Source organism: Azolla caroliniana, unplaced genomic scaffold, assembly GCF_043228905.1.
Source record: "Azolla caroliniana isolate FFs.n. ecotype wild unplaced genomic scaffold, voAzoCaro1.0.p SCAF_5, whole genome shotgun sequence".
NCBI lineage: Eukaryota > Viridiplantae > Streptophyta > Polypodiopsida > Salviniales > Salviniaceae > Azolla > Azolla caroliniana.
In genome coordinates this window covers 16,194,634-16,266,722 of record NW_028230440.1, presented here as the reverse complement: position 1 = coordinate 16,266,722, position 72,089 = coordinate 16,194,634, and the positions used below count along the sequence as shown (strand labels likewise).

At 43.4% G+C, this 72,089-nt stretch overlaps 2 protein-coding genes across 2 annotated transcripts; one reads left to right on the top strand and one right to left on the bottom strand.

Annotated features, from left to right (window-relative positions):
* Positions 1-45,353: 45,353 nt before the first annotated feature.
* Positions 45,354-48,457, bottom strand: LOC147864227 (pentatricopeptide repeat-containing protein At3g09040, mitochondrial-like). The gene has a single exon (XM_087319991.1). The coding sequence runs from the start codon at positions 48,455-48,457 to the stop codon at positions 45,575-45,577; it is 2,883 nt and encodes a 960-aa protein (XP_087176117.1). The 3' UTR covers positions 45,354-45,574.
* Positions 48,458-48,673: 216 nt separating this feature from the next.
* On the top strand, positions 48,674-52,169 carry LOC147864226 (uncharacterized). Its single transcript, XM_087319992.1, has 5 exons — positions 48,674-48,787; positions 49,487-49,554; positions 49,840-49,955; positions 50,149-50,250; positions 51,662-52,169. The coding sequence occupies exons 1-5, from the start codon at positions 48,782-48,784 to the stop codon at positions 52,078-52,080; spliced, it is 711 nt and encodes a 236-aa protein (XP_087176118.1). The 5' UTR covers positions 48,674-48,781; the 3' UTR covers positions 52,081-52,169.
* The last annotated feature ends 19,920 nt before the right edge of the window (positions 52,170-72,089 follow it).

Genomic DNA, 72,089 nt, shown 5'->3' with positions numbered 1-72,089 from the left:
TCAACAACATCGAGAGGCATCATCAACAAAGAAACTCCTTCTATACTCCACTCTCTTCTTTTCTCCACCTCTCTTCCCCCATTCCTTTATAAACAATCCTTCATATTCGCATCCAACCCATTGTAACATGATTCTTATATTATAAAACAATATATTATATTGATATAAACTAATGTTTTCTTTCATCTACTTGTCTTATGTGTAAATCTTGATTGTGCTTATTTGTTAGTGTGTCTTGTGACAAGGGAGTGTTTCAGGCTTGCCCATGCACCTCTCCTTTCACAAAGGCATTCAAACTTACGTGTCTTGCGTGTTAGTCTAAATCTTGCTTGTGTGTTAGTGCGACTTGTGACAAGGGAGTGTTCGGGCTTGCCCATGCACCTCTCCTTTCACAAAGGCATTCAAACCTATGTGTCTTATATGTTATCACCGTTTGTGCTTATTTGTTTGTGTGTCTTGTGACAAGGGAGCATTTCCGGCTTGCCCATGCACCTCTCCTTTCACAAAGGCATCCAAACTTACGTGTCTTGCGTGTTAATGTAAATCTTGCTTGTGTGTTCGTGCGAGTTGTGATAAGGGAGTGTTCGGGCTTGCCCATGCACCTCTCCTTTCACAAAGGCATCCAAACTTACGTGTCTTGCGTGTTAATGTAAATCTTTCTTGTGTGTTCGTGTGACTTGTGACAAGGGAGTGTTCGGGCTTCCCCATGCACCTTTCCTTTCACAAAGGCATTCAAACCTATGTGTCTTATATGTTATCGTCGTTTGTGCTTATTTGTTTGTGTGTCTTGTGACAAGGGAGCATTTCCGGCTTGCCCATGCACCTCTCCTTTCACAAAGGCATTCAAACTTACGTGTCTTGCGTGTTGTGTAAATCTTGCTTGTGTGTTTGTGCGACTTGTGACAAGGGAGCATTCGGGCTTGCCCATGCACCTCTCCTTTCACAAAGGCATTCGAAATCGTGTCTTGTGTGTTAATGTAAATCTTTCTTGTGTGTTCGTGCGACTTGTGGCAAGGGGGCATTCGGGCTTTTTGCCCATGCACCCCTTCTTTCACAAAGGCATTCGAAATTGTGTCTCCCGTGTGTAAACCTTGCTTGTGTGTTCATGTGTCTGGTAACAAGGGAGCATTCGGGTTTGGCGATGCACCTATCTTTTCACAAAGGCGTTCGAAATCGTGTCTTGCGTGTTGTGTAAATCTTGCTTGTGTGTTCGTGCGACTTGTGGCAAGGGAGCGTTCAGGCTTGCCCATGTACCTCTCCTTTCACAAAGGCGTTTGAGATTGTGTCTCCCGTGTGTAAAGCTTGTGTGTTTGTGTGTCTTGTAACAAGGGAGTGTTCAGGCTTGCCCACACACCTCTCTTTTCACAAAGACATTCGAAACTCTGTCTCTCGTGTGTGTAAGTAAGCCTTTTCCTTGTGTGTTCGCGTGTCTTGTAACAAGGGAGCGTTCAGGCTTGCCCATGCACCTCTCTTTTCACAAAGGCATTCGAAACTCTATCTCTCGTGTGTGTAAGTAAGCCTTTTCCTTGTGTGTCCGTGTGTAAGCCTTCCTCACGTGCATTTGTTCGCCTTGTGACTAGGGGTTGATTCGGGCTTGCTCATGCACCTCTCCTTTTCACAAACATGTTTGAATACTCGTGCCTTGTTTGTGTAAGACTTGTGTTGTGGGTGTGAGCCCTATTTCCTTCCTGCCTATAACCCCGGTAGTTCCGCCTCACGATCCGTACATAGTGATAGATTTTCACGACATATCTAAGTCGTGAACCCGACGTGAAGAGGTGGTAGGAAGGATCAAGTGCTTGAAATAGAAGATTAGAAAAGGGCTTCTTCGTAAAAAACCCAAGTTGATGAAGTGGCAAAGTTGGTGGCTATTGTCGAGCATATTATGAGGGCTTGAGATAATGATGCAAGCTTAGACAAGGCCATCGACCAAACCATTGAGATAAAGGGCCAATTTGGTGGAAGAAACATTACGGATTTTCTCGCTACATACAAGACGGAGATGCAACAATGTGATGTACTTGAAGAGAAGCAAATATCAAGCTTCAAGCGTGTCATAGATATTGGGTTACAAGGCCGTATAAGGGAGATTCAAGCCGCCCAAACAACATTGGTGGAATTTGAAAGGACGCTTTTGGCTGAATATATGCTTGAGGATGCGTCAAGGATGACTTGTCATACGTTGATGAAGTGGATCGAGAAGAAGGGGAAGAACATGAACACATTTGGGACTGTACACCGAATTTGACCAAATGTACAACCGTCTCTCAAGAACCGACCAAACACTTCTCGAAGGAGATAAAGTCTTGTACTTCTTAAAGGCGGTGGATGCAAAAGATAAACGAGAACTAGGTAGTGTATTAGAGGACAAAGCACAACCTAATGGTCTCATAACGGATTAGGTTTCGGTAAGAAGAGCATTTGATCGATTTGACAAACGTCATCGATGGCTAGATGATTCCGACATGGTGGTCCCATTAGTCCAAAGAAGGCTCCAATGGCAACTCAGATGACAAAGCAAAGCGAGCCAACTGAAAGAGCGATGGAGAACTCTGTCATTGAAGAGTTGGCACGAAAATTCGAAGTTGTTTCGTTAGCTAATATGAGTCGTAGAGGGCTGAAGGGGAAAGACCCATATAGATGTGTATGGTGTGATAGTGTTGATCATGCAAGGAAAGATTGTGCTAGCCTTCAAGAGGAAATTTGACAAACCTCATCCACATGGAAGGCAACAATATACACTCAAGTGAGACTTGAAAGCCCTTGCAAGGGAATTTTGGTTGGGCGGGTCTAAAGAAAATAATGGATGAGGCTAATGTGAGCCACGTCAAAGCTATACATTATGCCGCATCCGCCGGTATAAGAATCGGGAAGGAGAAGCTTGGAATGATTAAACTGGGAATGAGGTTTTGACGGATCGTCCTCAAATACGAAAAAAAAGGGAAAATTAATTCGGATGATGCAAAGCTATCCAACCTTCATGTACGAGACCTTACTGGGTGGGCGGATCCGGTTGATAATAACACGATCTCCGCAGAGGTCATATGCGAAACCCACGAAGTGTTTGTCGATGAGAAGCGGAAGAGGACGGATCTAGATGAAGGCCCTTCTAAGAATCATGACACAAGAAGCTTTAAAAAGAAGGAAGAGATGATCAAGACCACACTTCAAGAAGATGGAAGCTCAAACAAGAGAGCCGAGGAACCGACTCAACCCATTGAAGAGAATGCCAAGAAGGGGAAGGATAGATCGACGCCAACATACAAATTAAGGTTGGATATTGAACAAACAACTAACTTAAGGAAGGTTCTTGAAGAAAGAGTGCTCGATAGCCGTATTGACCTTACATTGAGAGAACTACTTGGAATTGCAAAGAAGGAGTTCCATGAGACCATCATCGATCTTATCAAATGTAAAAGAAAAGAAGCGGATGAGGAAGAGGGAATTTCGACAAAGGTGACCACCAATGCCATAACTATGACAAGAACGGAAGAGAAAGAAGAAGATCTGGTGGATAGTCATTATACATGACCCCATTGGGCGAGAGTGACAACGGAAACTCTGGTGAAGATTGGAGAGAAGAAAGAGACAGTTGTGGCTCTTATAGACCATGGATCAGATATTAACCTCATGTCGATAGATTTCTACAAGAAGGGAAGATGGTGTTGGGAAAGGACCGCCTTCGAATGCGGAACTTAAGCGAAACTCTTCTATATGATGATCATGAAGTGGTGTATGTAGACAGAAAGATCAATGGAAGATGGAAACATTAAACAAGATGTTGCAGAGCATGCAAGAGAGAGAGAGAGAGAAAGAAAGGCACAACAAACTAGTTGTATATTAGGCAATAGAACAAAGAGCAACAACAACATTCAACTAGGTTACAAAGTCAGTTTATATACTGACTAACTTAGGGAAACTGTCATTCTCAGTATTTACATAAATAGTCTAAGCCTAGTGTGTACAAAAGGAGACAATGTGAATACGTCCATTACACACCCGTATTCAACACTCCCCCGTAATGGGCGTATACATATTAAACTTATACTTGAAACAAGTATATAATACATATTGATACTAGGTTTCGAACATCCGAAGTCTGGTGTCCGAAAAAGGATTGCAATTGTTCGATTTAATCGAACCAATTCTCCATTACACCCATGTGTTTTCTAAGAGATCGAAATCGATTTGCCGAGAGACACTTGATCATTGCGTCCGCGATATTATCGGCTGTAGATATCTTCGCAAGGCCGATTTTCCCTGAAATGACGCAATCCCGAACAAAGTGATATCGAACATCGATATGCTTGGAGGCGTTATGCTGAACCGGATTTTTCGATAGAGCGACAACAGGTTGACTATCGCTATAAACAATCACAGTCGAGCCAATTTCGGCTTGTCGAAACGTGTAGGCTAGCCAGCCGAGCAATAATGCCTCTTTCGCCGCATGAGAAGTAGCTACATATTCAACTTCGGTTGTTGATGTGGCTGTGCATTCCTGAAGTTTGGATTTCCATGAGATGACCTCGTTTCCAAGTTTGAAACAATATCCGATTGTTGATTTTCGGCTGTCTATGTAGCCCGCGAAGTCAGAGTCGGTATATCCGACTATGCCTGAGTTATCGTTCGGTCCGAACAGAATACCAAGGTGTTTTGTGCCTGCCAGATATTTGAACACATGCTTAACTACATTCCAATGTGATCGACCAGGGTTATGCATAAATCTGCTGACGACTCCAACGACGTGAGCTATATCAGGCCGTGTCGCGACCATCGAGTACATGAGGGAGTCGACTGCCGGTGCATACAGTACCAACTTCATAATTTCCCCCTCCGGACCGGATTTCGAGCAGTCTCGACGAGACAACCGAGAATTAATAGGGAGCGGGGTAGAGGCAGATTTCGCTGATCGCATGTTGAAGTGTTTGAGGACATGTCCAATGTAGTCGGATTGAGACAGAAACAATTGTCGTCGATTACAATTCCGACGTATCTTCATGCGAAGAATGTGTCGTGCTGGACCGAGATCCTTCATAGCAAACTTCAACTGTAGTTGCCGAACGAGTTCAGCTAGTTCAGCTGCATGGTGTCCAGAAATTAGCCTGTTGTCCACGTAGATGATGAGAAAGATGGGTGATCCATCTCGAGCTGTTTTCGTGAAGACAAAGTGGTCCTCATCGCTCTTTGAGAAGCCGATTGATTGGATGAAGTCGTCGAACTTCTTATACCACTGTCACGGCTCTTGTTTAAGGCCGTAGAGACTCTTCCTGAGTCGGTAGACTAGATGTTCTTGGCCGGGTACCACAAAGCCTTTCGGCTACTTCATATAAATTTCCTCCTCAAGATCACCATGGAGGAAAGCCGTTTTGACATCCAGCTAAATCAGCTCCAAGTTTTCGGCTACCACTACACCGAGCATAAAGCGAAGGGTTGTCATTTTCACCACTGGTGAAAAGATTTCATTGAAATCAACGCCATGCTCTTGTCGAAAACCCTTGGCTATTAATCTAGCCTTGAACTTCGGGCTTGCTGAATCAGACATCTCCTTAATTCGATAGACCCACTTGTACGGAGGAGCACGTCGATTTTTCGGGAGTTCGACCAAGTCCCAAGTGTTGTTCATACGAATAGAGTTCATTTTTTACTCCATTGCCAGATGCTAGGTGGCCGATTCGGCTGATGCCGAAGCTTTGTATGACGTCGGTTCTCCGGCGTTCGTGAAGAAGATACCAGGAGAGTATCTCTCCGGGGGTTGTGACAGTCTCTCGAATCTTCGAGGTATGACTGAACTGGTCGCATCGGGTGTCATGGTCGGATGATGCAAAATTGAATCGTTTGGCTGTGCCGAGTCGGAATTCTCCGAGTCGATGTTAGGGGGTTCAACTACCCGTGAAGTTGACCGTGTGTTGTGCGCTGGACTTTCCTGAAGGGTTGGCACATAAGAAAAGTTACCCTTCAGACTTCGATCGGTTTTTCGACCGATTGATTCATAACCGACTCATTGAACACTACGTCCGAACTTCAAACAATTTGTCTGTGTTCAGGGTCCCAAAGTCGGTATCCCATTTCGCCATCTGATCCATAACCAAGGAAAATACATTTCCTGGACCGTGGTGCATGTTTGCGGCGATCATCTTTTGGGATGAGGGCATATGCTTCACATCCGAAAATCCTCAACTTATCATAATTCGGCTTACTGCCGGTCCATAATTCCTGAGGTATCCGAAGTCCTAGAGGCCTACTCGGCGACATAGTGATTATGTGTATTGTGGTAAGTAGGGCCTCTGCCCAGAAACCATCCGACAGTTCAGAGTGTTGGAGCATGGAAACTATCCTTTCTTGAATTGTCCGATTCATTCGTTCGGCAATTCCATTCTGCTCCAGACTATGTGGTGCTGTAAATTCACGTCGTATGTCGCATTTTTGGCAAAATTTGACGAATTCGTCTTATTTGAACTCTCCCCCATTATCGGTCCGAAAACATTTTAGTTTTCAGCCGGATTGATTCTCTACCATAGCGAGCCAATCGGAGAAGATCGAGAAGACACGATCTTTGGTTCTAATTGGATAAGCCCACACCTTCCTAGTCGAGTTGTCAATGAAGTTGAAGAAATACAAAGCACCGCCGAGTGACTGATATGGCATAGGGCCACAGACATCTGAGTGAACCAAATCGAGCAACCTCAATTCTCTCAGGGCTGAAGAAGGGTGTGTCGTGGCTATTTGTTTGCCATATTGACAGTGCTCGCAGAATTGATGATTTGAGAAGGAGAGTTGAAGAAATACAAAGCACCGCCGAGTGACTGATATGGCATAGGGCCACAGACATCTGAGTGAACCAAATCGAGCAGCCTCAATTCTCTCAGGGCTGAAGAAGGGTGTGTCGTGGCTATTTGTTTGCCATATTGACAGTGCTCGCAGAATTGATGATCTGAGAAGGAGAGTTGAAGAAATACAAAGCACCGCCGAGTGACTGATATGGCATAGGGCCACAGACATCTGAGTGAACCAAATCGAGCAGCCTCAATTCTCTCAGGGCTGAAGAAGGGTGTGTCGTGGCTATTTGTTTGCCATATTGACAGTGCTCGCAGAATTGATGATCTGAGAAGGAGAGTTGAAGAAATACAAAGCACCGCCGAGTGACTGATATGGCATAGGGCCACAGACATCTGAGTGAACCAAATCGAGCAGCCTCAATTCTCTCAGGGCTGAAGAAGGGTGTGTCGTGGCTATTTGTTTGCCATATTGACAGTGCTCGCAGAATTGATGATCTGAGAAGGAGAGTTGAAGAAATACAAAGCACCGCCGAGTGACTGATATGGCATAGGGCCACAGACATCTGAGTGAACCAAATCGAGCAGCCTCAATTCTCTCAGGGCTGAAGAAGGGTGTGTCATGGCTATTTGTTTGCCATATTGACAGTGCTCGGAGAATTGATGATCTGAGAAGGAGAGTTTAGGGATGTAACCGACTCTAGATAAGTGCATGATGTCGGCCTTGCTGAGGTGTCTGAGTCGTCCATGCCATAGTGATGACACGGGAATGTCAACTGAAAACAGGCTGCCCTCCCTGAGCGTAGCGTGCAGTGGATACAATGAATGTATCTTCGGTCCTCTAGCAAGCAGGAGGTTTCCCCTGTGGAGTGTCCACCCTCCTGATGAGAAGCCGACACGAATGCCGTCTTCATCCAATTGTCCGACTGAGATCAGTGGCTGTGAGAGCTCACGTACATGTCAGACATTGCGTAGTACTAATGTAGAACCACCCGCAAGGTGGAGCTCTATCGTACCGATTCCAATTATATCGCAGTGTTGCGAATTTCCTACTCGAACTGAGTCGGAATGTCGGGCCATGTATTTCTGAAACTGGGATCGATGAGGAGTTACATGAAATGACGCAATCTAAGAGCCATGTGCTTGATTCTTCAATCGTAAGTAGAACTTCTGATACGACTGGATTTTTGATTGAGAGTATGTTCGGGTCGTTTGATAGTACGTCAGTTGAAGAACTGACGTAGTTGATCTCCTCGTGCCGGCCACTCTTCTTGTCAGCTCGTTGAGCCTTGTCATTTTTGGTCTTGAGAGCACGGCAATCGGCTTTGATGTGTCCGGGTTTCTTTTAGTAGTTGCATACTCGATTATCTCGTGACTAGCTCCGTCTTCGCTGATTATTCGGCTGCCGTGAAGAGTCCCTTCCACGGTTGTTCAATTGGTGAGTCGAACCTTGTACTACGTAAGCGTCATTGACCGAATCGTTCGCAAACGATTTTCTCCAAGCTGTTACAGTCCGAATAGCACTCGTGACTGTCGTAGTTGACGCATTACACACGGTGGTGACAAAAGTTTCCCACGACAAAGGGAGACTACTCATAAGCAACATTGCTTTTAGTTCATCCTCGATGATTGTCCCCTGAGCTGTAATTTGGGAGCTTAGACTTTCGTACTCATTTAAATGTGCTTGGACCAAATCGGATTCCTTCATCCGAAGATTGTAGGGACGCTGAATCAAGAATATCTTCGTGGCGGCGACTTTCTTTTCGTAAGTGTCCGACAGTGTCTTCCATAGTTGGAAAGTTGGAGGATGTTCATTCTCAATGGGGTCAATTTGGCCCTTGACTATCAAGTAGTCTTGCATTTGCTCCTTCCAGAAGTTGAATTTTGATCCATCGAACTTCTGTAGACTCATCTCTAACAAGCCGGATGTTGAAGCCATGTGTGTTGGTATAATAGACTTTGTCCTGAGTTAGCTACGAACTATGGTGGAGTGCGATAGCCTAGCCCACTCGATGTCGTTCTTCGTAATCAACACAACTTGTGTTCAACTTCGGCTATACTCAACTGACTTAGTTGAGTTGAACCTGGATTTGATGATTCGATTTCTCCAAAATCTCCCAACACCGATTCTATGCAATACTCCAGGCCGATCCTGTTTCGGTTGACTGCAACGATGAGAGAGACGAAACCAATTGGTCCTCCCGAATGTCGTCCAGCCGAATGAAACACGGATTGGGGTTGCCCTTGGAGTCGTGTTTGCTTCAGGTGACTACGGCGAGTAGGAGAGTAGCGTCAAATGACCTATTCGATTTCCGCCTAGTCGATTGAAGTAATGATTTGGCCTAATCAAGACAGAAGTCCCACTCTGAACAGATACGACCACAAACCGAGAGTGATCTAGAACAATGAAGTGCTGACTTCGTCACATTTCTCTTTGTAAGAACAATCTTGTTGTGATTTGCCAACCATGACTAGCTAAGATCTTCAGAATACACGAAGAAGAGTTTTCAGAGGCTAAGATAGAAGGTGACAGCAAGCTCGAACAGAAACCGGGCTCTGATACCAGATGTTGGGAAAGGGCCGTCTTCGAATGCGGAACTTAAACGAAACTCTTCTATATGATGAAAACGAAACTCTTCTATATGATGATCATGAAGTGGTGTATGTAGACAAAAAGATCAATGGTAGATGGAAACATTAAACAAGATGATGCAGAGCATGCAAGAGAGAGAGAGAGAGAGAGAGAGAGAGAGAGAAAGAGAAAGGCACAACAAACTAGTTGTATATTAGGCAATAGAACAAAGAGCAACAACAACATTTAACTAGGTTACAAAGTCAGTTTATGTACTGACTAACTTAGGGCAACTGCCCTTCTCAGTATTTACATAAATAGTCTAAGCCTAATGTGTACAAAAGGAGACAATGTGAATACGTTCATTAGACACCTATATTCAACAGATGGCTTATCGAGTCACAATCGGGGATGTAGAGATCGACCAACACTTTTTTGTCCAAGATTCCGCTTCCCATTCGTTGATTCTTGGGCAACCCTACATAACATCATCAAGGATGGAGACTAAGGTGTTCGATAGTGGAGCAACATTCGCTCCGGTGAAGAGTCTTGATGGTCAAAAGTCGGTTCAATTCTTGACATTGCGAGCTAATCATGAGAGGAACCAAACCGAGATAGCCTCAGAGATGAGCGCTCGGAGTTTTAATACGGACTATTGAAGAATGGGGCAAAGATAGTCCGAGAAAAAGTAAGTCCCCGAAAAGAAGAAAGAAGCAAGAAGGAAAAATATATTTAGCACCTAATGGTGTGTGTGGGATGACTACACTCAATGAGAGAGAGAAGCACCAAGTTCAAAACTTTGAACATTGGCTAAAAGAACAAGGAATATTAGAAGAAGAAGACAACATATCATGGGTCATGGAGGAAGCCTCATTTAACGATACAATCAGAGAAATAGAGAGTATCGTGGACTTGAGCCCTCATGAGGAACATACGATTCAAGTCAACTCCATCAACATGTATACTGCCATCGACGAATGCCGACGAGGGGTCATGGAGGAGTTGGTCAAAGTAAACACCAAATATAAATCAGTAGCTAAGAAGGTCAAGACAGTAGCTATTTCGTTACCGGAGTGTTACCGACTAGGAACACGGTCTACGGTCAGTCCTTCGACCTAGACCTCCAAGTGACTGTGTGACAACGAATGGTAACGTCTGTGCGTAATACTTAGTGGGATATTCCCCGTAACCTAGTAGTGTATAAGGGAGACGGCTACAACCGTTACTTACTCCTACACTCTCAAGTGTTACAGACACACAGTAGATTAGCTGTAGCTACACACAGATATCAGAGAAGATAGAACTCTATTACGATACGCCTCTTACATTCAAAATTACATGCTACCTCTATCAAAGGTTTTCTGCCCTTTATATACGCAGGGTCTTTTAGCCGTTCACGCTTCTCGCGTGAACCATTACATGCGTTACAATATTATACTATTCCGTATTCTTGCGCTCTTGTCCGTCGGTTACGATTCCAGCGGACAACACCTGGCACGCCTGTGGGACAGAGCCATGGCACGTTGTCGTAGTGTATTTCGTACACTACGTGAAAAAGTAAAAATAATATAACCGATTTAATTACATATAAATAAATAAAATAATATATCAAGATATTTATCACGTGCATAGGGCAAGATTCGAACCTTGTACCTCCACATAGCCAAACCTCAACTTTACCATTATGCTACCTTATCTTTAGTGTTCTACAAATAGATTTAATAACTATAAGTGCTTTATTTGCGCCTACCTTTATTAAAAGGTAAATCATGCATTTTTTAGAGTGCGTGAATATTTTATAGAAAAAAACGCAAGCAACTAAAAAGTAACTCATGCACATCTTGCGTGCATGAGCACTATATTTAGCAAATAAAAGCAAGGATTAGAAAAGCATCACATGCACATTTAGTGTGCATGAACATATTAGAAAAAGCATGTAGTTATGCTTAGTCTCTCCCATCACTACATAAGGATGGGGAGCACAATGTAATAGGTGTGAAATATTTGGAAATTGGATATATTTCCGAAAACACCAACCGATTAATATAATCGTGGGATTCACGAAAATAATATAATCTATACTTGTGGGATTCACAAGTTTCTTATATCTTTCTTTCAATCTAAATACATATTCTTATCTAAATATTGATTAATCGAATAAAATATACTCGTGGGATTCACGAAATTTCTATCTCTCTTTCTAATAATCTATCCATTACTAGCCTCATCTCATATTCTTCTTTCTCCTAGTCCAAAACCTCGGCGGTTCCCACCCGACTCACGCAAACGATCCGGAGCCGAAAGGCACGACACAGTTGGTGAACCCGACGTGAAGGCGGGTGGCAAGGAGATGGAGAATCAACAAGAGGCAATGAGCATAACGATGATGATGATGTTCGAGCGGATGCTACAAGAACAACGAGTGATGTCGGAGATCACGGCGGCAGTAGAGCGGCTTGTGCGACGAAACGGACAATTCAACGGAAACGATGTGTCACGCTATCTACGTGACTACAAGGCGGAGATGATACGATGTGGGATACCGGAAGGATTGCAAGTGACATCCTTCAATCGGGTGGCCACGGATGAGCTACAAGAGAGAATCCACAAGATACGGCAACAAAACTCGACATGGGGGTCATTCGAAGAAGCTTTACGAGAGGCATATGATTACAAGAGATCAAAGGGACAAGATCGGCGAAAATTCGACGAATGGGTGGCATCGGAGAAGACCCACCGAAGTGCAACACAAGCATTCCTAGAGTTCGAGCATCGTCTTGCTCAACTCTCGGAGCGGGAACAACGGTTGGTGGGGGAGGATAAAGTCCTAATGTTCGTAAAATCGATCGATCGAAAAGAAAGGATGGACATCGGGATCGAACTCGAAGACGATGAAGGTACGAATGGTCTTACCGAAGATTGGGCCGAAGTCCAAAGGGTATGCCGGAGACATGATGAGAGGAAGATGAGAATCTTGTCAACGACATGGCCGATGAAGGATGGTCGATTGAAGACAAACGATGGAGCCGATTTGAAGGCCGAAATACAACATGATGGTGCGACGGAAGAGGGTGTAAAACAAGCTACCCTCTTGTCTTGCGAAAGAACGACGGCGAAGGATAAGGCCGATAACCCAAGTGTAGAAGAAGATTTCGGAATACAAGTGTCCGAAACATCAGGTGAAAAAGGGGTAAGCATAATTGATGTTTCCATAATTGATGCAGTGAAAGAGAGCAAGGAGGACTTGATTGAGGAGGTCACCAAGAAAGATGACATCGAATCGAAGGTGGCTATGGACGAATCAATGGCGGATGGCCATATCGAGATTTCTCCACCACTGATTCCAGAGACTCCGGCGGTTGCGTTCGAAAGGCAACGTGAGACCGGAGAGACGGAAGGTGGCGGAGAGAAAACAAAGGTCGAAGTCGATGCATACGACGGAGAGATAGCCGAGAATATGGCTATGGGTGAAACAATGGAGGATGATAATACCGAGGATTCCTACCCACTAATCCTAGAGACTTCGGCGGTTGTGTCCGAGAACCAACATGAGACCGGAGAGACAGGAGGTGGTGGCAAGAAAGGTAAAGTCGAAAGCTGGTTCGGATGGAAGGTGATCCGGACGGGATTCCGATCTGAAAGAAAGCCGAACCGGGTAAAAGACGATTCGGCCAAAAGACGAACCGAAAGAAAGCCGAACCGGGTGAAAGGGGATTCAACCGAAAGACGACCCGAAAGAAAGCCGACCCGAAAAGGGGTCGACTCGGTCAAAACCGATCGACTGAGTCTGACTTGGCCGAACGCGAATATGGATGGAGGCCGACCTAGCCGAAAGCCGATCGGACGAGACCGATCCGGAAAGAAGCTAATCCGACTCAACCGGAGGTTGGACCGGTCGAGGCTGGTGAAAACGAGGAAAAGAAAGCCAACCGAAACCGAAACCGATAGATCGAAATCGGGCCGGAAGGAGACCGACTCAATCGAAACCGAACAACTGATTCCGATTCGGCCGAATACGAATCCGATCGGAAGCCGATCAAACCGAAAGTCGATCGGACGAGGGCGATCCGGAAAAAAGTCAAGGTTGATGAAGACAAGAAAGAGGCCAGTAAAAGACACTACCACGAATGACAAGGGCCAAGAATATGACGAGAGAGAACAAAGAATATGGTGGATCGGATGGCGACAATGGTTCGGGTGGAAAGAATGGGTCTACTCAAAATGGAGAGACAAAGTTGACATAGCGGGACAAACGGAGGATGAAGGGGAGACAACGAGCATCGGCAACTTCGGCACATACCGGAGGATGTGCGGGTTCGGAGGGGGCGAGTGTCGTAGTGTATTTCGTACACTACGTGAAAAAGTAAAAATAATATAACCGATTTAATTACATATAAATAAATAAAATAATATATCAAGATATTTATCACGTGCATAGGGCAAGATTCAAACCTTGTACCTCCACGTAGCCAAACCTCAACTTTACCATTATGCTACCTTATCTTTAGTGTTCTACAAATAGATTTAATAACTATAAGTGCTTTATTTGCGTCTACCTTTATTAAAAGGTAAATCATGCATTTTTTAGAGTGCGTGAATATTTTATAGAAAAAAACGCAAGCAACTAAAAAGTAACTCATGCACATCTTGCGTGCATGAGCACTATATTTAGCAAATAAAAGCAAGGATTAGAAAAGCATCACATGCACATGTAGTGTGCATGAACATATTAGAAAAAGCATGTAGTTATGCTTAGTCTCTCCCATCACTACATAAGGATGGGGAGCACAATGTAATAGGTGTGAAATATTTGGAAATTGGATATATTTCCGAAAACACCAACCGATTAATATAATCGTGGGATTCACGAAAATAATATAATCTATACTTGTGGGATTCACAAGTTTCTTATATCTTTCTTTCAATCTAAATACATATTCTTATCTAAATATTGATTAATCGAATAAAATATACTCGTGGGATTCACGAAATTTCTATCTCTCTTTCTAATAATCTATCCATTACTAGCCTCATCTCATATTCTTCTTTCTCCTAGTCCAAAACCTCGGCGGTTCCCACCCGACTCACGCAAACGATCCGGAGCCGAAAGGCACGACAACGTCGGACCCATCCCTTTAATCTTCTTCCAAAATGGCCCTGATGTTTGGCTCTACTGCGGTGTTCGTGTCCGGGGACGGCGTAGGACCCGTAGGTGCATCGTGTTGTGGCTCCCTTGCTTGGTCGAGAGGGCTTCTCACGGTGTCGCGATCGTCCTGTGTGGGTGGTCCGTGTGTCCGGCTGGGCGGGTTGGGGTTCATCCTCCCACTCTGTGGTGGCTAACTCCGCTAACCTGCGCTTCGCGGATCGAGGCGGCGGCGTGGGCCTGCTGGATTGCGGTGCTGGCAGGCCTCAGGGTGGGAATAGTACCGTCAGGTACTGTTGTATGATAGGCTTGAGCTTCTTGCCTCCTTGATACGCATGCAGGCCTTCCCTTAACGCTGGCCCCGTGATGACCCCCCAATCGACCGGACGCCCTTCAAAGGTATCGATAATGATACTTGCCTTCTGCTTGGGCATCCCATATGTGTTTACATGTACGCATCCGACCTCTAATAGGAACTTGGCAACTTCGCGGAAAAAGGGATCTGGGATCTCCTTCATTCTAAATGCCTTGGCGGAGGACGAATATGGACCGAAATATCTCTACAGCGACTCCGCAAGAGGGATTTCAAAATGCCTTTCTCGTAGTGATGACAAGTCCAACTTTTTCCGGATGGATGAGTTGGTGACTGTGTCAATGTTGAGCTTTCTGGAGATGTCCAATGCATCTGGGTGTGGAGGTGCCTCTGCGACCTTGATGTACCCGTTGATGCGTTTCTCCACGAGCCATCGACGTAAAGCGTTAGAGATAAATATCGGCATACTTAGAGTAGGCTCGTGGGGGGAAGATTGTTGGTTACGGTGGGCTTGAGCTCTGTGATAGGATGGAGAAGAAGGTGAGGGAGGGGAGCGATGAGAGCGCTGAGAGTTAGGAGGTGGATTTTTGTATTGTGGAGAAGACCTTCTATTTACTTCTTTTTGTGGCCTAGGATTCATTGGGCGGTGAGCCATTGTGGTGCTGCGTGTTGTTGGTCTAGAAGTCTGTGCATACATTCAGTCCTTTTTTAATAGTGTCGCTATCTTCTCTTTTTCTTTTTTTTTTCTTTTTTTTTTGTAACGGTTACATACAAGCCTATTTTTACACTATGATACAAGTAAGGTCGTCCACTTATGCCGCAGGTTCGTCGGCTTTGTCCTGTCCGGCGGGGAATGGGTTAGGTGGCGTAGGTCCTAGATAAGGTTTAAGGCGAAACCCATTCACTTTCTGTCGTAATACTTCCCCGGCCAACATGCCCAGTTGAAACATGCCTTTTTCCCCTCCTACTATCTAGTACGGGCCTGTCCAGCGGAATCGTAATTTTCCTAGCATATTGTTGGGAGACAGGTCCCTCCGGATGGGAAGGGAGAAGAACAGTGCCTACGAACAATCTCGGCCAAGGCCGAAACCGGATGAGGAGTACCCGGCTACGGAGAGCCGGATGGTGCAGGTCCGGTGTGAACCGGATGAGGAGTACCCGGCTACGGAGAGCCGGATGGTGCAGGCCCGGTGTGAGCCGGATGAGGAGTACCCGGCTACGGAGAGCCGGATGGTGCAAGACCGGTGAGAACTGGATGAGGAGCACCCGGCTACGGAGAGCCGGATGACGCAGACCCGGTGCGAACCGAAGGAAGAGACATATTCGTAAATATGTTTCTGAGAGCCCATCGAGGCTACATTTGTAAATAGCCGAAAAGTCATATTAGTATAAATATGACTTAGGGCAAACTTTATGTGTAGTCAATTTTCTGTTTTGCACGAGATTAGTGTGCGTAACTATACAGAGGGGGAGAGAGAGAAAGAGGTCGTTGCCTCTGTTGTAACCGCCGCCTGTGGTGAAGATACGTGAGCACGAGGTCGGTGCCTCAGTGAACTCACTGTTGTATATTCCTACATAGTGACAGTTTGTAGCCTGTGGGCTGCCGTGGTTTTTCCCCTAGTTTGGGGTTTTCCACGTAAACCTCCTGTGTATTCTCTTCTTCTTCTTGTCGTGTTTGTTTCCCGTTTTCTGTGTATCATTCTAAGCTCGGTTGTGGCCGAGCGTTGCGCATAAGGAACGACCAGTTCCCAACACATATGTCCCATGCGGGTTTGGAAAAACCAATACCGCTCTACCGACCGTGAAATCCTTTTCCCGTGCGTTCCGATGTTGATCCACAAACGCTTTACGCCGTCGTTGTTCCTGCTCCAACACAGCCATGCTATGTACGCGTGTTTCGCCGAGTTCGAGTAGCTGGTGGAGCCGTACTTCCTCCGACTTGGCTTTCGATAGTCGGTCCCGTTCCTGAATCCGTAAACTGGGTATCTGAAATTCTACCGGCATAACAACCTCCAACCCAAACACTAGTCGGAACGGTGTTGATTGTATGCTTGTTTTATAGCTGGTTCTATACGCCCATAACGCACTATGTAATTTGGTATCCCAGTCTGTTCTATTTTCATTGACGATTTTCTTTAATATGGTCTGCAATGTCTTGTTGGTGGATTCCGCCAACCCATTCGCCTGTGGATAATATGGCGTACTTTTCTTGTGGACTACGGTGTAATGATGTGTTAGTTCACGAAAGACCGTATTGAGAAAGTGGCTCCCCTGATCACTGATAAGCTCAATTGGACAACCGAACCGACACCAAATGTGTTCGTAAAGGAATCTCGTTGTGACGGCCCCCGTATTCTCTCGTAGTGCCTTTGTTTCTACCCACTTGGTGCAATAATCCATGGCTACCAATATGTATTTATTGCCCGTATGGGCCGCCACCGGTGTGAAGGGCCCCACAAAATCCAATCCCCACTTTTGGAAGGGATCTAATGGTAATACGGGCTAGTGTGGCATTCTTGCGCCCTCCGTAGGCTGGCCCATCCGTTGACACAAATCACACTTTCTGCAATACTCGTACGCGTCCTTCTGTGTAGTCGGCCATCATAGGCCTGCTTGCCATATTTTCCGGGCCGTAACATCGCCTGCGTAGTGTCCGCCTGTCGTGCCGCAGTGAGCCTCCCATAAGACCGCTTCTTTCTCATCCTGGCGTACACCACGTCGCCAAATGCTATCACTACCTTTGTGATATAAGATTCCTTGTACCGGGCAGACGTTACGGCTCGGGATGGCTAATTGTTTCTTCTCGTCCATGCATAATTGTGGTGGAGGTAGTCCCGTAGTCAAAAAGTATGTCATTTGCATGAGCCACCAGTCTGGGAAGGTCGTTTCCGTTCTTCAAGCTAGTGCTGCTACGTGCAGAATGTCTGCATCCGGAAAGTCGTCATCGTCCTTCTGCGCCGTTTCTCCATTATCGAGTTTGCTCAAAAAATCTACCACTGCGTGTTGCGTCCCCGAGTGGTGTTGAATTACAATATCGAATTCCTGAAGTAGCAGCATCCATCGCGCCAATTTCCCCGTCAGTGCTTGTTTCTCCACCAAATACAACAGTGCCGAATGATCTACGTGGAACGTGAATTTCCTCCCTAGCAGCTAATGCTAGAATTTATTGATGCTATAGATCATCCCCAACGCCTCACACTCCGTTGTGGAATAGTTATGCTCTGTTGTTGATAATTTGTGACTAGCGTAGTACACTGGCCGGTACCAATTCGGTTCGGTGAGCTACATTAGTGCACTTCCTATTGCTATGTCTGAGGCGTCTACGAACACGTGGAATGGCTTCGCCCAAACTGGTGCCTGCATGAGCATTATCTTGAGCGCATCATAGGCCTTGTCTTCTGTTGTAGTCCATTGGAAGGGAGTCCAATGCACGGCGGCATGTAACGGCGTGGCGAAGTCCGCCAAGTATCGTATCATCCGACTATGCCAAGTGATTTCGTGTTTGTCGGAGTTTTAGCTTGAATAATCGCGCAGATTTTGTTCGGATTGATCGCTATCCCTTCCTTGTTGACTATATGGCCTAGGAGAGCCCCGCTGGTAACGCTGAAGGCACATTTCGCGGGATTCGGGCTTAAGCGTGCGGTGCAGCAACATTCCAGGCACAGTTGCAGATGCGTAAAATGGTCGGTTGTTTTCCCATATACCGCAAAATTGTCTAAAAAAACTTGCATGAATGCCAGAATATATTCCCCAAAGATCTTCGTGATTGTCCGTTGAAATGTCGCCGATGCCATCTTTAACCCGAACATCATGACGACTGCCACATAGACTCCCCAGTCCGTGACAAATGCCTTCTTCTCTTGGTCATTGGGATGCATGCTTACCTGGTTGTATCCACTGAAGCCATCTAAAAAACTGTACATGCCATGCCCTGCGACGGCGTCCAGTATGCTATCGGTGAATGGTAAAGGGAATGTGTCCGTAACGGTTACGACGTTTAATTTTCGGTAATCCATGCATACCCGTATTTTGCCGTTTTTCTTTGGAACGACTACTATCAGACTTAACCATGTGGCTTGTTTAACTGGCCGTATGAATCCCGCCTTTAGAAGTTTGTCAATTTCTTCCTTTATGCGGGTTGCGTAGTTCAGGTTCATGCGATAGCGACGCTGCTGGACCGGTTTTGCGTCGGTTGCTAAATTAATCTTATGTTGATAGAACTTCGGATCTAACCCCTTCATGTCATCGTGAGACCAGGTGAACACATCTTTATATTTCTTGCGTAGTTCGATCATCGCGTCTCTTTGGTCCGACCTTAATTCTTTTGCGATGGAGAGGAAACGGGGTTCTAACGCCGTACCCACGTTTACTTCTTCCAGGGTTGAGGCAGTGACTCGTCGTGAAATTTCCATTTCCCTCTTGAACATTGCCCGTGCTCTACTTAGTTCTAATATTGACTCTGGGTTTGGTTCATAAGCCTCGTCGTGGAGAGTAGTGGTCGTGGCATATTCTGCCACGGTTGTGATGACGTCGATTTCGAACAGTGGAATAATCCGAGGGTGCTCATTTAGGTATGCCTCTAATTCTGTATCATCCACCCCAACCAGCATATTTATATCTTTCACGTATAATGGTGTTATACCCTTGGATTGTGTCGCCCTTTCCTCCGTTGGTACGCGAACCTTGGTGCGTCCGTGTCGAAAACTGATACACTTGTGTTGCCAACTCTGCTTGATATTCGATGTACAAAGCCACGGTATGCCCAACAGCACAAGGTACGCCCCTGGGGCATCTAGGGTGAGGACTACCGCCGAGATGTCGAAGCGATGTCCTCCCACGATAATGCCTACCATGTGTATCAACCCCAATGGTCGTACTGAGCGGGTATCTACCATACGGAGCCAGAACGGGCAAGCCTCCCATTCTGAAATTCCTAACGCCCGAGCCCCCATCGATTACGCATCCTGGGATTTCCTGACCGTGTAATATCAACGTAATAGCCGGGTTGTGGTGATCCACTACAGACAATCCGCCGCTAATGTCCGGGAAATTTATAGCGATGCTCTCCCCGGGTATGCCCGTCACCCGCTCTTCCACGGTCTGGCGGAAGCGTGGGACTAGTTGCAACAGCTTCTCCATGGTTAACGTTATCTCGCAGCCTGCTAGTGCTTGCCAAATGGGGTCTGGGGCCGGTCCTTCGTCCTCCACTAGCTCCATCATTTTTGCGGAGTCCTTCCGCATGCGTTCCGTATTTGTCGTGTTTGCTTTTTCAACCCATGCCTGGGCTGTTCGTCGTATCTCATCTTGCGCGGCCCAATCAACCATTTTTGTTTGCTGACGTGTCGTGACTTGCTGCACTTCTGTCGTAATCATATTGATGGCGGGCCCCTTGCCCTTGCGTACTGGGCATTGTGTGGCATAATGTCCGGGCTGCTGACAAACAAAACAATGGATCCTAGATTTGCCCTTCTCGACCCCTGGTGGTGTGTGCCGTCCCCCGGTGCAACTTGCTCCTCACGGTCCGGCTTGCGGTGGTTGCTGTTGGTCCCGGCGTGGTTCTTGGTGCCTGTCATCGTCCGAGCTTTCGTCATATTGCCGGTGGTCCCGATATTGCCGCTGCTTTCCACGAGGTCCATTGAAGCCGCCACGTTTGTTTGTCGGCCGGTGATTCTGATAGCGCCGGCCCCCTTTAGCATATCTAGGGGGACCACGGTAGTCCTCATCCTCTGGCTCGTCTTCCTCGGAATCGTTGTGATTCCAGTGATTTCGGTAGTGCCGGTCGTCACTTGGGTTGTGATCCATATATTGTGGTCGGTCTTCTTGCCCCCTTTGTTCAGTACGGCGTGGGGGATGTTGTGTGTCCATGCTGTGTACTGTGGGAGCAACTCTGTTCAGCATATTGTATTCGCACTACTCGACTGTGTGAGCCTTCGAGTGACAGATTGGGCAGTGGATTCGCATGTTGCACTCCATTGCGGAATGCCCCGAATTCAAGCAAATCGTGCATTGGATTGCTTGACGAAAATGTCGTTCCTCGTCCTGAGGTAATGCTTGTCGTAATGACGACATAAAAAACCTTTCCTCTTCACCGTCCAACTCGAGCTATAACGCTCGTTCGATGACCATATCGGCTATTTCCCCTTTCACGCTATTGTTGTTGATCGTTGTTCGTATAGGTCGGCGTAATGCCGCCAAAAATGTCTCCCGAGCTTGGTCCTCCGCATGGCCCCGTTCTAGTTTCCGCCGTAAATTTTGGAAACGTAAGCTGAAATCCGCGATCGTCTCGGTCGGCAGCTACTTAATTGTGTAGAATTGTCCGAGGATTTCGCGTTGTGGAACCCTCCGATGGAAGAACCGCAAAAAGGCGGACTGCAGTTGGTCGAAGGTCGTGATTACTGGCAAATCCATCTGTGAATGCCAAAACACCGCTCGCCCATCCAATGTTAACCCGAACTCCGTCATTTTGGACTGGTGCGCTACTGCCTCAGAAAGGCTCTGCGCCATGTGGTTTGCATTCCAGACATTGAGGAACAGGCGAATGTGGGTTGCGGCGTCGGTTTCGCTATTAAAGCGGGGATAGGCAAAGGCCATGCTGGGGGCTATGGCGGGCAGGGAAAGACCACAGTGCTGGTGTGGTGCGCGTGCTTCCCGCGTATCATCGAGGTATTTGGAGAGCGGGAAATCACCTTTGTGGTCCTGACAGGTAGTGTTGAGGTCGTTGAGGCGAGACTTTTGACGTGCGTGTTCCTCTGCCTGGTGTGTGATGGACCTTGTGATTGGCCGGTCTGGTCGTGTTGGTTCTCTGGGCATCTACGGCTAAACATCCATTCGTCGTTGTTCGTCTGTGAGAAGACACATATCACCAAGCGTGCCAAAAGTGTTACCGACTAGGAACACAGTCTACGGTCAGTCCTTTGACCTAGACCTCCAAGTGACTGTGTGACAACGAATGGTAGCGTCTGTGCGTAATACTTAGTGGGATATTCCCCGTAACCTAGTAGTGTTGTCGTGATGTTCTGTGTCCAATGGGAGAAATTGTGAAATAGTGTGGCTCCACACACATTATACACATGATTATAAATATGAAAATTAGCCCAGGGTCTGATGACATTCAAGTGCATATAGAAAGGCGCAAGCAAGATTTGAACCTTGCACTTCTAAGATAGGAAGCAATTATCTTACCACTAAAGCTACTACTAAGTGCTTTAGATTTTGTATATTTCCTTCTCATATTTAGTATTCCATAGGAAACAAACATACAAAACTGTGTACACAAAACCATGGTTTTAGCCTATGGTTTTGTGCATGCCACAACGAAAACCGTGTGCCCAAAAACCATGAGTTCAAGCCCATGGTTTTATGCATGTTAGAAGGGTGGATAGACCTATAAAAACCCTCGTAAGGCTTGTGTAAGGGGGGGGATCAATCAATGGATGAATCAAACAATCTATGAATCAATCTATGTATCAAATCGAAAATTAATAATAAGAAAACTTAGTTTTCTTATTGGTGATATGCGTTTATCTATCTATCTATCTTAAAAACTTCCTCAATTTATTATTATTTTTTCACTCTCTCTCACTCTAATGACATTAGTGCATCACTTCAGCCGCCCATCATCAATACTCCATAACCACTAGCGGATAGAGGCTCGGTGCTTGTCCGTGCTTGTGACGCACACATCCCGACGTTTGGCACGTGTGTCACGCGCCACACGACAACGTATAAGGGAGACGGCTACAACTGAGCTCCTTTGATAGTGGGCTAGCGCGCACACCGTTACTTACTCCTATGCTCTCAAGTGTTACAGACACACAGTAGATTAGCTGTAGCTACACACAGATATCAGAGAAGATAGAACTCTATTACGATACGCCTCTTACATTCAAAATTACATGCTACCTCTATCAGAGGTTTTCTGCCCTTTATATATGCAGGGTCTTTTAGCCGTTCACGCTTCCCGCGTGAACCGTTACATGCGTTACAATATTATACTATTCCGTATTCTTGCGCTCTTGTCCGTCGGTTACTATTCCGGCGGACAACACGGAGGATAGTTGGCAAAGGATGAAAGAAGTTAACAAGGATCCAAGTCTCAGAGACCCAAAAGGGATAGGCCATACCTTCACAGACGAATCAAGAGGGAAACTCCAAGTCGGGAAGGATGACTTCCTTCTCCCCGAAGAAGAAGAAAGGTTTCGGATGATGCTTGAGAGACATGGGAAAGCCTTCACCTTCTCTCCACAAGAAATCGGATGTGCCGACCCGAAGATGATAGAGCCGATGGTGATATTTATGGTGCCGCATGTACCTTGGAACCTCAAGCTGATATTGGTTCCAAGAGCTCACATTCCGAAGTTGATTGAGCTTCTAAAGGAAAAGGTTAGGATGAGAATTCTTGAGCCGTCCAATGCTCCCTACTCCAATAGATGGTTTATGGTGCCAAAGAAGAACGGATCCTTACACTTTATTCAAGATCTCCAACACGTCAACAAGGTGACAATCCGAAATGCCGGAATTGGTCCAAGCATGGATGAATTTGCCGAAGCCTTCACTATAAGATTGATCTATTCCATTAGTGATCTCTACTCGGGCTATGATCAATTTCAATTGTCAGTCGATAGTAGACACATTACAACAATGAGGACACCGATCGGGTTGGTAAGGATGTGCACCTTACCCCAAGGTGCGACAAACTCCGTAGCCCACAAGTAGACACATTACAACAATGAGGACACCGATCGGGTTGGTAAGGATGTGCAACTTACCCCAAGGTGCGACAAACTCCGTAGCCCACATAGTGAATGCCATGAACAAAGTGTTAAGGATTGTATTCCTGATATCACAATGCCCTTCTTAGATGACATTCCGATCAAAGGATGCTTGGTGGAAGAAAAAGATGAATCAAAAGATGAAGATAGTTGCTGAAAATTCGTCATCAATCATATAAAGGATAGCGAGAAGGTGTTGCAAAAGCTTGCGGATGCAAATCTCACATTTTCGGGAGAGAAGTTCGCATTCGGTCAACCAGAAATATTAGTAGTAGGACACTTGTGTGGATCTTACGGCCGGAAGCCATCTCCATCCAAGGTGAATGTTATCCAAGAGATGAGAGAGGAGTGTGAGTCCCAAACAGAGGTGAGAAGATTCTTGGGAGCATGTGCATTCTACCACATATGGATTCCACACTATGCCCATGTCGCTGAACCATTGTATGGACTACTAAAGAAAAGGAAGAAGTTTGAATGGGAAGACGAGCATACCTACGCAGTTTAAAAGTTGAAGAAACTATTATTGGAAGTTCCAGCATTACGCAAAGCCAACTACACTGAAGGTACCCCGATATATGTGACAGTGGATACGAGCCCAACCGGAATTGGATGGGTGATTAACCAAGAAGACAAAGACAAAAATCGGTATGCAATCCGATTTGGTGCAAAGGTGTTGACCGAAAGACAACGAAAGTACACCCAAGTAAAGAGAGAGCTATGGGGGATAGTATCTACGGTTAAAATTGATCGCGACTACCTTATCGGAACAGAAGTCATAATCGAAACCGATTGACTACCTATTCTCGGGATCATATCCGGTTGTGCTACACCGGATATTGCTATGCTACGATGGATTGCCTATATCAAGTCGCTCAACCCCGAGATTCAACATATAACTGGGAAGCATAATGTGGTGGCCAATATGTTGTCAAGGGCAAGGTATGAAGGTGAAGAAGATCCACGCTCCGATGAAGAGGATGTTGGCCTAAACTTCGTTACGGTTTCTTGTGCTCGAGTGTTAGTGGTGTTTAAAGTAGAAGATTATGAGGGTGAATTCATCGAAATTGGCAAGTACTTAAGCTCTCTTACAAAGGATGAATCATGGTCAAAGGAAGACTTCTACCGAATTAGGAAGAAGGCCTACAAGTTCTTCCTCAAAGAAGGACATCTATGGATGTTTCCAAAGAGGAAGAATGGAACTCCACTTCCAGTGGTGTGCAAGAAACAAGATCAGCAAACACTAATTACTGAATTTCATGATAGTGTGTGGGCAAGTCATCGAGGAATATGGGCAACTTTTGCAAAGCTCAAGGAGAAGTATTCGTGGCCGGGTGTTTACAAAGATGTAGCAAGCTATGTTGAAACATGTGTGCACTGTCAATTATACTCGAATGTTCAACATACGGATGAACTTCATTCGACATTTCCATTATCAATGCACTATAAGTGGTTGGTAGACATAGTGGTTATGCCAATGGGATTGTCGCAAATGAGATACCTCGTGCTTGCAAGAGAGGATCTCACCAACCAAGTAGAAGGTCGGGCACTAAGGAATAAAACAACTTTGGCAGTTTGCAAGTTTCTCCTTGAAGATGTTATTTGTTGATATGGATGTGTCGGCAAAATAGTAGCCGATAGAGGAGAATTCAATGCAAATGAAGCTAAAGAATTTTTCTCAAGGATAGGCGTCAAATTATCACTTACCATAGCAATCAACCCGGAGGCAAATGGGAAGGTGGAGCGGGGACATAGCCCGATTGTAAAAGCTCTAGCAAAGGCTTGCGATGGGAAGACGGGGAACTGGCCATGATTATTACCATATGCATTGTGGACCGATAGAACTACATATAGCATGACTACTAGATATATTCCGTCTGAGCTCATATTAGGGCAAAAACCAATAATGCCTATCGAGCAAAGTGTTACCTCATGGACGGCTTTGCCATGGTAAGAGGAGATGAGTCGAGAAGACTTGCTAGCTACAAGGATCCAACAATTAGAATGGAGACCCAAAGGTGTCGAGTTAGCAATAGAATGGTTACGTGCGGCTCGATTGAGGAACAAGGAGAATTTTGATAAAAAGCATCATCTTCGTCTAAGAAAAATTGAAGAAGGAGATTGGGTATTTGTTTATGATAGCAGCCTTGATAATCAACATAGCACTACTCGAAAGTTCGTGAAACGATGGTTTGGCCCATACGTGGTTAAGGAAATAGAAAACAATGCAACCTATTTTCTAGCGGAGTTAGATGGAATTCGACTTGCTTTGTCGATTGCAGGGAAAAGAATCAAGATCTTTAAGAGAAGAGAGACCACAAATCCTGAAATCGAACCTCTAGACTTCGAGGTTTAAAAAGAATAAGCAATAGCAGCTAACAATCATTGGCACATACCGGAGGATGTGCAGGTTTGGTGGGGGTGGATGCCGTGATGTTTTCGACACATAGTGTGACACCACCCTCAAAAGAGAATAAAATAGTAGTCCAAATAAACTAATTTCCTTAAGTCAACTATAGCAAGGTCGAGTAAAAAGCTCATAATTTCTTCGTCAAATGTCCAAATTAGAAAAGAAAAGATGCATAAAAAAGCTGACCTAACAAGCTTTCCAAGAATATCTTGTATGTGAAATTTGAGGCTAGAAAACAGAAATAGTGAGGAAACGAAAAGTCGACTCATATAGATAAGCTTTTTTTAAAGTGCAAAAGGCAAGCAATCCTAAACCTATAAATAAGAGCCTATTCTAGTGAAGAATGGGGGGAGGGAGAAGGAACGCGGAAGCTCTACTCAAATGGAAAGCGGAAGAAGAATGATCAACAAGATTGAGAGGCATCATCAACAAAGAAACTCCTTCTATACTCCACTCTCTTCTTTCCTCCACCTCTCTTCCCCCATTCCTTTATAAACAATCCTTCATATTTGCATCCAACCCATTGTAACATGATTCTTATATTATAAAAGAATATATTATATTGATATATGAAAGAATCGGGTATGATTCTTGTGTAGCGGAATAGATATGAACTGTGTGTGTGTGTGTATGAGAAAGAGAAAGAGTGAGAGAGACAAGGAATAAGACACAGAGAATACACAAGGTAAAGTATATTAACAAAGGAGAAGGACTCAACATTATACAAGGTGGGAGGAGGGTGCTTTAAATAGTCACCCTCTCTCTTCATTAACTACAAGACTCATGGAGCATGGGGAATGTGAAAGCTCATAAGTTATGTGTCATAGAATATGATTCTATGACTCATACTAAATGCTAGAATACAAAGTGGTGACATAATGGTGACTCTTGACCGTTGGAGTGTCTATTCACTCTCAAGGTGAGTTCACACACTAGACCAAGTTGAGCTTGATTCTCAACACGCCCCCTCAAGCTCAAGTCGGGTTGGTTCAAAACGGTATCCGAAATCCACTTCGACTCGCGTTCCGGAGTCCATGTCGACTCGCATTTATGCGGAGTTGCGGAATCCGTGCTCCAGCTTGCGTTGTGCGTAGTTGCGAAGTCTATGCTTCGGCTTGCATCTTTCTTCGCGGCTTTGCGTGGTAGATCAGTTCTTCGCGGCTTCGTTGCACGGTTGCGGAATCCACGCGTTATTGCGTAGTGTCTTCACACGTTATTGCGTAGTGTCTTCAGTACTCCCCCTCAAGCTTGGCAGGTCAGGGATCGTCAATCCGAGATCGGTCATGAATTGCCATAGCTTGTCGGCTTCTAAGGCTTTAGTGAAGATGTCGGACGTTTGAAGATTGGTGCTAAAGTGTTGTAGGTCGACATCGCCAGCTAGAACGCGCTCTCGGATGAAGTGATAGTGCACTTCGATGTGCTTTGTTCGCACATGGAACACCGGGTTTCGAGCCATATAGATATTGCTCATGTTGTCGCAGTAAAGGGAAGTCGGATCCTTGATGGGTACGCCCAGATCATTTGAGTATCCTTTTGAGCCATACGGCTTCACATGCGGCCACTGTCATGTTGGAAACTCGACGTTCCGTATGTCCAACGCTCGACCACAACCGAGATTCTTTACATACACAGAAAAACAGGTAATTAGAACGCGACACAAAAGAGGAGAAATGGTACACAGGAGGTATACGTGGAAAACCCCAAAAATAGGGGAAAAACCACGGCAGCCCACAAGCTGCAAACTGTCACTATGCAGAAATATACAACAGTGAGATCACTGAGGCAACGACCTCGTGCTCACAGATCTTCGCCACAGGCGGCGGTTACAACAGAGGCAACGACCTCGTCTCTCTCTCTCTCTCTCTGTACAGTCACGCGCTCTCTAATTTCTTCTTGCACTAACAACAGAATAACAACAAGAATGACAACAGATATATATCCTAAAAGTTTGCCCTAAGTCATATTTATACTAATATGACTTTTCGGCTATTTACAAGTGTAGCCTCGATCGACTCCATCCGGCTTTCCACAGTCGGGTACTCCTCGTCCGGTTCATACCGGGCCTACACCATTCGACTCTCCGCAGTCGGGTACTCCTCATCCGGTTCATACCGGGCCTGCACAATCCGACTCTCCGCAGTCGGGTACTCCTCATCCGGCTTTCCGCAGTCGGGCCTACACCATCCGACTCTCCGCAGTCGGGTTCTCCCCATCCGGTTCATACCGTTTCGGCCTCGGCCTGTCGGCCTCGGCCGAGTTTGTTCGTCGGCACTGTTCTTCTTCCTTCCCATCCGGAGGGACCTGTCTACCAACATGTCACGCCCCTGTATTCTGCCTTTGTGCTCGAAAGAGCGACGGTTGGTTGCTTTTTGCTGCACAAGGATATTCCTCCGCTGCCGAGGAAAAAAACAAATCCAGAGGTTGATCTTCTATCGGCTTTGTAACCGGCCCAATCGGCGTCTGTGTACCCCTCGAGTCGTGTTGGCATCACGGTCTTGTAGAGGATGCCACAATCCATTGTGCCGCTCACGTATCGTAGAACTCGCTTAGCGCAATCCAAGTGAGTATCACGCGGTGTTTGCATGAATTGGCTAAGGAGACCAACCGGATAACTGAGATTGGGTCGTGTGATCGTGAGGTAGATGAGACTCCCGATGAGTTGCCGATACTGAGTCGGCTCACACGCTTTGGTGCCGGAGTTCGCATCTAGTTTGAGATTGTGATCAAGTGGGGTTGCCGCGGATTTGCACTCAGCCACACCGAACTTGTATAACAAGTTGAGGATGTAGTGCCGCTGAGAGATCATGATTCCGGCCGTTGAGCTCCCTTCATGTCCGTCATCTCGAACTTGTCAGAAAGGAGGGATTTGACCTTATTGATTTCGACGAGATGCTCACCTCCAATGACTAGGTCATCCACATATAAGATGATAAACGATCGGACTTGCAGAATCGCTTCGTATGTAGAGGGAGTTATCTGATTTTAACATACGGAAGCCGATTTGATGAAGATATTGCGTTATCTTCGAATGCCAAGCACGCGGTGCTTGCTTGAGGCCGTAGAGTGGCTTCTTGAGTCGGCATATAGCTTTCGAATGGGTGCTCGAGTTGAAGCCGGGTGGTTGTATCATGTACACCTTCTCTTCTAATTCGCCTTGTAGAAAGGGGTTCCTTTCGCCTTGTAGAAAGGCGAAAGGGTGGCACGTCCGTTTGATGGACGTGCCACCCTTTCGCCGCGGCAAGCACAATTACAGTCCGTACCGTCGTCATCTTTGCCATCGGGCCAAAGGACTCTTCATAGTCAACACCGTGCGTTTGGGCGTAGCCTTTCACTACGAGTCGCGCTTTGTAGTGGTTGACGGAACCGTCGGCGTTGTACTTCACTTTGTAAATCAATCTGCATCCGATCGCCTTTTTGTGCGGTGAGGTGGGAACGAGATCCCACGTCTCGTTCTTGCGTAGTGCCTACATCTCCTCATTCATGGCTTTGATCCATCGCGGATCCTTGGCTGCTTCGGAAAAAGTTTCCGGTTCGCGTACTGTCGCCACCTTCATCATAAAGGCATAGTGATATGCCATGTAGTCGTTGTAGCTGAATCGGCTGACCGGATTCTTTTCACGGGTGGAGCGACGGAGCTTTTCATTTGTAGAGATGAGGGCTTTCTTAGCTCCGATTGGTACATCGAAGCCGTCGAATTCACTATCGAGTGAGTGAGTCGACTCATCATCGTCGAAGCGATCGTCTTCGTATTCCATCATTTTTGCCTTGCCTTTGTCCATCTTTGGGCTAGGCTGTGATGTGCTTTGATCGCTCAAAGGCTCTTGTGGTCCACTTAGTCGGGTCATGATCGAACTTTCTTCGAACATTCGCGTAAGGCGATCTTCATCCGCTATCTCTTGTTCGGCGGATTCCGGGTCGAGCGGTGTCGGAGTCGGAGTTGTCTCTGGTGCGTACCAGGACATGGACTCGTCAAAAAAGACGTCTCGATTTACTCGAGATTTTCGAGTTGAGGGGTTGTAGCACTTGTACCCCTTTTGCTCCAATGAGTATCCTACGAGGATACATTTCTCCGACTTCGGGTCAAGCTTTTGACGCTTCTCGTCAGGGATGTGCACATACACTACCACGCCGAATATCCGGGTGTGCGATAAGTCCGGCTTCTTTCCGAAGTATTTTTCGTGCGGAGTGACCTCGTGCACGCCGGATGTTGTGCACCGGTTCATTAGGTAGACGACCATATTTGCAGCTTCGGCCCAATATGACTTGGGCATATGCTTCTCGTTCATCATGGCCCACGCTACTTCGAGGATGTGCCGATTTTTGCGCTCGGTTACCCCGTTTTGTTGCGGAGTGTGTCAACAAGTGAATTCTCGCCGAATTCCTTCCTTTCGGAGATACTCCGTTGTCGTGCCTTTCGGCTCCGGATCGTTTGCGTGAGTCGGGTGGGAACCACCGGGGTTTTGGACTAGGAGAAAGAAAAATATGAGATGAGGCTAGTAATGAATAGATTATTAGAAAGAGAGATAGAAATTTCGTGAATCCCACGAGTGTATTGTATTCGATTAATCAATATTTAGATAAGAATATGTATTTAGATTGAAAGAAAGATATAAGAAACTTGTGAATCCCACAAGTATAGATTATATTATTTTCGTGAATCCCACGATTATATTAATCGGTTGGTGTTTTCGGAAATATATCCAATTTCCAAATATTTCACACGCCTATTACATTGTGCTCCCCATCCTTATGTAGTGATGGGAGAGACTAAGCATAGCTACATGCTTTTTTTTCTAATATGTTCATGCACACTAAATGTGCATGTGATGCTTTTCTAATCCTTGCTTTTATTTGCTAAATATAGTGCTCATACACGCTAGATGTGCACGAGTCACTTTTTAGTTGCTTGCGTTTTTCTATAAAATATTCACGCACTCTAAAAGTGCATGGTTTACCTTTTAATAAAGGTAGGCGCAAATAAAGCACTTATAGTTATTAAATCTATTTATATAACACTAAAGATAAGGTAGCATAATGGTAAAGTTGAGGTTTGGCTACGTGGAGGTACAGGGTTTGAATCCTGCCCTATGCACGTGATAAATATTTTGATATTCTTATTTTATTTATTTATATGTAATTAAATCGTTTATATTATTTTTACTTTTTCACGTAGTGTACGAAATACACTACGACACCGTGAAGTCGTCCGAGAAGTACTCCTTGCCGCCATCCGATCGAAGACAACGTACATGTCGGCCCGTGGCTTTCTCGACTTCATTCTTGAAAGTTTGGAAGTGTCTGAACACTTCGTTCTTTTGCCACATCGGGTAGATCCAAGTGTGCCTAGAGAAGTCGTCGATGAAGAGCACGTAATATCGGCATCCGCCGAATGTAGCCGTCTGCGTTGGTCCCCATACGTCGGAATGGACTATGTTGAGTAGACCTTTGCTCACATTCCGCTCTTTCGTGAATGGGTGTCGGTGTTGCTTGCCGAATTGGCATGCTTCGCATACACCTTTAATCTCCTTCTCTTTGAATGTCGGGAGTCCAATGACGACTCCTTTTGATTTCATTGCTTTGAGTTTGTTGAGATTGATGTGGCCGATTTGCTTATGCCATAGCTCTATGTCGGAGTCGGCTTTTGTGCTTTTTGCGAACATGGCGGATTTCATCTCGTGTGAATCGAGAATGAACATCCGGCCCTCTCTTCTCCTGCGCGTGATGGTTTGGCCCTCTTTTTCGATGAAGCACCCTTCTTGGTCGAATCGTACTTGCATCCCTTGCTCAACCATTTGTCCGATCGAGACCAAATTCTTCGTGATGGTGGGAACATGCAAGACATTTTTAATGTATGTTTGCTTACCTCTTTCGCCAAACAAAACATTGCCGATGTGCCGAATCGGGTGCGTAGTGTCATCTCCGGTTTCAACATAACCGGGTCGCTCTGGCTCCTGAAGTTCGAGAAACCATTCTTTATGAGATGTCATATGGTTTGAGGCTCCGGAGTCAACAAACCATACGTCCTCCGGATTGAGGGCACTAGTTGAGGTAGAGGCTGACATAGAGTTTGCTCTATGTTTCATCATGAACATTCCGCCACGGTCGGAGTTGTGTGCATACATTCCGCCACGATCTTCGTAGTCGGAGTTGTGCCCGTACATTCCGCTATACTCTTTGTAATCGGAATTGTGCGCGTAATTCGTGAGTTGTCGACTTGTGGAAGCCGATTCACGCATCTTCTTTCGGCACTCTTCTTCGTGGTGGCCGAGTTTTTTGCAATATCCGCATTCGGTTGCATTTTGATGGCTCGGGCCGGAGTGGAAGCTCCCCCTTCTTGCGAAGGTTCCTCGTTGGCTTCTATTTTGCGGCCGAAATTGGGAGATGTTGTCGTAGGTCAGACCTCGTCCGCCTTGTCCTTGGCCGAATCGGCCTCTCGCTCATCCGCGTCCTCTTCCTCCGTTCGTGCGCGTGTAGAGCATGTGGCCTTCCGACTCGTTGCTCCTTGTACGCACGTGGTTTTCTTTGACCAATAGCATTGATTGGAGCTCGAAGAAGGAGGGAGATTTATCCCTTGCTAGAATGGCGGTTCGCATCACGTCGAACCATGGTGCGAGGCCGCCGAGGCATATTTGCACCATCTCATCATCATCAATACTTACGCTTATTGAGTTGAGCGAGTCGCAAAGCTCCTTGATCTTCAAGGTGTATGTCGTGATGGACATGTCCCTTTGTTGAATGTTGTTCAACTCTTGGCGGAGTTGAAGCCTTCTTGCGGTTGTATTCGCCGCGAAAATCTTTCGTAGATTTTCCCATGCCTCCTTCGGCGTCTTGGCTTCGCGAATGTAGCCACGCATGTGATCGTGAACACATGTCGCCAAGCAGTACATCACACGGCTTGCGGCTTGCTCCCATGTCGCGTATCTGGGAGCCTCTTCGGCGGGTCGGTTTTTGTGCTCTCCTTTGATGTAGCTCCAATAGCCTTGTCCGACAAGGTATTGTTGCATCTTGTACTCCCAAGATGCGAAGTTGTTTCGGTCCAACTTCTCGCTAGGGAGAGCGCTCCCCATTTGAGTATTCATGGTGTTCGATGTAGATTTCTTCCTTCTTCTTCTCTCTTGAATACGAGCTATGTAGTCGCACTACGATAGCGATGAGCCGGTTCTTCTTGAACGTCGGCGTAGAGCTCAACACACGCAGATGGGCTAGATGGAGCTACCAAACCGCTCTGATACTATGTAAAGAATCGGGTATGATTCTTGTGTACCGGAATAGATATGAATTGTGTGTGAGAGAGAGAGAGAGAGTGAGAGAGAGTGAGAGAGACAAGGAGTAATACATAGAGAATACACAAGGTAAAGTATATTAACAAAGGAGAAGGACTCAACATTATACAAGGTGGGAGGAGGGTGCTTTATATAGTCACCCTCTCTCTTCATTAACTACAAGACTCATGGAGCATGGGGAATGTGAAAGCTCATAAGTTATGTGTCATAGAATATGATTCTATGACTCATACTAAATGCTAGAATACAAAGTGGTGACATAATGGTGACTCTTGACCGTTGGAGTGTCTATTCACTCTCAAGGTGAGTTCAAACACTAGACTAAGTTGAGCTTGATTCTCAACAATATAAACTAATGTTTTCTTTCATCTACTTGTCTTATGTGTAAATCTTGATTGTGCTTATTTGTTATCGTCATTTGTGCTTATTTTTTTGTGCGTCTTGTGATAATGGAGCGTTTCGGGCTTGCCCATGCACCTCTCCTTTCACAAAGACATTCAAACATACGTGTCTTATATGTTATCGTCATTTGTGCTTATTTGTTTGTGTTTCTTGTGACAAGGGAGCGTTTCAGCTTGACCATGCACCTCTCCTTCACAAAGGCATTCAAACTTACGTGTCTTGCGTGTTAGTGTAAATCTTGCTTGTGTGTTTGTGCGACTTGTGACAAGGGAGTGTTCGGGTTTGCCCATGCACCTCTCCTTTCACAAAGGCGTTCGAAATTGTGTCTCCCGTGTGTAAACATTGCTTGTGTGTGTGCGTGTCTTGTAACAAGCGAGCGTTTGGCCTTGCCCATGCACCTCTCTTTTCACAAAGGCATTCGAAACTCTGTCTCTCATGTGTGTAAGTAAGTCTTTTCCTTGTGTGTTCGCATGTCTTGTAACAAGGGAGTGTTCGGGCTTGCCCATGCACCTCTCTTTTCACAAAGGCATGTGAAACTCTGTCTCTCGTGTGTGTAAGTAAACCTTTTCCTTGTGTGTCCGTGTGTAAGCCTCCCTCACGTGCATTCGTTCGCCTTGTGACTAGGGGTTGATTCGGACTTGCCCATGCACCTCTCCTTTTCACAAACACATTTGAATACTCGTGCCTTGTTTGTGTAAGCCTTCCTTGTGTTGTGGGTGTGAGCCCTATTCCTTCCCATAACCCTGGAGGTTCCGCCTCACGATCCGCACATAGTGACGGATTTTCACGATAGTGTCTAGCCACATGACGAGCCACGAAGTGTGGTTCTCGTTTCTGGAAAAACCAGAGCAACCGAGATTTGTCGAAACTGGAGACGACACTCCTCACCCCATCGTGCATGTCGGAGAAGCCCCTTTAAGCCATGTCGGACTATGTGGGCTATGTCACATAGAGATAGAGGATGAGTACCACTTTACATGCAAGTGTCCAACTTGATAGGATACCATATGACATCATCTCACCAACTTGAGATTTAGAATGGTCGTACTAATAGAGTCCCTAGAGAGGAAAGGATATGTAGACTATGTCACATAGAGATAAAGGATGAGTACCACTTTACATGCAAGTGTCCAACTTACACCGAGATAAGGGCAAAATACCGAGACATACTCGGTTCCTCTCCCACCCTCCCCAAACTATTAGATCCTTTAGATATAATGAAATTAGGCAGATATATCCTAGAGCTAAAACAACACAGAGAGAATAAGCTACAAAATGTTGGCAATAAACTTTCTAATATTCACCAACATGTAACAAATGAAGTTTTTCAGGGACAGGGGGAGACAACGAATGTCCACACACCTGCACCACTCGGCCTCTTCCTTGATGAAATAGAAAACCAAAGAAGAACCAAATGCCCTTGGATGTCGGGTTTCAAAGCAACTTGATGTGGTGTAGAAGCAATTAAGAAAATAAGGGAACGTGAGCTACACCGCCTAGAAGCCATGCATGGGGCACTCTCTACACCAGGACCACGGGTCACACCCACACCAAAACCCTTTGACCTCCCACTTCTTTTCGAGAGGCTTGGGTGGAAATGAAATTAGGCTTAGTGCAAAGTCATTTCCTTTATCGGGTGTGTTAGACCATACCACGTTTTGTAAAATACTAGAACTCTTTTAGCTTAAGTTCTATTTCTATTTTATTTTTTTAGTTTTGATGATTGGATAAATACCCCATTTTGTTGTACACCAATTGTCTCATAGCCCAATAATATTTCTTTCTTTCTTTCTTTCCATTATTTGGTGGACTGACTAGGATATAGTCTGAGCAAGACTTGGGAACTGACAGAGAATGTTGCAAATGCTCGAGCCATTTTGAGGAATTTCATCTACAATATCTTGACAAACCAGGACCTCAACTAAAGACAATTTGTAATACTCATTGTTCAAAGTGGGGGACAATGTCATGATATGGCCTCAAATAAGAATTGAACCTGCTACCTTAAGCTCTTACAAAGAGCTTTCCAATGAATGTCTGTGTGCCAAATTTCGTCACTGATAGTGTTGAGCAGACAAGCTCAACCGGATCTAGATCGGCTGAATAAGCCAAAGCCGGATCGATATCCGGAACGGAGAAGCGGATAGGTACCCGTATCGGTATCCGGAACCTAGAGCCAGATTGGAGAACCAGATCGTTCTCCGGAATAGTGAGAACCGGTAAGCTATTGGAGCCTACTGCCCGAGCCTAGTACGTAGGCATACTCCTTGGAGTTAGTGTTAGTCGCTCGTATGAGCATTGAAGTACATGTCAGTACTTCTGTCAGTCCTTTTAAGGACTTGTATAAAAAGTGTTCTGTAGGACATTTGTATGTACAAAGTATTATTTTGAATTGAGTTTATGTTGTTCTGCTCTCTCTGTCTCTCCTGCTCTCTATCTGTGTTATTCAAGCTTCTAATAAACGTGTGTGTATTTTTTGTTGCTATCCGAGTGAACCGGTTTGTCAAAGCTTCTGCAAATTAACTTTGACAATGGAGACCGCAATAGCAAAAAAAAGCTCTCCTCTTCTTTTTCTCCTCCTTGTCTCCCTCTCTCTTTTAGTAGAACAACATGTTTATTCAACTTCTCTCCCCAACCACCATGGGGGGAAACTATTATTTATATAAATATGACCTCAATCATATTGTATACATATCTATATAACATGGTATCCATCATCTTTAATCGAATTGGTAACCCATCTACTATGTGCCAATCTTTTGCCATAGAATATTAAAATGTCAAAAAAATTGAATAAGCATGAACTCATTGCCCTATGCATTTGAGAACACATGCAATCTTGGAGATATTAAGTGTTGGGTCCTCAAGAAATATCTTTTCGACACTTTGGTGACACCGGTTCTTCTCTATGGGGTGGAAGTATGTGGCGGTAGCATCCCTAAATCTATGTGGAAAGAGTTTGAAAATATCCAAAAACATTTTCTTACAAAGTTTCTACAAGTTAAGAAACAAACATCCTACACCCTCCTCCTCCTTGAGACGGGATCGCTTCCCATTGAGATCATGGTCATGGAAAGGGTTGTTGAATACATGCTTAAGGTTCAAAAAAGTCCCTCACATTGACTTCCTAGAATTGCGTGGGAAGCAAGCAAAAAGATCCAAAAGACGCATAAAAGCAAAATTTTGTGTTTTGGTTGGATGCAAGATATAGAAAAATGGTTTGGTAGATGGGATGTGAGACACTTGCTTCATGATGCATCACTAGATTCCTCTATAAATGAGGCCTTTTTGCAACACCAATGTATCATGACATGGGACAAATGTGGAGGCTCACGCTTCACACATTATACTACACATGTTGCACCTAACTACAAAACCATATTCTTTGCGAAACGAGGAAACCGTACACATTTGCCATACAGTTATCTGCTATTCGAACCATTGCTTCCATGCGACTTAGCTCACATGCATTGCGATGTGAGACATGGCGTTGGTGCACAAGTGATGAGAGTGGTCGGATATGCACACTTTGCCCTAAACAAGTTCGCGAGTTTGAGTACCACACTTTGATACAATGTTCTGCACTTGATCATATTCGACCATGCTTTCCACATCTCTTCGACCAAGCCCAATCCTTGCATGAATTTCTCTCACAACCACAATGTGCACTCTCGATTGCAACATTCATTGGTAAAGTTTTTGAACATCGAGAGTCGCTACTCACTTTCACACGCATCACGTGAAATGTAATATTTTTGGTCTCATAGGTCATATTTGACCTCCGAAGACGATAATATAATCTATCTATCTATCAATGGTCGGAATCATGATTTGAAAATTCCAAAACGAACATTGCGACAACCCCTCCCTTCGCGGTGCGAGTTTCTTGATGTGGTAATTTGAGGGCTTGTATTTTCATGAATCTTGCTCCGAATCCGTGTATGTTTACAGTCCAAGCTCGAAATTTGGCACCGAAATTTCTAATGCATCCTTGTCTAATTGAGAATAACACTAGATAGCAGATTTATAAAATTGATTTATATGAATACCAAAAACGGATTACGTCAAAGATCAGTCTAAATATAGACAAGACAATTGCGGACTTTGTTACATGGAGTGGATTGAAATGCAAGACTAATAGAAGATAGAGATGTAGGAATTACGAGTAGAGCTTTGGAGTAATATCCTCAAGTTTCTATTTTGGAGACCAACAACACAACTTCGCTGCCCCTTGTCATTGTTGATTTCTAACGCCCTTTTGATTTGCTACTTCAAACTCATTCAAAATTTCGGCAACACTTCCACCTTGATTCAAAATTCAATCCCTGACAATGAGCTCTCCTCTCCCGTGTATAGGTTTTAAAGAGAGCCCTTACCAAAATAGTAATTTTGTTTTAGTAGCACTTGACCTCGAGACTAAATATCTCTTTTGTTTTTACAATATCATCCATTTACTAGATTTGAACTCTTGACCATTAGTTCATAAGGTAAGCTCTTTGACAATTGAGCTAAGTATTTTTGTTACATAAATTTATCTTGTCTCATTCCTTTCTATCCTTTGATCTTTTATATATTTTTAGTTTAACTCATTTCCTCATGTGTGCTCAACACATCACGACAACACAACAATAAATTATTCCAATCAATCTAATTAAATCTTATATTGAATCTGATGTTGATTCTCTAATTACATCTAGCAATCCTAATAGCCATGTACCACCAAATCAGTTTGAAGTTCTAAGCCAATTACATGAATTGTTAAACGAAATCCAATCAAAATAAGAGCCATTTGGTTGGATAACCCAGAATTTATGGAGTCAATCCAGAATCAAGTTAGAGGGGTTTTTGATGCATAAGTTAGTAGCTCTAAATGCCATCAAGTCCTTGCCTATACTCTCCTAGATTCAAGATCTTATTCTTACTTCATGGATTGTGCATTTGCCTTGACACAAAATCTTCTTGAAAACATTGCAATTTCACATGCTAACAATGTAATCGCTATTGACATACTCTTCACTACCTTCAAACCCTTCCATAATACAACCTTATCAAATGAGGAACATCCATGATGGGCCTCTCTTCCCACTTGAATAAATTATATTTCCCTTCACTTTCATGGTCTGGCATATATTGATTGAAAGGCTAATGATATTTGTAAATAAATAGGGTTTCCTATTTATTTATCCGGAAACAATGTGTTGCGTGAATGTATATGAGAGGAGAGAAGTTGAGAAGAGAGTTAGGGATTGTTCAATATAGACATTCCCGAGGGGGAATGAAATTATTAAGCACAAGAGGAAAAGATTCATTAATCCTCCAAATTACAATAAGCCATTGTCGACATTATATACATGTTCGAATACACCAACCACATTCAATGCTTGGTTAAGTCTATGGCTATACTTACACATGAGCACGATTTGTCATAAGCATATCTTAGTATTCTTTGATTGCACTAACTCTGAACGGCTAACTGGATATCAAATCTAGTGTCTCGTGTTATTACATACTTTACACAGTTTACAATAAGGTTTGTTGTCACACACTTCCATTTATACACACACAAGTAGCAATGGGCCCGGTTTCGGCTCAAATAGAGCCGAACCGTTAAACCGTGGCTTAATGGTTTATTGGTTTAAAGATAAATAAACCTTTTGGTTTGGTTTCAAATGTTATTATCCAGTTTGGTTTCGGTTTGGTTTAGTTTTGAATTTCATGGTTTAACGGTTAATCGGTTTCGGTTTAAAGGTTTATAGCTTAAAAAATATTCCTAATTTTCACCTCTAGGCTCTAACTTTCAACTTTTAATTTTAAACTTCTAGGCTCTAACCTATTAAATTTTATATGCATTATATGTAGAGTCTCCTTTTGATTTATGATTATCAAATTTATGATAAGTACATATGATGACCAAATTTATAACATGCATGATGACCAAATTTATGATAAGTATAATAACTAAATTTAGGAAATTGGTAAATTCACAGTTTTTTCCATATTTTCACAGTTTTTTTGGGGGGATGGAATCTGGCTATCACTTGTAGTGCAAATAATCATATTTCTGAACTCAAAAAAAAAACTGGGAAAATACGAAAAAAACTGTGAATTTACCAAATTCCTAAATTTATGATAAGTATGATGACCAAATTTATGATGATTTTTTCACACAAATTCATATATGTATGATAATCAATATCTCTAAAAAATGGTTTGGTTTGGTTCTAAATTTTCCACAAATGGTTTGGTTTAAATAACTTCATAAATTTTAAACAGTTTGGTTTGGTTTTTATTATAAATAAATGGTTTGGTTTGGTTTCAAGGCCCGAACCGAACCGAAACCGAACCGAGCCCATTGCTACACACAAGTTGAGCTTGTCTCTCAACGATATTCATGATAGTTTCTTTAGGGATAGAGTCTCAAAGAAATTATTGATAGGTTCTAATAGGCCCTAAACACCCATACCAAGTTTCTCCTTGAGTTCATGGTCACATTCTTTGCAAGCTTGGTATGTTTTTACCTAGGAGGATTTGTGCATAAGATCTTTGTGATAGTAGTGTATCATTGGTGTTGAGAATGTTTAAAAGTTGTAACGGCTAGCCCAACGGCTAGTTAGTTCCAACAGCTAGTTAGCCCAACGGCCAGATCTTGGCCTATATAAAGAGGGACTTCTCCTCATGTAAAAACAAGAGATCTCTGTATTTTCTCCCTCCAACGAATGTATATTACAGAACAGATGTGCTTTCTCATATTTCTTTATGGTATCAGAGCATAGATCCGCCCCTCTGCAAAACCCTAGATCTGTCCTCTGCAAAACCCTAGATCTGTCCTCTGCAGAACCCTAGATCTACCCTTCTGCTGAAATGACAGTGATTGGAACAGCACTGTCCTAGCATTCAAGAGAGGAAAGGGGGATTTTTGTTTCATTTGGGATGACATTGCTATGTGATTGAGAGGTGACTTGGGAAAAAAAGTCAGAAGAGGAAAGCAGAGATAGGCCAAGTTGACAAGATGGATGATGTGTTCTCAAAATTGAATGAAGATGAGGTGAAAACATTGGTGAAATACATGAAACAGGCTGAGATAGTAGCATCTGGAGGTGTGACAGGAATGCAACCACCACCCCGACTTGAACTCCTCCCAGTTGAGTTCAAACTCGATGGACCAGCCACATACTTGAGCTGGTCGCGTCGGATTATAGGTGCCTTGGCAGGAAGAAGCCTTGACGGCTACCTTACGGGAGAAGAGAAAGAGCCTCCTATCAAAACGAGCAATGAATGGAAAGCATGGAGAGCTACCCACATGTCATTGTACACGTGGCTCCTAAACTCCATGATTCCATCAATCGCCACAACAGTTGATGGAATTTTAAGTGTAAAGGAGATATGGGAGAAATTGCAAAAGACGTATGCAGGGAGGGGAAACAACATGAGAGTATTTCAAATCGAGCAGGAGATTGATGCTGTTTGCCAGGGAGATAGGATGGTCCAGGAATATGCCATAGAGTTGGAGCGTCTATGGGCAGAATACGATCATTTCTCGCCTGTGACAGTGTGCAATGATCCTCAGTGTAAGAGCAAGGAAATTTCTGCTCAAAGAAGAACTATGCAATTTTTGAAACATCTCAACCCGTCATTTGATCAAAGAAGGGCAGTTCTTCTAGCTAAGGCAGAAATTCCTACACTTGATGAGGCAATCGCGACTATGATACAAGAGGAGAGTAGAATGAAGCTGCTCTCTGACACTACCGGACTTCCAGGGGTACGATCGGCACTAATGGTGTCCAATACAAGCGGAAGTGAAAATCGAAAATGCTACAATTGTGGTGAAGCTGGTCATTTCAAGAATGCTTGCCCTAAACCATCTAAGGAGAGAGAATATGGAGGACGTGGACAAACTAGAGGTCGTGGTCGAGGGGGCCGAAGAGGTGCACGAGGAGGTTACCAAGCAAACTTGATGGTAGCAAAAGAAGAGGAAGGAACTAAGGTGGTATTCACCGAAGAGGATCAAGCTCTCTTAGAAATACTTAGGAGGAAGCAAAGAGCCGCAGATGATACTTCATTCATCTCAAGAGGTAACACTGCCACCTATGCTTATTCGGCCACAAGTACTAGCAACACAAATACTCTTGCCTCTACACCAGAATGGATAATTGATTCTGGTGCATCTAGGCATGTGACGGGTAATGCTAGTGAATTCTCCTCATATACTCACTTATCAATGCCAGAAAGCATTCAAATTGCTGACGGTACTATACAACCTGTAGTGGGTATAGGTACAGTAAAATGTACCGACTCTGTGACATTGTCTAATGTGTTGCATGCTCCTTCTTTCCCAGTAAACTTATTATCTATAAGTTCTATCATACACCAACTAAAATGTGTTGTTTCTTTTGATATTCCCAAGGTGATATTCCAGGAGAAAGGGACAGGTCGGAGACTTGGGACTGGCACATGGCATAGTGGACTATGGTATTTGGATCGTGAAGGGCTGGATTCAGCATTAGCATCTATGGTAGAGGGAATAGATGTAAGGGGATCTAGAATGAGTTATGAGGACTTGTTAATACTTCATCACCAACGCATGGGACATGCCTCTTATGGCATTTTGAGTCGGGTGTATCCACACCTTTTTGAAAAGGCGGATAAAACAAAACTTGTTTGTGATGCATGTGAATTTGGTAAGCTTACTAAAAGTTCATATGCTAGTTCGGGTCATAGGAGTTCCCATGCATTTGATGTAATACACTCCGATGTTTGGGGACCATGTCCCACAAGTTCTATTAATGGATATCGATATTTTGTCTCTTTCATTGACTGCTTCTCTCGTGTGACTTGGTTATATTTGATGAGGAAAAAGAATGAAGTATTTGCTTGTTTTAAAGATTTTCATAGAGCAGTTCAAACTCAATATGGTGCAGTAGTAAAAGTGTTGAGGTCTGATAATGGAACAGAGTATGCTAACATGACATTTAGGGCATACCTCTCAGATCAAGGAATACAACATCAAACTACATGCCCATATACACCAGAACAAAATGGAGTAGCAGAGAGGAAGAATAGACATCTTCTAGAGGTAACGAGAAGCATGATGATTTCTATGAATGTCCCAAAGCAGTTGTGGGGACAGGCAGTTTTGACGGCTGCCACATTGATCAATAGAATGCCCTCTAGAGTATTGGAGTGGAAGTCTCCATGTGAGTTGTTGCAAGGCAATAACTCTGGAATCCTTCCTTTGAAGGTGTTTGGATGTGTGTGTTTTGTAAAGGACAATAGACCATCAGTAGGAAAACTTGATCCTAAAGCTGTAAAATGTGTATTTGTGGGATACTCTGCCACACAAAAAGGCTATGTTTGCTGGAGTCCAGTAGAGAAGAGATTATTTGTGAGCATGGATGTGCATTTCAGAGAGTCAGAGTCATATTATAAACAAGGGGTAACTTCACCCTTTGATGACTTAATTCAGACTGAAAATATGAGGGAAGGAGATAATTGTGAGAGGTTGCTAAAAATAGGATCAATTCCTTTGCTGATCCCTACATCAGCTGAGAAAGAAGTGAGCGTAGGAGGTACGGAAGAAGAAGGAAACGAAGACGAGGAGCCTATATGTGTTGGGACTCAAGTTGAGGGGGAGCTAAAGGTGTATACAAGGAAGAGGAGGCAGAAAGACGGAAATGTGAACACGTCTTCAGCACCACATGTGCCATCAAGTTCCATGTCCCGACCTGCCTCGACTTCTGAAATACCTACAGAACTCCCGAACCTAGAAATCACAGGTGATATGATTTCCTCTCCTTCTCCTATCGAGATTAGGAGGACCTCTCGCAGTAATGCAGGGGTCCCTCCTGATCGTTATGGTTTTCCTCATGATATTGCTCAGTTTATCTCTTATTCTAACATATCAGCTACACATAGAGCATTCATTGCATCATTAGACTCTGTCACTTTACCCAAGTGTTGGCAGGTTGCTAAAGAAGATCCAAAATGGAAAGCAGCCATGCAAGAAGAACTCGGAGCTCTTGAGAAGAACAAAACTTGGGAGATTGTGTCACTACCACCGGGAAAGAAGGCGGTTGGGTGCAAATGGGTGTTTACAATAAAACAGACCCCAGAGGGAAAAATAGATCGATACAAGGCACGATTGGTGGCTAAAGGATATAGTCAGACATATGGCATTGACTATGATGAGACTTTTGCACCTGTGGCGAAGATGAGCACTGTTAGAACACTTATTTCCTTAGCAGTGAATAAGGATTGGAAATTACATCAATTAGATGTAAAAAATGCATTCCTTCATGGAGAGTTGATGGAGGAAGTGTACATGGATGTTCCCCCAGGTTTCGGTACAATTCAAACAGTAGGTAAGGTTTGCAAACTTAGGAAGTCGCTTTATGGACTAAAGCAATCTCCTCGAGCCTGGTTTGACAGGTTAAGAAGGGCTATGGTGGGTATGGGATACCAACAGACGAATGCAGACCATACAGTGTTCTTTCGACAACACAAGGACCATACTACATTGCTTGCTGTGTATGTGGATGATATAATTATCACAGGTAACGATGAAGGAGAAATTGCCCAACTGAAGATGCAATTGGGTAAAGAGTTTGAGGTGAAGGATCTAGGATTGCTACGCTACTTTCTTGGAATTGAGGTAGCTCGTGGAGCAGAAGGAGTTGTTCTATCTCAGCGAAAATATGTACTTGATCTTCTCAAAGAAACTGGAATGTTGGGTTGTAGGCCTGTAGCTTCTCCAATCGACCAAAAGATCAAGCTAACTGAACTTGCGGGAGAGAAAGTTGATCGTGAAAGGTATCAAAGATTGGTAGGTCGGCTGATTTATTTGACCCACACCCGTCCAGATATCTCATTTGCAGTAAGTGTGGTAAGTCGCTACATGCATGATCCGAGGAAAGATCATATGGATGCAGTGTACCATATTCTGAGATATCTCAAAGGTGCCCCAGGGAAGGGATTAATCTTCAGAAAATATGGTCATTTTAAAATTGAGGGCTATTGTGATTCTGATTGGGCCAGTTGTGCTGATGACAGAAAATCCACATCAGGATACTGCATGTTTGTTGGAGGCAATCTAGTCTCTTGGAAGAGTAAGAAACAGTCAGTAGTAGCAAGGTCAACAGCTGAAGCAGAGTATAGAGCTATTGCTATAGGAGTTGCGGAGATGTTATGGCTGCGAACTCTCCTAGTAGAACTAAAGGTGAATCAAGAAAATCAGATGATGTTGTGGTGTGACAATAAGTCAGCAATCAGCATTGCCAACAATCCGGTACAGCACGATAGGACCAAACACATCGAAATCGACAGGTTCTTTATCAAAGAAAAGCTTGATAATGGAATATTAAAATTGAGTCATGTTTCTACTGAACATCAAGTAGCAGATTGTCTTACAAAGGGACTTGGGCCAGTAAGTCTTACTAGATTGTGTGACAAGATGGGCTTAGTGGATATTTTTCACCCATCTTGAGGGGGAGTGTTGAGAATGTTTAAAAGTTGTAACGGCTAGCCCAACGGCTAGTTAGTTCCAACAGCTAGTTAGCCCAACGGCCAGATCTTGGCCTATATAAAGAGGGACTTCTCCTCATGTAAAAACAAGAGATCTCTGTATTTTCTCCCTCCAACGAATGTATATTACAGAACAGATGTGCTTTCTCATATTTCTTTAATTGGCGTTATTACAAGGAGAATAGCTATCTAAGTTGTGGTACAACTAGGATATGTGATTCATATACTAGTTATCTAACCCTTAGAATAGAAAACATTCATATGAAATGCATTTGAGATCAGACATGCCTGCCATTCAGTAAGTTGAAGCCTCAATGTTGGCATACTTGGCCTTAGACACTGCAATTTGGTTATCAACCATCATGTCAAAAACCCATCAATTTTGATAGATTGTCAAACATTCTTCTCTCTCATGGTATCTATGCCCAATGCAGCCTTTGGCATGCCAGCAGCTATATATATCTCTCTCATCAAAAGGTAAGCTGCAGCACAAGTCGAATAAATTTGTATTGACTGATCAAAGGCTAATCTCCCAACCGTAACATCTCCACGGCTTCGGCATGAGCCTAAGAGAGCTATCCAAACTGGAGGATGATCATAGTAAGGCATCTCTTGAATGATTCCTATTGCCTTTTCAATGTGTCCAGCGCGACCAAAAAGGTCAACCATACAAGTGAAATGGTCTAAATCTGGCAGCAGACCATACCTTTTGTTCATATCTATAAAACACATTTCAGCTTCATTCACTAGGCCTGAGTGGCTACATGCATGTAGAAGACTAAGAAATGTCACAGCATCTGGATACACACCATCTTCTTGCATGATACCGAAACAAATCAATGCTTCCTCTCCTTGCCCGTGTTGTGCACACCCTTTAATTATTACATTCCAAGAGACTACATTTCGGTTAGGAAGGTCATTCAGCACGTATCGAGCTTTTGCAAGGTCACCACATTTAGCATACATATCCACCAATGCATTGCCAAGCACAACATCCTGATCTTTCACGAGAAACCCTTCTTTACTGGAAATAGCATCATGGATCTCTATACCTTTACTGATCACGCCAATGCTAGCACAAGCTTTCAAGCTACACATGAATGTTACCCTGTCGGGAAAGAAACCTTCGATTTGCATTAGTTCAAAACAATTCAATGCATTCTCACCCTGCCCATGTTGGGTATAGCCAGCAATCAATGTATTCCAAGAAAGTTCATTTCGAGCGAGAAGCTTATCGAATACTACTTGTGCATCTTCCATTGAGCCACATTTTGCATGCATATCAATTAGAACAACACTGAGAATAATATCTTTCCATAATAACCCTCTATGGATAATTTCATCTTGTATTTCCCTGGCTTTATAGATGGCCCCTGTGAGACTGCATGCTTTTAGGGCACTAGTGAACGTGATGGCATCTAGAGAAAGGCCCTGTTTTTGTACAATGTTGAAGCAGCTTAGAGCTGCCTCACCATCACCATGCTGGACATATCCGGCCATCAGTGCATTCCACGATGCAAGAGTTGGAAACAGAATCTCATCGAACAACTGTCTGGCTTTTTCTAGTGCTCCACATTTGGCATACATATCGATCAAAGCATTGCAGATCATAATATCCTTTGTTAGACCATGATTCACAACTGTACTGTGAACCTCTAAACCCTCTGTTAGTGCTCCTATACTGCCACAAGCCTTCAATACAGAGATGAAGGTCACATGGTCCGGAGAGAAGCCCTCTCTTTGCATCTGCTCAAAACAGTGGAGAGCTTCATTTGCCTTCTCATGCTCTGAATATCCTGCAATGACTGCTGACCAAGTGACCACATTCCGAACTGGAAGCTGAAGAAGTGCTTTCTCTGCTCTTGGCATATCACCACATTTGGCATACATGTCCACCAGTGCAGTACCAAGTGCCAAATTCACCTTTAAAAGCCCCTGCCTGTCTATCTCGTCATGGATTTCATTGCCTTTTTGGATACATCCTATGACAGCACAAGCTTTCAAGATGCATGTATATGTGATAGCATTCGGGAAGAGACCCTCTGCTTGCAGTAGTTCGAAACATTCCAGAGCTTGCCCCCCTTGCCCTTGTCGAACGTACCCTGAAATTAGTATATTCCATGAGACAAGATTCCGATCTGGAATCTCATCAAGCACTTTCTGAGCATGTGCCATTTCACCACATTTTGCATACATATCCATCAGACCATTGTTAAGTGTGATATGGTTTGGCACCATACAAATCCCAATTAGTTCATTATGAATTTGTTTACCTATCGTGATAGAACCCATACGGCCACAGGCTCGCAACAAGCAGATGAAGGTAATACTATTCGGAAAGAGCCCTTCACTCTTCATGCAGTTCAAAGAGTTCAATGCTGTTTCATCGAAACCATGTTGAACATATCCTGAAATAAGCATATTCCAACTGATTACATCTGGAAACAGAAGCTCATCAAGCACATTCTTGGCATTAGCCAACATACCACATTTTGCATACATGTCCATTAAAGCAGTTCCAACCATGATTTCCCCTGTGAACAAACCCTTACATATAATTTCCTCATGTATCTGTTTACCCTTATCCAATGCCCTCGCTATACCACATGCCTTCAGAACTGGGAGGAGGGTAGCTGTGTTGGGATAAATTCCCTCATTTTGCATTCGCTCGAAACAAGTTAATGCCTCCTTGGCCTTTCCCTGATTTGTATACCCCAAGATAAGCGAAGACCAGGCGATGACATTCCGGATTGGAAGCTTGTCAAGAACTTTCTCTGCTTCAGTAACCTTGCCACATTTAACATACATCTCAACCAATGCATTTCCGAGAACCAGATCCTTTGCCAATAACTCAGTCCACATAACTACATTGTGTATTCTTCGGCCCTTCTCGACATTCTGCATATGACTGCAAGCCTTTAGGATGCAAGACAAAGTGGTTTCATCTGGAAGGAGACCTTCATTTTGCATACGTTCAAAACAAAGGAAAGCATTAATAGGTTGGCCCCATTGTGCATATCCTGTGATGAGTGCATTCCAAGATATCACATTTCTATTAACAAGGTCTAGCAACACTTCGAGGGCTTTCCTAAGCATTCCACATTTCACATACATGCTGATTAAGCTGCTTCCTACATGAGGGCTCCGTTGAAGGAGCCCTTTCATAACCACATCAATATGGATGCCACAGCCTCTCACCAAATCCTTGCTCTTGGAACAAGCCTTAAGTAATGAGACATAAGTGCTAACCTCATGCCCAGTAGTAGTTGCCTCCATTCCATACCTTTCTCTTCCTAGGCTTTAGGGTTAAATTAACCACAACAACAGGGGTTCTGGAGGCAATGCGCATAAAATACTAACCTCATGAACAGTAGTGTTTTTATTTCCATAACGTTCTCTTTCTGGGGTTTAAGGTTGAGGATTCTCTGCCAACATTTTTTCCATAGTTGAGAATTCTGTAGGGGTTTGGGTTTAGGATTCTCTGCATGCCCTTTTTCCATTGGTTGGGACTGGCAAAACCTGCAACACATGGAACCCTAAAGTTCTCAATAAAGCTCCTTCTGACCTTGGCTACATTCAGCAACAAATAAATGCGAACAGATGCCTGTATCGCCATATCCTCTTCCATCATTTATTTATTTTTCTGCTGGGAAGAACAGGGGGAAATTCATCTTAAGAGTATGTACATATACATACATATATATGTACATACAATAATCAGTTTTGACACTTTAAGGCCTAGTGGAAGAAGGTTTGTTTTGTTTACAAGTGGAAGTCGAGAGTGGGCGAGAATGTGTACACTATTAACATTGGCAATCCCTAGTGTACTAGTAGAAGGCAGTGAAGAGTCGCTAAAAGTTTGGTATATTTACATGGATAGAATCAATCAGTAAATTTGCATTTCAACAACAACCAATGTCTCCTCTATTCATTCATTCCATTCATTCATTCATTCACATTGCCACACAAACATACACACCCCCACCTCCTATAGGACTATAAAAACTTACAACAAATACTCAGAGAGTTTGTTAGCTATTTATGTAGTGAAAGAAAGAGGAAGCAGCGGATTTGGAGCTTTTCATCCTGTCAAGCCTCCAAATCCCCAAGAAAGAGTCCTCTAACTCTCACATTTCCTCATCCCATCCAACAGTAGGGTTAGCATAGCTTTTGGTAGTACATACATATTTGCCTGAGTAGTAGTGAGTGGGTCGCAAATTTGGAACCATTGCATTTGGGCTCCGCAGGGTTCAAATCCGTTTTTTTATTGTGTAGGAACTTCGATCCTGCCGCATTTTCCACCAGATGGTGGTGTCACCTTCGAGCTCAACCAATTCATTTCTGCGTTCGTGGGCGTGGAAGAGAGAACACAGGTAACACATCCAATCCGTGCTGATAGGTTAAAGGTCCTATGTATTGGCTTAGCACCGGGTTTCGCTGCTCTCTAAGGTTCTAGGTTTTAGATCTTAGGATTAAGGGTTCAGGGTTAGAGTATATATAAGATTTAGCATCAGGGTTTAGGTTTGGGACTAGGGTTTTGATTTCATGGTTTGATGGCGAAAATCCTGTTTAGGGTTCCATTATCCTTAAATTTAATGATGTTAGTGGTCTAACCTTACCAGACCAGGGCTTTTAATCTATTATTTCTGGATCTTTAGACCAGATAGGGACCGTTTTGATCGTGCGTACCTCCATACTATGCTTATACATGGCAAGGAGGAAAGGCTCACCATCAATCAGGCAAGATACTCTTCTCGTGGCTTCGCATCAACAGGCAAGGCTTGTCTTCGATTTCATTACATCCCTTGTTGTAAAAAGATACATGTTTTATCTTTCACTTCACCACATTTCTGTGATATATTAAGAAAGATTTTATCCTTTTCATTTTACTACATTTCTGTAACGAATACAGAAATCTATCTCTGTTTCTCAATTTTAATCTTTTCCATGGCTATAAATTCTTACAGTATGGGATAGTGCAATTGTTTTGAGCAAATATATAGAGAGATGGCCGTCGAAAGTGTGTGGTAAACGATGCATCGAGCTTGGTGCAGGTTGTGGCCTACCAGGTACTGCTGTTTTCCTTTCTCTCAGGATTTATGTTTGAAAACCAGGAATATGTAAATGAAGGTGTATTTATTTGGAGCAAGTTGGAGTATGAGTGTTTATAAATTTGAGATCTCAATGGAGGAGAGTATTTTTGTTGTATTCAGAGTATGTGACAGATGAGAGTATAGAAAATGCGTCCATAAAGATCTTGCTGCTGCAGAGAGCATGTCACAGCCCACTGTAAGAATTGGCCCCTGTCAAAAGTAGAAACTTGAACCATAGACATGGATGAGTTGACCTTGATGCAAGATACTATTGTGGAGTTTCCCTCTCTGTAAGAGTGCCTAGAAACAATGTAATTTCACATAGTCCCTGTGCAAGTATCATAATTTGATAGGAAAATCATTTCGTTCCACAAGTAAACTACTAGTCCTCATTGAATACCAATAACTGTGATGATCTAGTTGCATCATGATGAAATTTCAAAAGATGACTCCGTAACTCAGGACTTTTCAACCATTTGAAGGAAATGAGAAACTTATTTCCTGTCAACGAAATCACGGCTACAATTTTTATGAAAATGAAATGGACGAAAAGTCTTGATAGCATTTTGCTCTTTTATTTACTTCAAATCACAAGTGGGGAAGATGTTTAAGGTGGAATATAGATAGTGCTAAGCATAATATCATGATCATACACATAATTACATTATTAGGAGTTGATTAGGACTAGAGTAGGTTCAATAGCTATGGGACACAGTTTGGCCTACCACAAGATGGCCATGATCTGGACATACATGTATGGTATGTGGATATAAAGGGCTACAGAAGCTTAGGAACCTTGCTCTTTTCTGGATTCTAGTTACACTATTCTATGGATCACATTGATGTAAGTGGTAGTCTCCAGCTTGCTCCTCTACATGATATTGTTGGCCATACATAGTATAGGATGTATACCTGTATCTTGCTAACTGAAGGATCTTACTTTGAGGGGTGAATTGTTAGTGAGTGTAAAAACTCTACATTTCTACACCTTGCATTTGCATCATGTTTATTAGGCTTATAATACAATTAGTAGAGAAATTTCAACACATTGGCTATGTTTTCTTTTGAAAAGAAAAAACACTTCGCATGCTGTGGAAATGACCAATTTCTCTCTTCTGGCAGTTGTAGATATATGATCTCTTTTTGTCTTCTTTATAGTTAAACCATGATTTCTAGTGCATTCAATCATCATTGGTGGAATGTTAAGGGAAAACATGCCAAAAAGGATGCGAAGCTTCTACCCTCTAGTCATTGGGAGACAGTACCTTTTTTCTCACATCCTTCTGATGATAGGAAATGGCCATTTATGCTCACACTTGTTTACTTCTTTGGCTGTGCATTATTGGAGTTCTCTATAGAATGTTCTGACATATTTTTATGATCAAAGGGATAGCAGCTGCGTACCTTGGAGCACCGTATGTGCTTCTTACAGATTTGACCGAGAACCTTCCTCTTTTGAAAGAGAATGTTCTAATGAATGCTGTTTCACATGTTGTTTCTGTTGAGCCACTTGAATGGGGACACCAGGATGTGGGGGAGATTGGAACGTTTGATGTTGTGCTCGCAGCAGATGTCATGTATGATGAATGTGTTATCAATGATTTTGTTCAAACATTACGGAATATTGCTACATCTTCAACCACGATATTTTTGGCCTACGGTAGAAATAGACAAGCTGAGGAGGTTTTTTCTCACAAAGCTTTAAAATGGTTTTCAGTGGAAAAGATCGAGACCAATGAATTGGATGAAGTGTATCAATGTGTCGATGTAGATGTATTCATGATTCGAAAGAGGGATAACATCTGAGAACTTAGTTGCTTTTTTCCCCTTAAATACAAAAAGGTTAACGGCAGTTCCATTGGATTTGAAAAGATATAATTTGGCCACTTGATAATTGAATTGTGATGATCCGATTGTACAAGGTAGTAAATGTTCACTTGCCATTTGTGAATATATTTCAAATCTCATTATGTTTGTGGATTCACATGTTTGATGCTTATGTACATTTCTTCTCATATAATTTGTACCATGAGTTGCACTCAAGTATATCTGTCAAGGAATACTGAAAAGCATCTACATTGTACAATACCTCATTACATTATAAGAGAACTTGGATGTGATCGACTCATATTTGTCACTTATTAAGAATCTACAAACAAGAAGAACCCTCTATTTTGGACAAATTTGGATGGAGAATCAACAACCCTCACCAAAAGGAGGCGTGAAACAAAATTAATGGAGACGCTACTATGTGTATGTGTTTGCACATGTGTATACATCTCTAAAAAGGTGAGGAGGACAGAATGTTTATTATTAGAGTTTGTAAATGGAACTAGAGTATGGGTGATGTTTTTTGCCAAAATGAATCCTTGAACGTACGTCCTTGAGCATGAGTTTGTCTGAATGTGCTTGCAAATAATGTGATCTCATGAAACTCGAGTTACAATGGTTTCAAATGAAACCACAACTGCAACTTCTATAGTTCCTAGAACTAGAAATGGAACAAGAACATGTTTCCTTAAGCATCGAATATTTAAAGCAAAAGAGCCCTATCAAAATCATGTGACTAATGCAATTTAGAAACTATTTTTCAGATTACCATCTCATAAATAATGAAATACAGGACAATTTACAACAAATTACTTTCAGATCAAAAGATTGAGAGTAAAGAAACTGGATGAGGTGTATAATATTCAAATGAGGTATATGCATATACGAACATAAATAATATTTTTGCCCTAATGCAAGTAGTTTTTTTAGTCATTGATCACCTACAAAGAAGTGATTCCATACTCTCGTTAATCATAGCATGGGAATGCTTAATTTCTACTTGTGAATATTTTTCAAATTCTAACATTCAGGTTCATGTGGTTGACGTCTATGTGCATATCTTCTCTTTGGGAGTATGGAATGTTTTCAATTAGCTAATCTACTACACAAAGAGAGACTTGAAACCAAGGTACAACGATTTGATCTACTCATGAATTGAGGACTTCCATGGGGAGTGAACAAGGCTTTCAAAAAGGATATATTAGGAGACACTACATACAAATAGACGGAACGATCTTAATTAGCTACAAAAGGAGTGAGCAATTACGTTCTTATATGTGATAAAGGTGGGAGATGCATGCAAGGAAGGATTATTTGTGCTTTTATGGACCTCAATGACACATAACTAATGAGTTTCCACATTCCCCATGACTGATGAGCTTCGGTAGTTAATGAAGAGAAAGGGTGACTATATAAAGCACCCTCCCTACTTTGTAATGTGTCCGTTAATCTCCTTTGTAATATACAGTTTTCTTGAGTATTTCTATTTTTCATCTATCTTGTGTCTCTCCTCTCCTCTTCTCAAACACACACACACAACACATTTCTAACCTATTCCATTGCACAGAATCGCCATAAATTCTTAACATGGTATCAAAGCGCTTTGGCAGCTCGATCTAGCCCATCCTTGTGTGTTGTGTCTACGCCGACAATTCAAAGAAATCCGACTCATTACTATCGTAGTAACGCTACATAGCTCGTGTCCAAGAGAGAAGAAGAAGGAAGAAATCTACATTGACATAATGAATACTCAAATGGGGAGCACTCTCCCTAGTGAGAAGTTGGATGGAAACAACTTTGCATCTTGGGAGTACAAGTTCCGCCAATACCTTGTCGGCCAAATCTAAACGTGCGGAAGCATATCAGAAACCGGATGTACCGGATGGCAACAATAAAGAGAAAGGTTCGGTGGAAGCTAAACACAGAGAATATGCACGGGAGAGAGAGAGAGAGAGAGAGAGAGAGAGAGAGAGAGAGAGAGCATAAAAGCCTATTCAAAATAATACTCTTTATAACTCTGTACATAGAATGTGCTCAGAGAGCACTTTTATACAAGTTCATAAAGGACTGATAGACGTACTGACAGGTACTTCAATGCTCACATGAGTGACTGTCACTGACTACCAAAAATATGCGTACGTACTAGGCTGGATCCATGGGCCTCTAACGGCCTACGGTTTCAATCCGATTTGGCTCCTGGTTCCGGATATCATCCGGACACCGATCCGGATCCGGTTGAGCTTGCTTGCCAAACACTCCCCCTCAAGCTCAACTTGAGGTCGGATCGTGGTGTCAGTGTCTACAGTAGCCGGTCATTTCCTCCGACTCCTTTTGACGTCCTCCCGCCTTGCTCGCGCTCCACGTCGGGTTCACCAAAGATGTCGCGGTATTCCACGAGTACGTGTAGGATCCGAGGCAGGACCACGAGGGTCTTGGACTAGGGAGTAGAGGAGAAGGAATAAGACACAAAATGGAAGCTTAGCTCAAGAGGAGAAGAGGAAGAATAGCACATAAACATAGAATAGAATAGATGGAGGCAACATACGCCCACAAGACAAGAAACATCAACATGTTATATTAAGAGTTCACAAAAGATTACAACCAAGGCCACATAAGCCACACCCGAAAACGACTACAAGAAAACCCTAACCGGACAAGTAAGCGAAGAAACATAAAAACCCTAAAAGAAACCCAATAAGAAAACCTTAGAAGAAACCCTTAAAACCGAATGGAATCCCTTGACCTAAGTGGTATACCTCTCTCACTCAAAATAGGCAACCCCTTCACAAGTGACCCCTCACTCCCTTTTATAGTAGTAAGGGGTGAGCACATTACAAGAGGGAGTCAAATCCCCTTTCATTTAATGGGGAATATCTCCCTTGATCTTAAATCGGTGGGCCTTAACTCTCTCTCTCTCCTATCACATTCACTCTCAATGCCCACTACTCATTCTACTCTACAAAGTGCACATCACATTTATGCCTCTACGAACTTTGTGGTGCACCTTTAGCACCTTAGATTATTACCCTTCCCATTACATTTTTTTACTTATTCTTATTACACAAATTTACAAGTGCATGTGCAATGTAGCCCATCCCCATTTTATTTGTCCCTCCCGGTTTTCTCACTATAGTCGGAAATCTTCACGACACTGATGTCGCTCGTTCCGACTTGTTCGGATGTGCCGACTTTCTTCGTCGACTCGGCTTCCTTATTCCTCTTGTCTCCCCCTTTGTTGGTTCTTCCCTTTCCGGTTCCTTGTTCGGGGCCATCCGTTCCCTTTCCTTTTCTCCCCCTCAAGTGCGGCATGTCAAGATGTTGAACACCAAGCATTTCGGTGAAGTGTTGTAACTTGTCCGATCCGAGCGGTTTGGTGAAGATATCAGCAACCTGACGATCCGTTTGAACATACCAAAGTTAAACTTCACCGCTCAAAACCCGCTCACGCACGAAGTGATAATGCATTTCTATGTGCTTTGTCCGAGCATGGAACACGAGGTTCTTGGCGAGCTAAATGCTGCTCATGTTGTCACAATAGATCAGGATCAGGGTCGGTACCACAATCCACAGGTCTTGCAGCAGTCGCCGAAGCCAAATGGCTTCACAGGTGCATTGGTAGTGCCCCGGTATTCAGCCTCAATGCTCGACATAGCCACTATTGGTTGCTTCTTGTTGCTCCACGCAACAACCACGCTACCTAGAGAAAACATGTAATCGGAGGTGGATCGACGATCTGATGCATCACCAGCCCAGTCGGCATCTGTGTATCCGACTAGTTTCCCAGCTATACTGTGTCGGTATAACAATCCCAGATCCTTCGTGCCGCTAACATACCGGAGTATCTGGTGTGCACACTGAAGGTGCTCGACGGTCGGCTTCTGCATGAATTGGTTGATCACTCCGACCGGATAACTGAGGTCAAGTCGAGTGATTGTCAGGTATATGAGGCTTCTGACGATTTGTCGGAATCGTTTCTCATCGCAAGCCGGTCCGGAGTTGGGACAGAGCTTCTAGTTTCGGTTCAGGGGTGTGCAGACAAGTCAGCATTCCGTCATGCTGAACTTGTACAGTATATTCAACACATAGTGTTGTTGTGAGAGCAATATGTCGTTGGGGGTTCGAACACAAATGTAATTATGTCAAAAGGGGGAGTCAAGATTAAATGAGGGCAATTTCTATAATTTCTCAAATGTACAACTACAAAATCGAATTTGTAGAATCAATAAATAAAATAATAATAAATAAATAAATAATACCAACTGCCTCAAGAGGGTGGTTGGGCGGTTGACCACCCTATATAAGCCATGCCCATGGTGGCTAAAGGGGAGGAAGGGAAGAAGGAGAAGAAGAGGAAGGAAAAGCGAGTCAAGAAGCTTGCGTGGGTGTGGGATACAGAGCTCGCCAAAGAAGATGGTGGCCTACGTAAATCAAGACAATAGTTAAAGAAAAGAAAGGAAGTACAAGAAAAGGAAGAAGTTGAAGTGGTGTATCTTAGATGCCTCTTTGTAAACAAAAGGTCGCGACTTCGAATCCTCTTAGAACAACTTATTTTGGTAATCAAATTTTGTAATTTAAATTTAGGATATATAAATTGCAAGAGAAAGATAACAAATAGAAACCAAAGAAATTGAAGTGGTCTATCTCAAACACTTCCTTCTCAAATAGAGTTCATGAGTTCAAGTCTTGCCAAGTAACTTTTGGCAAATAAATATTGTAAGTGGTTGTTTTACAAATAAAATTCTTTTTGCGACAACGTCGCATTTATCTTGTCTTCTCGACTTCTTGTCATCGCACGATCTGCGATTACGCCTTGTCACCCCGATCATCCCCAAGTCACAGAACCCCGGCGGTTGCGACACACAACCACAATCTTCTCGAACCGTAGGCCTCTAACGGCCTACCGGTTTCAATCCGATCCGGCTCTCCGATCCTGCTCCTCGTTCCGGATATCATCCGAACACCGATCTGGTTCTCCATTCCAGATACTGAGCCAATTCTAGCTTATTCAGTCCATCCAGATCCGGTTGAGCTTGCTCGCTCAACACCAAGGCTATTGGAGCTACATCAAAGGAGCACAAGAAAATCGACCCAACCCAATGACTCCCAAATACTCAACATGGGAGCAAGCCACAAGCTGAGTGATGTATTTCTTGGCGACATGTGTCCATGACCACATTCTCGACTACATTCGTGAAGCCAAGACGTTGAAGGAAGCGTGGGAGAATCTTAGGAAGATTTTCGCGGCCAGCACAACCGCAAGAAAGCTTCAACTTTGGCAAGAGTTGAATAATATCCAACAAAGGGATATATGTCCATCACAAGCTACATCTTTAAGATCAAGGAGCTTTGTGATTCACTCGACTCAATAAGAGTTAATGTGGAGGATGATGAGATGGTGCAAATATGCCTAGGCGACCTCGCACCACGGTTTGACGTGATGAGAACCGTCGTCCTAGCAAGGAAGAATCCTCCCTCTTACTTCGATCTTCAATCCGTGTTGTTGGTTGAAGGAAACCATGTTTGAACAAGGAGCAACGCCTTAGAAGGCCACATGCTCTACACACATTGGAATGGAGTAAGAGGATGTGGCCGAGCAAGAGGCCGATTCGACCAAGGATGAGGCAGACAAACTCTGACCTATGAAAGAAACTCCCAAATTTGGCAAGAAAGCGGAAACAATCGAGGAATGTTTGGAAGAAGGGGGAGCTTCCACGTCAGTCCAAGTGGACAAAACTCAATCGAGTGCGGATATTGCGGCAAAATCGGCCAAATTGTTGAGCAAGGCATGCAAGTTCGATTCAACCAAGGTGGTTGCTTCATCAAAAAGAAAGGTCAACTAATCGCTCGTGGTCGAAGGGAAGGACAAATGTTTATCCTCAAATTGAACGAGTTAAAATCGGCCATGTTTGCAAAGGGCCTCAAAGCTGACTCTGACATAGAGTTGTGGCACAAAAGAATTGGCCATATCAATCTCAACAAGCTCAAGGCAATGCAATCGAAAGGAGTCGTCATCGGGCTCCCGACCTTCAAAGAGAAAGAGATTGAAGGAGTATGTGGAGCTTGCCAATTTGGCAAGCAACATCGGAACCCATTTCCAAAGGAGTGAAATGTGAGCAAAGGCCTCCTAGATGTGATCCACTCAGATGTATTGGGACCGGCCTAGATGTCCACATTCAGAGGATGTTGGTACTATGTTACCTTCATCGACGACTTCTCTAGGCATACATGGATCTTTCCCATGAGGCAGAAGAGCGAAGTGTTTACACACTTCCAAAAATTCAAAAGTGAAGTTGAGATGACAATTGAACGCCATGTACGATGTCTTTGGTCAAAGGGAGGAAAGGAATACTTCTCCGATACATTCACAGCATACCTTCGCCAATAAGGAATTCGGCGAGAATTCACTTGTCGACACACACCGCAACAGAACGGTGTAGCTGAACGCAAGAATTGGCACATCCTCGAAGTAGCAAGGGACATGCTAAACGAGAAGCATATACCCAAGTCATATTGGGCAGAAGCTGCAAATACCGTCGTCTACATCATGAACCAGTGTACAACAGCCAGAGTGCACGAGGTCACTCCTCACGAGAAGTTTTATGGAAAGAAGTCGGACCTATCCCATGTAAGGATATTCGGCTCAATCGTATACGTGCATATTCCCGACGTAAAGCGACAAAAGCTAGATCCCAAGTTGGAGAAGTGCATCCTAGTAGGGTAGTCATTGGAGCAAAAAGGGTACAAGCGCTTCAACCCCTCTACTTGGAAGGTTCGTGTAAGTCGGTATGTCATCTTGACGAATAGGCATCATTGTACGAACCAGAGCTGACTCCTCCCAAATCATTTCCACTTGACCCGAACTTGGTCAACGAAGAGATAGAAGACAAGATCAACTAAGCATATGTTCGAAGAAAGTCCAATCACGACCAGGCTCAGTGGGCCACAAGAGCCCCCAAGCGACCAGAGCGCATCTCGGCAAAGTCACAAAGATGGACAAAGCAAGGCCAAAATGCCAGAATATGAAGACAATCAATTCGACGGCAATGAATCGACTCACTCACTCAACAATGAGTTCAGTGACTTTGATGTGCCTCTTCTGAGGTCACCCGGAGTTAAAAAAGCACTTACATTGGCAAATAAGAAACTCCACCCGAGAAAAGAATCCAGTTTGCTGATTCGGCTACAACGACTATATGGCATATCACCATGCCTTTATGATGAAGGTGATGACAGTTCGTGAACTAGAAATGCTTTCCAAATGAGCCAAGGATCCACGATGGGTCGAAGCAATGAACGAGGAGATGTGGGCACTATGCAAGAACGAGGCATGGGATCTTGTTCCCCACTCACCACACAAGAAGGAGATCGGCTATAGATGGATTTACAAAGTGAAGTATAATGTCGACAGCTCCGTCAACTGCTACAAAGCCCGACTCGTAGCAAAAGGCTACGCACAAACACATGGAGTCGATTATGAAGAGACCTTTGCCCCGATGGCAAAGATGACAACAGTGCGGACCGTGACTGCACTTGCAGTGGCGAAAGGGTGGCACCTCCATCAAATGGACGTCAAGAACACCTTTCGTCAAGGAGAATTAGAAGAGGAGGTGTGCGTGGTACAATCACCCAGCTTCGAATCCAACATTCATCCAAAAGTAGTCTGCCAACTAAAGAAGCCACTCTATGGCCTTAAGCAAGCACCACGTGCTTGACATTTGAAGATAACACAATATCTTCATTGAATCGGCTTTAGAATGTTGAAATCCGAGAACTCCCTCTACATAAGACGTGATTTAAGATCTGATTGTCATCATCGTATATATGGATGATCTAGTCATTGGAGGTGAAAATCTAGTTGACATCAACAAGGTCAAGTCCCTCCTCTCCAGCAAATTCAAGATGACAAACATGAAGGAGCTCCATTACTTCCTTGGCATTGAGGTAATTAGGACTCCAACCGACATTATGATCTCCCAACGACACTACATCCTCAACTTGTTATATAAGTTTGGGATGGCTGAGTGCAAATTTGTGGCAACCCCTCTCGATCGAAACCTCAAGCTAGATGACAACTCCGGCACCACAAAGTGTGAGCCAACTCAATATCGACAACTGATCAGGAGCCTCATCTATCTCACAATCACTCGGCCCGACCTTAGCTTCCTAGTTGGTCTCCTTATCCAATTCATGCAAATACCAAGTGATATTCACTTGGATTGCGTTAAGCGAGTATTACGATATGTGAGCGACACAATGGACTGTGGCATTCTCTACAAATCAGCCACATCAATTCGACTCGAGGGGTACACGGATGCCGACTAGGCCAGCAATAGAGCCGGTCGACGATCAACCTTCGGATTTATTTTCTCCCTCGAAAGTGGAGCCATCTCCTAGAGTAGCAAGAAGCATCCAACCGTCTCTCTTTCGAGCAGAGAGGCTGAATACAAGGGCGCGGTTGTGGCTGCATGTGAAGCTGTATGGCTCAAGAGGATTTTGAAGGATTTGAGCATTCCCATCAAGGATCTGACTCCCCTTTATTGTGACAACATGTGCAATATTTATCTGGCTTGGAACTCGGTGTTCCATGTGTGCATGAAGCATATCGAGGTGCACTATCACTTCATCTGAGAGTGCATTCATGCGAGAGATGTCGACCTTCAACATATCAACATGAATCTTCAGGTAGCCGACATCTTCACCAAAGCCCTAAGAGCCAACAAACTTCGGTAATTCATTTCAGACCTTGGATTGACAATCCCTGACTTGCCAAGCTTGAGGGGGAGTACAAGAGAGAACCGGATACCAACCGACATGGACATCAACTGAAAGGAACCAACCCGAGTTGAGCTTGAGGGGGCGTGTTGAGAATCAAGCTCAACCTATAGTAGTGTGTGAACACACCTTTGAGAATCTATGAGCACTCGAAGGTCCAAAGTCACCACTACTCTCTACACATTAACTATGTGTCATAGAATCATATTCTATGACACATAACTAATGAGCTTCCACATTTCCCATGACCAATGAGTTTTGGTAGTTAATGAAGAGAGAGGGTGACTATATAAAGCACCCTCCTCCTACTTTGTAATGTGTCAGTTAATCTCCTTTGTAGTATACAGTTTTCTTGAGTATTTCTATTTTTCATCTATCTTGTGTCTCTCTCCTCTCCTCTTCTCAAACACACATACACACACAACACACATCTGTAACATATTCCGTTGCATTAAATCACCATCGATTCTTTACCGCCCTTATAAGATTGTGTGCATCTTCTAAATTTGCAAAAAGCACATCATTATCTATACAGAACAAAAGCATAACATGATGGTCCTACATTCCCAATGACACTCAACGTAGTATGCATGCAAATTACGGATGAATCTAATCAACTATTGGGATCACATAAGGGGTTGTCATGGGGATATATTGTAGAAGGTCCAGGAAAAAGTATAGAATGTTGGCGACAGTTTATGTCATTGCCACTACAAGATCAGGCAAACATACTCCATGGAATCAGGGGCGGATGGACTATGAGATCGGAAATCATTAACGCTCTACTGATTAGGGAATCTGCTACTCAGAGGACGACAATGGAGAAATGGATAGGCCACGAGGAGGGATCTCTGTTCCCGAGAGGTAGGGGACCACTAGACAAACTCGAAGGCTCTGAATTGCGAGACATTGAGACACCAACACAGAATAACACAATTCGAGTACTCGCGTATACTGGTCATAAATGGATTGTAGATCTTGATCCGATCAAAGTACAACCCAATTGGCACATATGTATTCATGAAAACACATGGCTATGTAAGGTCAGTTGGGACCCTTTGCAATGGACATGGCGTGATCCCTATGCGGGGCAAGGAAGCAAACCCATCCCTTTCTTCCAATTCACAACTAGATTGGGTCGCCACATTCTAGCCGCTCAAACCGCCCGAGAGCCGACTACAGCGAAGGTCTGGCACACATTTCAAGTTCCTCCCACAATAATCACCAAGTTTTGGTAGAAAATCTAGAAACAACAACACGCGAGGCGAATTACAACGTTCCAATGGCTATTAATACATAAGTCCCTACCGGTGGGAGCATGGCAACGTGGGAACCTTAGCTCTCCTAATTGTGTAGAGGCCCACATGCAGTAGAATCAATACGACACCCTTTGTGGGACTGCCCAACATCCCATCGAATATGGTGGGGGGGTTGGCCACTTGTTGCAATTATGCCAGGTGCAAGGCTCAATCAAATGGGGAAATATATGTTGGCTATCATGGCAAGCCGCAATTGGTAGATATGAGCATCAGGAGGAGGGGATGACTTTGTTGACAAAAGCACAAGAGGTCTTTTTCTCCTCTAGCGACAATGTCCACTCCACTCCTCTTAATGACAAATCTCAAGAGGTGTTGGAATTGGTCAGCCCAATAACTCTTTGGATTCTATGGAAACAACGATGTAGGCGAGTCTTCTCCAACCAAACCGCACATCCAACAAGGTGTTGAGAAATCAATGCGGAATAGATCACAATAAATGGACTACGCGCTGAAATACGAATCACAAAAATATACCAGAAAGACAAAATAAACAGATGTACACAAAGATTTACGTGGAAACCCTAAAACGGGGAAAACCACGGGTGAACAGATTTCTTCACTACACAAATAGTGGATATACAATAGCGAGAAGGTTACAACACTCTCTCACGAGTGCATCAGTTGCACAGGGCTCTTCGCATCTGTTGTTACACACACAGCTATGGCACGACTCTCACTTCCCTCTCTCTCTCTCTGTCGTTCTATTTCTACAGTTCTAACACTGTTCATCACAAACTAAAGTTTGCCCTAGTTGCATATATACTTACGCAACTTTCAGACTATTTACAAATATAGTCTCCCGAGTTGGCTATGTACACGATTCGGTTTCGGCCTCGGCCGAGTCCCTCATCAACTCGGCTCCTCTCTCTCTCCCCATCCGGAGAGACCTGTTTCCTAACATTATCATTATTATTACCATAATAATAATAGTCAAATTCTCAAACAGTCGACTCACTGTTTTTGACTCTTCGACTGTCGGCTTTCCGAACAGTCGGCTCTTCCTTCCACTGGAGGGACATATTCCTAACACAAGGTTACTGCAAGAGATATGGAGGGAAATTGTAGCCACTCTAAAGAGCCAATATGATGGCCTTAAGGGCGGCTCCAAGGGAGTTGAAAGACAACGAATAGCCTTCATCCAACAATGGTCGTCCTCTCCCTTTCTTGAGTCAGTGGGCATCCACATAAGATGGAACTATCGCGTCCCTTCAAGGATTTGTACATAATCGTCTCATTTGTAAAATTTTATAACTAATGGAAGGAGTTTTTTTTTGGAAAAAAAAAATGCATGTAAATTTCTTCTAATGCCCTTATAAGATTATATGCATCTCCTAAAGTATTTGCAAAAAGCACATCATTATCTATATAGAACAAAAGCATGATGATTACATGCTCGATGACAACTTCAATGCCTTCTTCATCTACAAACTTGGCAACCATTTGGTCCAATTCATTAATCCATAGACCAAATAGAGTTTATGAGAGTGGATATCCTTCTTTAACACCAAGAGAGTTATTGAAAAATCTAAAATTCCATTGCCCATACGCAGAATCATAGTATGAACCATGCGTACCATACACTTTGAAGTATGGTAAATACCATACTTTTGTATTCATTATTTATTGTAAGGTAAACTTTTTTTTAAGGTAAAAAGTGTAAAAAAAAACATAAGAATGTTTTGATAACATACGCATTTGTTTGCATTCGTATGAAAAAGAATGTTTGCCATTGCATTAGAGTATATTACGTACTATGCACACAATCACATCATAGATTCACAAAAATTGCATGAATACATTCACTTGATGCTCAACATTCCTTCATGTGACTCCAAATATACTCATGAGGCACCATACCAAAAGCTTTCATGAAATCTATGAAACAACCATATAAACCCTTATTTCTTAAGTGAATTTCTTCCATTAGTACTCATAGGGTGACAAGGTGTTTGATGGTGCTATAGTGTTTTCGAAAGCCAACTTGTCCATTAGCTTTCGTACCAATTTTTTGCATCTATGCAATTATCTTCGTTTCCATTATACATCCAAATAGTTTCATCTTGAGAAAGACAAAGAATACCCAAATGGGTGTAACTCAATTGGTAAAGTTGTCCAATGGAGACCAGAAAGTAATGCATTCCATAGTTGCATCTAGTAATTTAAGAAAAATATGTTTGGTGTAATAGAGAAGCGTGAAAGTTGAACCTTGAACGCATGGCCTAGGATTAGTATTCTAACAACTTGCCATTATGCATAAGCTAATTACAAATATATATATATATATATATATATATATATATATATACATATATCGAGAGAGAGAGAGAGAGAGAGAGAGAGAGAGAGAGAGATTAACGTCTTCTAAGGCTAAAATTGGTCCATGAGACAATTGGTTTATAACAAAATGGGGTGTGTACCTAATCATCGAAAATAAAAATAAAATAAAATAAAATAAAACTTGATAAAAGAGTTCTTGTATTGTACACACACGTGGTCCCGCCCAAGTAACACACGCGCGAAACTTCGCGACACTGGATCAGAGGAAGTATGGTACGTTGACTCCGAAGCGTCTAACCACATGACGAGCCACGAAGAGTGATTCTTGTTTCTGGAAAAACCGGAGCAATCGGGAGTTGTCAAAACCGTAGATGACACTCCTCACCTGATCGTGCATGTCGGAGAAGTCCCTTTAAGCCATGTCGGACAAAAGGGAAAGCCGATGAACGTACTACATGTTCCGACAATCACAAACAACCTGGTGTCGGTCACGCAGATCGTCGACCAGGGGATAAACCACACCTCAGTTCTTCATTGAGGAAGAGGGTCATATCATCGCGCAAGGGCGCCGAGACGGGAGGATGTCCATCCTCAACACCAACGATCTCGACAGCGCTATGTTCGCAAAAGGACAGAAGGTTGAATCAGATATCGACCTGTGGCACAAGCGGATCGGCCATGTCAACTATCAGAGGCTTCAAGACTTGCAATCGAAACAAGTTGTTTTCAAATTGCGAAAATTTAGTGGCCGGAAGGCCCAAATTTGTGAAGCCTGCCAGCTCGGGAAGCAACACCGGCTTCCATTCCCCACCGAAAGAAACCGGAGTTGTAACAAGCTCAATCTAATACATTTGGATGTATGGGGACCAGCACAGAACGTTTAGTCTTAGCGGGAGAGGATATTTCGTCTCTTTCATGGACGACTACAACCGACACACATGGATCTACCTAATCGAAAGCACAAGCAAAGTTTTCGACTCTTTCCAGAACCTGCAAATTCTTGTAGAACGGGAAACAGAGAGGAAGATCACGTGCTTGCGGTCGGATGGTGGAAAAGAATATTTTCTCGGCCAAATCAACAGTTATCTATAGCAGAAAGGAATTCGGAGGGAATTCAGTTGTCGATACACACCGGAACAAAATGGTGTGGCTGAAAGGAAGTACTAGTCAATTGCGGAAGCGGCATGGGCAATGCTGGAAGAGAAGAGCATGCCCAAGTTCTACTGGGCCAAAGCGGTCTGGACGGCCGTCTACATCCAAAACCGGATCAGGGATAAGGTGTCAGTCAGCACATGAGTTGTATTTCGGGCGAAAGTCAAATTTAAGGCACCTTAAGATATGCGATAGTATGGCATATGTACATGTGTCGAATGAGAAGCGGAGAAAGCTGGACCCGAAGTCGGAGAAGTGCATCCTTGTCGGCTACTCACATGAGTAAAAGGGTTATAAGTGTTATAACCCCCGAACAAAACAAGTTCGAGTGAGTCAAGATGTCGAATTTGATGAGCCGACATCATGGTACTCTCTACCAGCTCCGATGTTCGACTTTGACCCGATTCCGGAGGATGAGGCCAGTGAGCCCGAAACGATCTGGGCAGAAGATGAAGAAGGATTCAGTACTCTAGATGAGAGTCAGATCTCATTCCAGTTAAGTGGGTCGAATGAGTGACTGAGTCGGAATGACCAGTCAGATGAAGAGCCGACGAGTAGTGAAGACTCGGCCATGCTCTCCCCACGCAAGGAACCGAGGAGACGGTTCACGCGCAAAGAGAAGGGGAAGAAGAAGATGTCGGATCGAAGAGAATCCGATTCCAAACAGATCGAAGATGGACCTTCGGAAGAGAAGTCTGAGTCGGCCAAGAAATCGACAAAGCAGAAGCTACGCCGATCGACCCATCAAAAGATGTTACACTTACGTGTTCCATGAGTAGCTTTGATGTGAACCATTTTCCCTATACATGGGCACTTTTTACTCTAGTGTTGGTTAGAGGTTTTTTCCCCATGTTACCACATACATGAGTCACTCATATGTGGTGGTACTTAGTACTTAGGGATATATATTTCAGCTCCTACTAGATTTGTATTATTACATCAATAGAGAGAGTTATTCCAGCCATTGCCTTCTTTCTGTGAGTGCTTCTTGTCTGAGCTTCTTGTGTGTCTCTCACTCTTCCTCACACACCCAACAGTGGTATCAGAGCCAGTTCTTCATCCTCTCCATCTTCGGTTGTCCGCGTCATGGCGCGTGCGCACTTTTAACTGTGCAAATCAAGTTCCGAATATAGAGAAGTGTATTTCAGCACTTAGAGGCCATTTTCAGCAAGTACCCTATTGTTTTACCCCCATTTCAAAGCCGTTTGTGTAGTCAAAATCGCCATCCAAGTGATAGTTTGTGAGCTGCAATTTCAGCACTCATTTCAGATTTTGTTGAGGTAAGATTTTGCCACTTTCTTGTTCTTTGGTAAAATGGCAAACAACGGTTACTTGTTTGGTATGCTTCAAGCTGAAGATAAGCTTGATGGGACTAACTATCCAATGTGGTCCTACATGATGAAACACGTTCTTGTTGCCAAACAACTATGGAACATAGTGGTAGATGTAGATCGGCGCCCTGCTAGTCCTACTACTTCACAGTTTACTGTCATAGATACAGGTTCATCTTCGAACATAGTGACTTCATCTACTCCACCCACACAAGAGAAACTTAGATGGGATGGAAAAGATGTTCAAGCTCATGCACTGATTGCACTTTCTGTGAAGCGTCACATAGATCCACATATTCGGTCATGCTCTATGTCCAAACAAGCATGGGACACTCTTGCTTCGTTGAATGCCGTGCGTAATGAAGCATGTGTTGCATATTTGAGAAAGCAACTTGAGGATGTATATATGGTTGAAAATGATTCAGTAGATGTGTATGTGACACACATCAAAGATTTGAAAGAGCAATTGGCAAACATAGATGAGATCATTTCGAATACATCACTTGTCTCTACATTGTTGAAAGAATTACCCGAATCTTTTCAAAGCTTTGTTACTACTATTTGTTTGGTTGCAAAAGGGAATACCGATATGTATGCATTTGATGAGATTGTGTCTCTTCTTTTGCAAGAAGAACAATCTAGAGTGAATAGAAGTGGTTTGATAGAGGGAACACAAGCACTTGCTATCTCACAAAAAGGAAAAAGCAAGTATGGTTCAGCTTTTGGTTCATCAAAACCAAAGCCTCAACCTCCCTCTTCCACTTATTCCTCTAATGATGGTGATTTGCAAAAGAAGAAGAGATGCAAATATTGTCGAAAGGTTGGCCATACTATTGAAGAGTGTAGAAAGCTTGTTAAGCGCAATGAGAAGAAGAAGGAATGCGGCATGACCATTTCTGAAAATGTTTCATGTGCAAAGAGTGATGAAGCCAACATAGCCCAAGATTATTGGGCATGTGTTGTTACATATCATTATGATGCATTATTGCACTCTAAATGTATGGTTGTAAGTGAGATTGATTCGGATTGGTTCTTTGATAGTGGTGCTTCAAAGCACATTACTACATGCAAAAGTTTTTTTGCATCCTTGAAAGATGCACCCAAAGGAAGACATGTGGTGTGTGCAAACAATGCCTCTTATCCTATCATCGGAGTAGGAAAAATTGAGCTTTCAGTTGAAAATGGAGGTGTTGTCATCTTAAAGAATATATTGTATGTGCTTGGTATCAAGAAGAACTTAATTTCAGTTCCTTTGATTGCCAAAGTTAGACTTCATGTACATTTTGTTGATGATAAGTGCATGGTTCATGATTATAGCAATGGTGATGTTATCGTTGTCGTGTGGTTTTTCACACACGATATGAAAACTAGTAAAATAATTATTTAAGATTAGCTTAATGGTTTGATTTGGAAAGATAGATGTCTTCAAGAGCTTCATAACGCATTTTACTACACATGAAACGGATAAACAAGTATTAAGTTATGTGTGTGTGAAGTTTGAGAACAAGAAGAAAACAAAATTATGAGATATCCCACATAGATAGGACAACATCAGATCCCAGAGTATATAAGGAGAGCCAGAACCTATTAAATTATGTCTATGTGTGAAGCATAGAATGTTCAAGGTCGGACTTAGGTTACATTATTCGAATGGATGGATGTGGCTTAATTACTCCTAATGGTTTTAGACATGTCGGATGCAACTGGACCGGACGGATCATGTGGCGAACTAAAGTAAAGTAAAGGTTATGTGAATGCATACAACTAAAGTCAAACTTTATGTAAAGGTCATGTGGATGCATGCAATTGAACTGAAGATGGAAACTGGAGTTCCTTCATCTAAGTGCGAGAAGGGAGGAGAAAAGTTAGCTCTCCATGATCCATCCATAGATAAGAATGGGCCTTAGGGGATCAAAGCCATCTTTTGGGGAATAAAAAATCCCTAATTTCCTTACGAAAGCCAAAAACCCTAATTTCCTTACAAAAGCCATCTTTTGGGGTAATAAAAAAACCCTAATTTCCTTACGGAAGCCAAAAACCCTAATTTCCTTACAAAAGTCATAAACCCCAATTTCCTTACGGAAGCTATATCTCTCAAAAACTCTAATTTCCTTACGGAAGTCATAAACCCTAATTTCCTTACGGAGGCCATATCTCTCAAAAACCTTAATTTTCCTTATGGAAGTCATAAACCCTAATTTCCTTACGAAGGTCATATCTCTCAAAAACCTTAATTTTCCTTACGGAAGCCATATCTCTCGAATAACCCTAATTTTCTTCTTATGAAAGCCATATCTCATAAATTTGAAACCTAATTGTTTCTTATCAAAGCCATATCTCACAAACCCTAAACTTTTGTAATCCCAATCTTGGGATACATTGTAACTTTCTTTTTCTTTGCTAATGAAAATTATCAAACTTTGTCATTTCGATTAATTCTTAAAACGTAAACGTACGAATCTGATATCCTCTTGTCAGAGGCCCCGGGGTCCTGCCTCAAGTTCACGTATCTTCGTTGTATATTCGCGACATCTTTGGTGAACCCGATGTGAAACGAGGCGGTAGGAGGATATCTCATGGAGGCATATAGATACAAAGAACCAAAGAGATGCAATCTATACGAGTTCGACCAATGGGTATCATCATTAAAGACCCACCAAAGTGCCATGCATGCTTTCATTGAGTTCGAGTGTTGCTTTGCACAACTCTTGGAGCAGGATCAAAGATTGGTGGGGGTGGAAAAAGTCCTAATGTTTGTGAAGTCAATCGATTGGAAGGAAAGGAAGGCCATTGGAATCCAACTTGATGATGATGATGGTGCAAATGGCCTCACCGAGGATTGGACAAAAGTGGAAAGAGTATGTCAACTACACGATAAGAGGAAGACAAGATTCTCATCGACAACAACACAACCCATGAGGGATGGTGAAAGGAGGACAAGAAGCAACTACAAACTACCACCTAAAGAAGAGAGCTTGAAGAGGGAAGGTTCGATGGTACTCAACATAGAGGCCTTCATAAACGAGGCATATGAGAATTTAAAGGTGCAAGTCGAGGCCAAAGAGAATCTTATAATGGAACCAAAACCGATTAAAATGGTTATCAAGGAAGAAGAGACTTCCCAACAAAGGTGGAGTAATGATATGGCCAATACGAAGGCCCAAGTTCGGTACGACAGAACCACGGGAGAAGGTGTGGAACAAGACGCCTTCTCGTCTTGCAAAGAAACAATGATGAAGAATGAAACCAATGAATCAAGGGTGGCGAATGCCACTTCAAGCAAGGATAAATATTTCGGAACACGCTTCGTGTCTGAAACATCAAGTGATGAAGGTGCAAGCATGAGCAAAGCTTGCATGATCAAGGGAGATAAAAAGTGTGAGGCCGACATGATTGAGAAGATAGCCACGAAAAATGACATCGAGTCAGAGGTGGCTATGGACAAGTCAATGGCGGATGGCCGTGTCGAGAATTTCTCCACACTTGTTCCTGAGACTTGGGCAGATGCGTCGAAAAGCAAACGTGAGACCCAAGAGGCAAAAGGTGGCGGCGAGGAAGTGAAGGCCGAAGCTAACACATGCGAAGAAGAAGGAGATGTCAAGCCGAAGAGGGTAGACGACGAAAGGTGGCGGAAGGTGGCGGTGAGGAAGCAAAGATCAAAGCCAATGCGAACAATCATAAGGTGGAAGTGGCTAAGGGTAGCACGACAAAGGCAATGGCAAACTACAAATCGTATAAATCCCTCCACACTCGTTTGAGAGACTTGGGCATTAACCAATGTAAGACCCAAGAGAAGGACGGTGGCGGCGAGGAAGCAAGGGTTGAAGCTAGTGCATGCAACAAGGAAGTAAAGCAAAGCAGAATGACGAAAGCTGATGCGTGTGACAAAGACATAATCAAGGAGATGACTATGGACAACACGACAAAGGAAAGCGATGATCAAGATAATAATTCCTTCATAGATGTTCTAGAGATTTGGGTAGTTGCATCTAGGAACCAGCGTGAGACCCAAGAGACAAAAGGTGGCTCCAAGGAAGCAAAGGATGAAGCCGAAGTGTACGATGAAGAGTCCAAACGAAGCACAATGATGAAAGCTGATGATTGCAACAAAGAGCCGAAGAGAAGCACGATAAGGGAAGACGAGGGCCAAGTGGGTCAAATGGATCCAAAAGATGTAATCACAAAATCTAACAAGGATGACACTAGCATGGACGTCATGGTCAACTCCAACACGAGAGTATACCACAAAAGTAGAAAAAGTGAGAAGCATGAAATGTGTTCACTTAAGGACCTACAGGTGAGTATGCAATTGAAGAATGGACCACTAAGAGTACTCAACAATAGTATTCCAATAAGGCCTTCAAAAGGCATGCATGGAACAAGAAAGGATGATAAAAGAAAGTTTGATGACCAAGGAGATGGTCGAGATGAAGGTGGCACATGCACAAAGCATGAAGCATTATGCTCTACAAGAGAAAAGGGAGCCATGGCAACCAGCCACAGAAATGCAAAAAGTGAGCGAAGAATATGGTGGATCGGATGGCAATGGCAGTTCGGGTATAAAGAAGAAACATTGATGAAGTAGAGTAATTAAACGAGGAGCCTCACCAAAATTGACACATACCGGTGGATGTGCAGGTTTGGTGGGGGTGAATGTCATGTGGTTTTTCACACACGATATGAAAACTAGTAAAATAATTATTTAAGATTAGCTTAATGGTTTGATATGGAAAGATAGATGTCTTCAAGAGCTTCATAACGCATTTTACTACACATGAAACAGTGTCGTGAAAATCCGCCAGTGAGTGTGGATCGTGAGGCGGAACCGTCGGTGTTCTGAACCAGAAGGATTTAAGGCTTAACGCATAATGCACTTTAAGCTTAAAGACGAGAGATTTCCCTCTAATAAGAGTAAATTGGTAGTATAAGAGATCGAATAATAGTTAATTACATTTATGCATAAGCAAATCTTCGAGTAGGAGATTATGCGAGATTGAATAATACTTAATTATTCTTATGAGTAAGAAGGCTTAGAGTAAGCAAGCATGAATAACACTTAATTTTACTTATACATAAGAAAAGTTTAAAGAAAGAGATCATGAGTGAGGAAACATGGAAAGCTTTTTATTGCTAA

Excerpts from the sequence above, each read along its gene's own strand:
- LOC147864227 (XM_087319991.1), bottom strand. The coding sequence starts at position 48,457 with ATGGAGGCAACTACTACTGGGCATGAGGTTAGCACTTATGTCTCATTA.
- LOC147864226 (XM_087319992.1), top strand. Across the intron at positions 49,555-49,839 it reads GCGTGGAAGAGAGAACACAG|ACCAGATAGGGACCGTTTTG; the intron begins GTAACACATCCA and ends CTGGATCTTTAG. Across the intron at positions 50,251-51,661 it reads TGCAGGTTGTGGCCTACCAG|GGATAGCAGCTGCGTACCTT; the intron begins GTACTGCTGTTT and ends TTATGATCAAAG.